Below are 60,948 nucleotides of genomic sequence, written 5' to 3'. Positions count from 1 at the left end.
GAGACGACAAGAAGAGACGCAACTAACTTCTTATAACGACGACAAAAAACAAAATTACGTTTTAATTCTCCACTGCGAGACGACAAGAAGAGACGCAACTAACTTCTTATAACGACGACAAAAAAACAAAATTACGTTTTAATTCTCCACTGCGAGACGGCAAGAAGAGACGCAACTAACATCTTATAACGACGACAAAAAACAAAACTGAACCTCCTGCTGCCTTTTAAATTCGTTGGTGCGTAAGTAAAATGATTTCTTTTCTTCTGAAAAATAAAAGCAATATGTTACTAAACTATTATGTTTCAACCCATAGACACCCTACGTCGGTGAAAATATACGTCTATTGGTACCAAACATATATCAGCGGAGAGAGGGAGCAGGTGGTTCACGTCACTCATTTGAATAACTGCAGCCACCACGTCAACACCACACCTCATTAGAATAAAAAGCACAGAACTTGTGAGCTCATAAAGCGGGTACAGCCTTTTACTTCTCCACTGCGAGACCATAAGACAAGAAGAGACGCAACTAACTTCTTATAACGACGACAAAAAAACAAAATTACGTTTTAATTCTCCACTGCGAGACGGCAAGAAGAGACGCAACTAACATCTTATAACGACGACAAAAAACAAAACTGAACCTCCTGCTGCCTTTTAAATTCGTTGGTGCGTAAGTAAAATGATTTCTTTTCTTCTGAAAAATAAAAGCAATATGTTACTAAACTATTATGTTTCAACCCATAGACACCCTACGTCGGTGAAAATATACGTCTATTGGTCCCAAACATATATCAGCGGAGAGAGGGAGCAGGTGGTTCACGTCACTCATTTGAATAACTGCAGCCACCACGTCAACACCACACCTCATTAGAATAAAAAGCACAGAACTTGTGAGCTCATAAAGCGGGTACAGCCTTTTACTTCTCCACTGCGAGACCATAAGACAAGAAGAGACGCAACTAACATCTTATAACGACGACAAAAAACAAAATTACGTTTTAATTCTCCACTGCGAGACGGCAAGAAGAGACGCAACTAACTTCTTATAACGACGACAAAAAAACAAAATTACGTTTTAATTCTCCACTGCGAGACGGCAAGAAGAGACGCAACTAACATCTTATAACGACGACAAAAAACAAAACTGAACCTCCTGCTGCCTTTTAAATTAGTTGGTGCGTAAGTAAAATGATTTCTTTTCTTCTGAAAAATAAAAGCAATATGTTACTAAACTATTATGTTTCAACCCATAGACACCCTACGTCGATAAAAATATACGTCTATTGGTACCAAACATATATCAGCGAACGCGAGCTTTATTATGGAATCACTGAGGACGATTGTTTCTCACACACTGCTGTCTGTCAGTGCTGTACGATCTCGCTTCAACCTACAACTGGACGTCGATGAGCTTACGGCTACCGTTTCCTATAACAGAGAGAGAATCGTTGTGATATCCTTGACTGGACTGCTGAGGATGATAGTGACGATACTGAGGATGATAGTGAACGGCAACGCAGCAGAGTGAAACGCACTTAAAGCACCGCAACCACCTCAACAGGGCGCACGGAGAGGGCTGTGGTGGCGCACTCACGCGGAAGCTCCAGCTGGACACAGTGACGTGTTGTCCAGCTGGAGCCTTTTCCTTCAGAAAATTCTATTACAACGGCATTACCAACCAGTTTACATTAACATCGTGACGCTTTGTGGCTGGTACAGACAACGCCGTCGAAACTTCCGCATCATTAGAAGGACATTATACCTATTAGAAAGCCCATTTGTATACAGTTGTTGTATTTGTACTTGTAAGCTCGCTTGCCTTTCCCATTTAATTGAATGTACCAGAAATTGTAATTTCCGAACTGACCCTGAACGCACCTCGACTGCCGATGCACGGCGATATTACGGAAACTTGTTTTTTTCCTTTGCTTGAGCGGCTATTATAGTTAGCGGTGTCGCTTGTTAGCTTCAAGCTGCTGCGTCCATGCCCGCTCCTAGGCAAAAGTCAATTCACGTTTGTCTTTAGTGCTCGCGGTTGTCGTTTACTATAACAGAGAGAGAATCGCTGTAATATCCTTGACTGGACTGTTGAGGATTTTACTTAAGAGCAACGCAGCCGAGCGAGACACGTAAATGCCCGAGGATAACAAAACATACATACAGACGTATATCAAAGAGTTCTGTAAAGCATGTTGAGCTACAACGTATCTGTATGAAAACTGCTATACAAATAAAGTCTGAATTGATGAATTGAATAACGTTCTCACTAAGTGCCAAAGATGGCTGAACTGCAGATCAGGTCAAAGCTCAAACTCGCATATAAGGGACCGATTAGGAACATTCTGTCTCAGAGTGATGCTGGAAAAACTAGTCCATACATTTATTACTTCTAGGCTTCCAGACTAAACCTATAGTTCTATAATTCTCACTAATGGTGCAGTTACAAAAACTTATCTGGTTAGTCACTATTATTTCTATGGTCACAGTTATGGATAAAGCCCATAGCTGGGCCGTAGTCTTGTGCTTGTCTCTCTTTCTCAGTATATTTCTGCAGGTATCTGGCTCCGGAGCTGCATGTTCGCTATCTGTGGTCCTGGTTCCACCGACCTGTCGCTGTTGTCTACAATTATCCATTTCTAAGACATTACTACGCTTAACGTTCCACTCTGTTCAAGATACATTTTGGATTAATATTCTATGCCGGCCCTGCGATTGACTGGCGACCAGTCCAGACAGGCTCCAGTACCCCCACGACCCTGACGGATCGAGCGGTATAGCTTCTGTGCTCTGTTTACTATCATATCTCTGTAATCTGAATGCTGGCCCTCTAACATTTTCCATTGCCAGCCCTGTTTGTATCATGTTTTATATGCTGCATGTCCTTCTCCTCCTCTCCTCCATTCCCAGCTGTCCTATCTTCCTCCTTTTCCTCCTTTCACCCAGCCCGGCCTTCGGCAGGAGGCTCCCCCATCTGAGCCAGGTTCTGCTCAAGGTTTCTTCCTGTTAAAAGGGAGTTTTTCCTTGCCACTGTCGCCTTAAGTGCTTGCTCTGGGGTCAGGCTCTGGGTCTCTTTGAGAATTTTGATTGTGTAAGGCGCTATATGAATAAAACTGAATTGAATTGAATTGAATTGAATTATAGTAGGTTCACCTTCCTTCCTAAGAAAAAAGCAAAGAACACTGGCATCTTCTGGATAAAGACTGTAATTACAATCTGAACACTGAACATCACAGCTCACCCTGTTAAAACTGGTAGCCATATTCATTCATTCATTCATGCATACAGTGTAGTGTAACCCTACTTGTGAACTTACAGGTACATTGTTGATCCAATTTGCATTAATAAAGTCAGAAAGTGTGTAAGAAAAGAACATTTGAATAAAAAATGTACAGAGCAGTGTACAGTGCAGTCACATAGGGGGCTATTTCAGTGGTTAAACAATCGCTTTACTTGAGTAAAAGTACCAAGGCAACAATAAAGAAATACTCAAAAACAAGTAAACGTCCTGCAATCATAAGTTCACTCAAGCAAAAACATATTATTATTATGGGCAAAATATAGAATATAGAATAGAACAGAATCTGTTTATTGTCATTGCACAAAGAAAGTACAACGAAATTAAAAGTGCTATTTGTTTAAGTGCTTAATTCTGGTATATCATTCCAGTCAAACCCTTCAAGACATAAATAATTTAAGAAATAAAAAATATAAATAAGTTAAGACTATAAAATTATAACCTAAAACACATAATTGTATAAGCTAAAAAAAATAATACAGCTAAAAAAACCTGTTTGCTCTGTATGCAAACTGATGGTGGTCAAAGGAGAGTGGGAGGAGGCTTTTAATGTGCTGGTGGGCCACAAGTCTTTCAAAGCATTTCATGACAACAGAAGTTGATGCAACTGGTCTGCAGTCATTCAGGCTGTATATTGCAGATTTTTTGCTAACTGGAGCTATGTTAGCTGATTTGAGGCAGGGAGGGATGGTTGCCTGTGTCAGAGAGAGGTTGAAAATCTGGGTAAGGACCCTCCCCCGTCAGCTGGTGGGCACAGGTTTTTAGTACCTTCCCGAGTACTCCATCCGGGCCGGCTGTTTTCCTCAGGATGATCTTCTCTAGAGTGAGGCGAACTTGATGTTCCTGGAGAGTGAGGGTTGGGGGGTTGTGTCATCCATGGTTTTTGATTTAGATAAACCTTGATGTTCTTGTTTACTGTCACATTATCTGTGTAGCTTTTTAAAAAGTACACTCTCTGTATAGTCCTCCAGGGGTTGATGTTCAAAAATGTTCCAGATGGTGCGTGCCAAACAGTCTTGTAGCTCAGCAAGAGCTCCCTGTGGTTTTAATGGACTTGGTGGTGGGCCTGGTCTTCCTCCAAACAGGGGTGTATGCAGAGAAGAGCAGCAGTGATGTGTGATCTGCTAGTCCCAGATGTGGAAAGGCTACTGCTCTGTATGCTTGCTTTATGTTGGAATAAACATGGTCTAGTGTATTGTTCCCTCTGGTGGCACATTGCACATACTGTACAAATTTGGGAAACAGTTTTTAAGCATGCCTGAGTGAAGTCACCCACAACAATAAACACTCCCTCGGGATGAGCTCTTTGATGTTTGTTTATAATGTCCTGGAGACGTGCGAGAGCACTGCTAACATTAGCATTAGGTGGAATATAAACAGCAACAATGATAGCAACTGATAGCTCTCTGGGCAGGTAGCATGGCCTGCACATCACAGACATATATTCCAAGTCCGGGGAGCAATAAGAGTTCAGGATCTTACTGTTTGTGCACCAGTTGTAAATGTAGCCACACAGACCTCCTCCTCTGCTCTTGCCGGACTTTGCATCATTAAATTGTTCATACTAATTCATCAGTGTGTAAGCAGTATTTCGTTGTTGTAGCCGACTGAGGGGGAACTAATTTTAACTGCTTTATATGTAGTTAGGTAGTTTAGTGGTTCCCAACCTTGGGGTTGGCCCCGGGGACCAAGAGCCAGTAATGTTGGAAACCACTGGTTTTATCCTTAACAGTTCCTTGTTTAATGAGCTGATCACAAAGTAAAGTAAGTCAAATGCAACTACCTCATAGTTGTTCTTAAGTACAGCACTAAAGTGGATGTTTGTCGTTACCAACAACCACTGGACCGTTTTCATCTTTCTAAAAGTCCTGTACAGTACAGCAGGAGGCGTTTGTGTTTATCAGAAAGCCTGTAGCCCCTCCATGTGGTTGGACGGTGATATTACACTGAATTATAAAGTGTCTTGTACACCTGGAGAAGTCAGCCCTGTCACCTGGTCTTAGCCATATTCTGTTACTTAGACTTGCTTACAACCGCAACCTGCTAGACGCCACCACTCACCTCTCCATCCGGGCGCGACAGGTGTCTCTGCTTAACCCAAACCATCTCCGAGCTGAAAGGATGGATCTCCGCTCTCTTCCAGATCAAGGAGGATGAACAGTTCATCGACTGGTCACAGGAACGGAGCCGTTCTGCCTTCACTTAAACAAATCTGGCAACATATCACATGGGATACAGCGTGCTCTCACAGCCCCATCTACCACTGACTGCCATTGTCCAAACTGCCCACCTGCGCCAGGTGATCAGTCCGCCAGAGAATGATGTCCCCCACGCCTTAGTCACTATTGTTTTAGTTCCACCTCCACCCCTCACTGAATTTTAATAATCTTATTTCTATATACGCACAGAAATCACCAACTACTAAACCACAACTCAAGAAAACTCTGCCAGGGACCCTGAACATGACACTTCTGAATATAAGATAAGACATTTCATATTAACGGCCTGATTTTAAATAGCATGTTTTTAAATGAGACATGGCTCAACAGGGCTGGAGCAGCCACTCTTACTGAGGCCTCGCCACCAAACTACAAGTGAAAATAAAAAGGTGGGGTCACAGCAACCATCCTCTCTGTCTCTCTTGGTTTTAAGGACATTACTTTTTGATAAATACACATCCTCCAATACAAATAAAGTGACAGTTAACCACCCAAACTATGCGCTTCTTTCATTGTCCACACCAACTTCAACAGAATCATTACTTTAGGTCAGTTTAACTTGCATGTGGCCTACATTTTAGATTGTGCCTTAACCCACAGCCTGTCTGCTAATATCTCTTCAGTCATGGATGAAGGATTATCTGATCACCTCAGTGTCGTTTTTACTGTTAATGGTTTGGTTTGGCAGCAGATTTGATAGTTGTGTAAAGCCCTTTGAGCTACAACGTATTTGTATGAAAACTACTATACAATTAAAACCTGATTGATTGACATTCTCAATAGGTGCCAAAGATGGCTGAATAGCAGAACAGGTCAAAGCTCAACAAGTGGTAACAGCATTTGATATTCCCTTGTATGTTATGTTTGCCCTTTTAGCTGTGTGGTCTGCTCACTGTTGGAGTCTTTCAGCCAAGTGAAACTACTTTGCCTGTGTTTTGTTTCAGCCAATTCTATGGCCAGGTTAGGTTTAGGTTTGCATGTCCTGACCCAACCAGAAAAAGCAAACAAACAAACAAAAAACGAAATCAAAGGGCGAAGCAGAGGCCCAGCTAAACAGCACTTTGCACTACTGGGCACAAAAACTGTGTCTCAGCTCTCACCTGGAGCCTGGGATGTCCAATAACCCCTGAAATTAGCAGTGTTAGTTACAGGTGATAGACACATGATAGAGTTAACAGGAAGCACGAGCTGTGCACTGACACAAAAAAATGAATTTGCATTTTTGGGAGCAAATGCAAATTTGTGTTTGTATGTTTAATCTGGAGAGCAGGATGCATTTTCTTACACTGCATCATCTATGTGCAGAAATTTACATTCAGCAGATACTGGTTTGTCCCAAACAGAGGAGAACAACGTGATTACGAACAAAAACCAATGCTTTATAATGAATGTAGCATCTTATTTTTTATAATGCAATTTTTGGACTTTACATCAGTTCACTTTATTAATTTATTCAATAATGTTTATGTCAGTTTTCCCTATCTGAATCTTCCAATCACTGTGCAGGAAGTTGGTGCATTTTTTTATCCCTTTTTATTGGTTGGTATATTCATCAGTAAGGACTGATGGGAATCATTTGGTTAAAAGATCTCAAGTTTCATCCCAATATGAGGAAAATTCATGCAAGAACATACACAGCAAATGAAGCCAGAGCCCAAAGTGGTGCACTGACTCGTGTTGATAAACTCCAGGTTCTGGACTTTTTGTTTTTTAATTACAGCTGCCACTTTTTTAAAGCTGCCTGAAAGCAAAAGCCCACTTCTCTAAAAGTCAGGATAAATAGTATTTGTTCCAAGTTACACTTTAACACCTACAATTTCATTTTTATCAAATTAAATAAACCAATACAATTAGCTTGATCCCAGTTCAGACACACAGTACATGTTTTCTTGTCTACACAAAATCCCATGTTTTTAATAGTTTCAGGCAAACAGCACCTTGTGGCACTGATATCCATAACCAGCCCACTTATAATTTCAACTCTGTAGCTGAACATCCACTGTTAACCTCCATGTGCTTGAAGACAACATGATAAAAGAGAAATGACTTTTAGCCCCCTTTTTTTTTTACCTGCTGTTTGTTGTGGCCCTTACTTCCCACTCTTCACTTCAGCAATGTCACACATTCACGCTACAAGCACAAAAACATACCAGCATCTAGAAATACTTTGCACTTTATTTCAAAATTGATCACCACGCAACATACATACAAATAATGTATCACTGCTAATTTACAAGCTGCACTGTGGCAACGACACTCACAGTAGTGGTTCCCTGTGTCCCACACACCAGCCTCTGTTTCATTATCACAGTGAACGTAGTTTTCCTGTAATTCCTCGTTAACTGGCCATGAGTTACAGGCAGTGGCATTTAAATAATAATCTCTGTTGAAGTAGAAAGTGTGTGTAGCCTGTTCTATAAAGTGTAGTATTTTTAAGAAATTGCTAAAATATGTTCATCCACAGCTTCTATTAGACACATTTAAATGTAGTAAAAAATAGATGTTATATTCTTCAGTAATTCTGATTGCACAAGACCTGACATTAACTGTCTTCAATGATGAGGCATTTTTGCGAGATAAAGGCAAAGCCCTTCACTCCTCTACAGGCCATATAAGGAGTGGAAAGGCTCCAGTGATTAAAATGATCCTTCTAAGGTCTTTGCCTCAGTTAGGCACTCATGGATTTGATTCTGCAGAAAAGGATCATGGAGACGGCCATGGCACATATCTGAGGAGAATGTACACATTGGGTGGAGAAAAAAAAAACAGTACAGTAAGTAAATAAGGCTTCGCTGAGCCTGATCGAATGTGGGTTCTACAAATGAAGAGGATGTGAGATAAGGTCTTACCTCCAGAACTGCAATGCCCAGCGCCACTCCCACAATAACCACCGTGTTTTCATCAATCAGCTGCATGATCTTTGGGAAGCAACCAGTGATTGTCTGAAGAAAATAAAGAATGCATTTTGGTTCAAAATGGTTTTGGATCGTGCATGTGGATGATTTTGTTGTTTCTACCACTTTTAAAATTCATACCGTGACACTGTCAGCCACCGTCTGATTACATGAGTAACTCATGCCTGGGCAGCACTGTGGAGGGTATTGCTTGTCGTGGCTCACGTAATACGGTGAGCCCACGAAGTCTGAGGAGTTGTAGAATCCACAGCATTTTAACTGATGTGGACGCAAAGAGAGCAAGAGTCACACAAAGCACTGGAGAAAACCAGTGAAAAATATCATGTTTTTTTAAAAAAAAAATTTGTTCAGTAGAATCACAAACCGTGCTCATTGTGGTATTCCACAGTCCTGTGACGTCTGGATTTTTCCCATAGTCTACTTTGATGTTCTGAACAGCCGCCGTTCCAAGCTTTTGAATCAGCTCGTCTGCCTTAAATGCAAGAGTAACGTATACATGTTAGCTATACAGTAGCCTTTGCATCCATGTACCAAAGCTCAACAACTATCATGATAATCCGGTGATAACACATCTTTAATCACTTACCAAGGGTCTGAATACCAAGATCACCACTGCTCCTGCAACCTCTGCTATGAAGACCAGCAAGACTATGATAAAAAACTGTGGGAAATATCAGAACGTCAGACATTTGGTTAAAACCAACATTTCCAGTAGTTAAAACTATTTCAAATGAATTTTACTGAATGAATTCTTCACCAGTCTGTAGAATATTCAAACTGTGCTTATGAGAACAAGTTTTCATGCACCAACAGCTGGTGCTTCAGGAATAGTTTGGCCTTTTGAAAAGTGCTCTTATTCTCTTTCTTGCTGAGAATGTCTCATTTGTTTAATATGAACAAAGGCTCCGTCTTAGACTCTAGTTTATGCTCCAGTTTACTTTTCTTTAAACCATTTCTTTCACCCCCAGTAAAGTAGCAGACGGCAGCCTACCAGCAGCAGCATGCACTTGCTCTCTTTGACAGCTCCGCAGCAGCCCAGAAAACCGATGATGACCAGCAGTGCTCCTATTGCAATCAGCAGGTAGCCCACGTTGAGCACCTGACTGAGCTCTGCTGGTGCGTTTTCAATTTTCCCAAGGAAGCTGAGGACTGAGCCGCTGTCCACCTTCACCCAGATCCCAACTCCCAGGATGGCAGCACCCGCTAACTGATGGAGAGAGACGACAGGGAGAAGAAGACAGGGAAAAATTGGAGAAATGGAAGAAAAAAATCTTCAAGATTTAAGGGGCAGTCCACCGATTTTACATGTGACGTTCCATTTATCCTTACTCAGCCCGTAAAAATTAATGTGGACAAGCAGGTAAATGCCAAAAACACTTTTTTGGACAGCTGCATAAACAGAAAGAATGTTTTATGTTTTGATACTTAAATACTTAATTTTGCTCTTGCGAAAGCCATAAAATGCTCCACTGGTTCATTTCTGTGTTAGCATTTTACAGCATATTTTTCCACTCTGTGACTTCACTGTAAAATGAAGGAAAATGAAAACTTATGTGAACTATTTCAAATGAAATATGAAAACTTACAAATATAATGCCATTGAAAACAAACATCATGAGTTTGAGGAATCCAAAGCATCCCATTTTTGCTTCTGGTCGTTGAACCTGGAGGGGGCAGAAAAAAAAACAAACATCTCAGTCAACCAATACATTTCAACATTTTGTTGTCAGATGTGTTGCCGCCCTTTAGTAGGTTTTTGTACCAGTTCAACAACACTTCGTACACATGTAACAGTCATTCATGTGTACAACATTAATCATCTTGCTGATGTGTTGTCCTGCTCTTCACTAAGTCATCATGCACTGCCAATTAGGTGACAAATTAACAGTGGGACTGTGCTGTTTCCTCTGTGAGGTGGGAGGCAGAGGAGGGGAAAACACCTGCCACTTTCCCAGCTCTTCACCTTTTACCCTTTGAAAGCTTAATAACTTATCTCCCTCAAACACTCAGAGCGCTCAGCACCTTTCATTTCCACTCTGAGGACATTTACTGTACACATATCACATTACCATGCACCTGAGCGAGGGCTTTGTTCAGTTTATCATTAACGGGCAGTCGAAAGCAGACGATTGAGGAAGTATCCTGCACTTTATTTTCTGGAAAGTGATTCAGAACATAAATGAAATGATGAACTAGTGGCATACTAGCAAACAGATCAACTCTACTGAGGAAGAAATGATTCCTCTCTATGCAACTTTTCACTTTTTGCATACAATGTCACATCATGCTATAATATAGGGCTTGAAAATGATGAAGTTAGAGATGATATGATTGAAGTGATATGGACCTGAAATGCAGTGTATAAAGGAAACAAAGACTCCTGTGTGTGTATTTGCATAGAAAACTACATTGCGCTGGGATAAGAGTCGGGGAAGAGGTTAGTTACACTTTCAGGGCCAACACATTACAACACCTCTGAATCTGCAGACACTTGCTACGAAAACAGTTTTTTTTTTTTATTTGTGTTACAAGTGTGCTCACACAAACACATAACATTTATCAGTCTTAATCGTCTTGATTCATCAAACCCAGGCACACAAAAATAGATATTTTATCTCTTAATCTTCTCCTCCCACCTTCTCCCTTTACAACCTCTCCTGTTCTACTGAGTCTCATCAAGATCGTCACTTTCAAATGTGTGTGTGTGTGTGTGTGTGTGAGAGAGAGAGAGAGACCTCCCAGAAGAGGAACAGTGCCCTTTGTGTAGCGTGACAAAACAGACAAATTGTTATCCCCAATAACAATGACAGAGCAGAACCCTATTGTGTAAAGCAACGGGCTGGTTTCTGAGAACTGGGATATCCCTCGTGGTCTCTTCTTTCTACCATTGGTGACTTGGTTAAATTATTTTCACTAACACCTTCCTCAAATGTCTGCTCAGACAAACAAATCTCACTGACAAAGAGAGGAAGTAGCTTGTCAGTTCATTTAGCCTCCTTATGCTGACACAGTAAAGCTGGTTGTCATGAAGTTAATCATACATGTGGGGGCCGGGAAGTCCTCAGAAATATAACGAGTGGTTGCCTTGACTCCTTCAAGCTCCCTCTATTATTTCACTCCTCTGAGCTGTTCCCGCTTCCTCGTGGTCAATGATTGCACCCTGACACTGAGTAGTCAGCCTGGTGATGCATTAACAAGCAAATCTAAAAAAAAAGAAAAAAGGCAATGACTGAAAAAGGAGCCAGTGTGCACTTAAAAACGCCTCCTTTTCATTTTGTCTTTCAACACATATTAACAAAAAGGAAGAGTTCTTGCTTGCAGGCGACACACTTGACACCATGTGTGTGAAATACGTCAGCACAGGCATGATGTATATTTGCTGGTCTTAGATAAACGAAACCTCTAAACTGCCTCTGACCGTCCCACTTCCATCAAAAACAGAAACAAGACAAATCTCAAAGGATGCCATTGAGAGGAATAATTGCAGGCAGGTCTCAGGAGACAAAGGATCATTGTCGGATGGATCCCTCCCTACATTGGTACGGCTCTTGGAAAAAATAACCAAAAGACCCAAAACTCCTAAGAAGAAGCTTCAAATCACAGTCAGTTAAGTCATTCTTCTGCTTACCTTTCACAGGAGAAAATCCAGGATGTGCTCTGAGCCTGGGCCACCTCGAAGAGTCTTTGCCTCGATGGAAGCTGTTGCTGTGGGAGCAGACTGACCGTGAGATAACACGAACACAGGAGTGTATTATTCCTCTGTCCTCTGAAAATGACCCACAAAATTCTCTCCGTCTGCCGGTTCCTGAGGCTTTGTCGCTCTGTTAGATAGGTAAAAGCTCCCCGGTGACTTTTTCAGCTTTGTGCTCTTATTTTAAGAGTCCCGGCTGGTTATAAGCACGAGAGAAGGGAGGGACGGGGGGGGGGGGGAAGCAGGTGGGTGTGTCCAAAGCAGCTGAGTAATAACACATCACCATGGAGTTAGGCTGGCAGCTCCTGAGGGAGGGAGGAAGGGAGAGAGACAGAGAGCTCACCTGTGTGTAACTACACCAACACACATTTGTGCCTCTGCTTTGAGGTGTTGAAGACAGCCTGTAAAGAAAAGTGTGACCACTTCCAATCAGGATTAACAGACCGATCTCACTCCTACAGAGCACTTCCAAACTTTTGCTTTCTCAGAAAATACTGAAAGAAAAGTTTAGTGTATAAATAATCATTTAATTATCCTTCCATCCACAGAGGTCTGACTTCAGATCAGATCTCACCACAGTACAGAAACAGGTCATGTCAGAGCAGTCCCTGACCTCAAGATCATTTGTGATTCAGAAAGAACCTCCATGGTGGCTTTGCATGTTCTCAGTGCTGCCTTTGACATGGTTGACTGTGATATTCTAATTTCTGGCAAATCAGTCGGTTGGTGGGGCCCTGCTCTTTACTGCTTCTCTATATTTCCATTGGTAGTTTGGTGTGTTTTCACATTTTCTCCGAGGTTCCACGCGGGTCAACCTCAGGACCACTGCTTCTCACGTATAAATGCTCCCAACTGGTAACATTTAAGTTACAATAATCTAAATTTTGGATCAAATGACTATGTTTGATAAATTTAAATTTAAACATGCAATTCATGGTCCAAATTCGCTTGCTGAGGAAGATCATAAGAAAAAAATATATGATAAAAAGCTTCAGATTAGCTGCTGAATGAGACTCTGTGAGATTGTTTTCTTAGCTACAGTTTCCAAGGTCAAGCTTGAACTTTCGGTCTCAATTGGACAAATATCTTTTCCTCCTGAGTGTTTACAGTGTGTTCCAGTCTAGTTTCAGATCTAGCACTAAAATCTTACTTTAGCCCTTATCAGAGTAAACTATTACAGTGATAAACAGTATTAACAGTATCAGTGATTCAACAGCAACTTGTATTTGAGTTTTTCTTGACCTCACCGTTTCTTTGAATATGGTTCCTATTCTAATTAAATACGTCAGGGGTCAGGGGTTCCACCATGCTCAGACTGATTTTGAATCTCCACATCCTCATGCTTGGCAATATGTAAAAGGAAACACAAAAACTCAGGCTGCTAAGGACACACTACTTTTCTCTGGTCATCTCAATCCTGTATCTACATGTGACATCAATGATTCAGAATTAAACTGATTTCATTTGAAACTGGTCCAGTCATTCAGTCACGTCAAACCGCTCAGGTCATAATTACTGTAGTTCGACTCACCAAGCTGAACTGAGGGCAACAATGACCACTCAAGCTGTGCTGGTACAGTGTGAGTGTTTGTCCACAGCCCAGCATTGGCAAGTTGGAAGAAGCTGTTTGTCTTGATGACGTGTTGGAGGTGTGCTGGTTTGCTCAAGCTACAGCAGAGTAGAATACGAGCTGTGATCATTACCCTAACAAATAGAAGAAAGGCTCCAGCTCGTTCAAAGTGAGGCAGAGTCCTATTTGGCTGCCCATTATATTCCTGACCTGTTCACTGACTATGAACCAGTCAGACTTTGAAAGTAATCGGTTGGTGGTTTTCTAAACTCTGTCTCTTACAATGGACTACAAATTCATTTTATAACAAAGTGTCACTACACATTTTGTGTCTTTTCTTCCTTTACATGTGCGCACACACACACACACACACACACACACACCCTATAGAGTGCATTATGCAAGAGGCAAGAACACACTGCATCTTATAAACCATTTGCGTCACACAAATGTATTTCAGAAACAGGAGGGTAAAATACAAATATGAGTCCGATCCATATATTTTAGTGATTCATCAGTTAACAAAACTGACAGAAGAGAGAAAAAGTGCATTTACTTCAAGACGAAAATACAGACAGAAGACAAGAAAAGGACGCAAAAAGGACTGAGGTGAACCTTCCTGAGAAACTGTCGCAGTAAACTCGCAGGATTTCTCATTGGCGCCTGTGAGTCAGGACAGTGGGATGGTGAAAACAGATAATAGGAAAACGTAAGATCAGGCCCACACAACAGATGCTCACACTCTAACACCTGAAATGAAAGAATCTACATTTGTGTCACTACAAAGCAGTGTAGTGCAGCACACAACAGTCGATTTCACAGCCTTCATTTCAAATATATTTAACACACATTCTGTAGGTAGGTTTTATCTTCACCCACCACACTGGTTGTCATCAGTAATCTTTCTTGGTGGTGTATTAATGGACTGAGCAATCATATTCAAATCTAATTTCATCTTTTAACGGGCCATGCCAGTGTTTCAAAGGCCTACAAATATTTTCATCATTCAAGTCTTTGACTAACGACAAAGTCACACCCACCCCCTGCATTGCTTGTGTTCATACGCACTTTACCGTGGCAGTGGTGACCGATTTACTGCTCGAAATTTTGTAATTTTTTGAAACTGATTGTTGATTTCAGACAGAGGTAGAAAGAAGCAGGCTTCTCGTTCGAGCCCGGTGACCGTTGACTTTGCTGGCTGACATGAAAACAGTCTCTGGAAGATATTATCAGCTCTATCTAGCTAATCCAGCTTGCCAGCGTAAGCTCTGCAAGCTGCTGAAAACACTGTCCCCCGTCGACTTCTTAATGCTTCAAACTGACTTGTTTCAACACAGCAATACTGTGAAAGGGTCGTATGAACTGGATGGTTACATACATGAAAAAACTGAGGCTAAAACTGCTAAAGTCCCAGGCAAAAAGTCAGCAGCCTCATCAGCTGATGATCCATGTGGAAGACATATTAATAATAAGGAAACAGCATTGTTCTTGTATTGCAGCTAGGAGCCCCCAGTTAAGCATGATGAGGAAAATCAGGCCTCATTTAAAAATCAGTAAGTAGGATCAATACTAGCGTACGTGTGCACAGAAGCTGAAAACGTCATCAGATTTATCAAACTGTACCCATGCACACCTCCATGCAATTTCACAATCACCTTTACAATGTGTGGACTTTGGGAGCCCTCATGCTCCACCCACAGCACTCCCACAATTCACCGTAAATGCTCAATGCAAATCCCTCATGAGTACTGATGTGTATATATTTTGAGGGCTGCAGCAGTTGTTAACACAACAAACAGGACAATTTCCAGGGTGACACAGAGTGAAGAGGCATGAAGGTGGGCGCCTGTGGCTGTGGGACCACAGAGACACCCAAGTTCACCTCTTGGTATTTGTAAAGCATTGACTATTGGGGAAAAGCAAACCAGATTTTCCCGAATCCTGCCACATCCTGGCATCATCCTAACATTTTGACGGCTGCTGTGCTGTGGTGTGCTCCACAACTGCTCACAGGTGTCAGAGGCTCGCAGTGCAGTGCTCCTCCGTGTTTCAGGGGGAATGTGACGTGAGACAGCACCGAGTGGAATTTGTTCTGAGATCTGAGTCGGCTTATATCTTATATAAAACTGACAGGCGCTTTCAGAACAGTTAAAGCTGGGAAGCGCATATAACACTGCCCCCGCTCTCAAACAGTGGGGACATTTCACCACACAGTGGATGTGCTGGTTGCGAATGAAAGCTGTAAACCCACAGTAATGTAGTATGAAATACTGCTGTCCTTCCAAATAACAACAGGTCACTATTGTAGTTGTAGTATTGTAGTGGTAAGCTATGTAGCTGGTCATGCTAACTTTCATAGCTGTTTAATTAACTTCCTTAAACTTTTGATCGTGATTTTGGTTTTCAAAAAGCAGAAAAAAAACAAAAAACCTCCAGTCAAAATCTTTTTATATACGGAGCATCACTCTTTCTACAGTCATTCACAACACTTGGACATGTAGAGAAATCCAAAGCTTGACAGAGCTGCCGAGCCTAGTTATGTTTGTTTAACTAGGACTGCACGATCACTGTTCAGGAAAGGAGTTTAGCAAACTTCAGTTGGACATCATTAATCAGCATTTTCCTTCCTGCTGTGTCCTGCACAGCTGTTAGAGTGGCTCACGTTTGCCTTTATCACACTGCTCGTGTGTTCAAACGCCATGTTCATGTCATCAGAGACACGAGAAGCAAGACAGCCACAGCGAAGGAAAGTCTTTCTCTTCACTGGACGTCTTCCTTTGGTTTCCGAGGGCCAGCCTGTATACTTGTTTAGCTCCTATGAGCCGCGCTTGAGCGCCTCAGGTTGCCTGCTTGTCTGGGTGGCTCTTTAGCTTGTGGAATTTTACACTGTCCAGCTTCTCGAACCTCTTGTCACAGAACTCACAGGTGAAGTTGTAGTGGGCCTCTGGAGTGTGCTTCTTCATGTGCCAGTTCAGGGATGCACGCTGGCGACACTGGTAGCCACAGATTTCACATCTGACGGAGGAAACGGGGAGGAAATCAGAGGAGTGACTTTCATGCAGATGATTTTGGGTCGTGCTGTATTCAGTGAAAACCTGTACGTCAGTAAGAAAAGTTTTCAGCATTAGTAACTTACTGAAGTGGTGTTTCTCCTGTGTGGGTCCGCCTATGAACCTCCAGGTGATTCTTGCGCTTGAACGATTTCCCACACGTCTCACAGATGAAATCTCTAACCCCTGCAGAAAGATCCAGTTACATTTGGAGGTTTGTGAAGATGAGATCCTGACGTAACAAGTGTGTCTCTGTGAGCCCACCTGAATGGATGATCATATGACGATGCAGATGGTTTGACAGGTAGAACTTCTTTCCACAGCCTGGATGGGGACAAACCTTGGTCCTCCCTTTCCTGTGAACTAGGTTCACATGATTCTACAGAAATCGAAAGAAAGCGGTGACTTCAATCTAAAGCTGAACTCATTGAGTAATGAAGTATGTATGAAAGCTGTTGTTTTACCTGAAAGCTGCTAATAGCTACATAGACTTGACTGCAGCCCTCGTATGGACAGTGGAACATCTTGAGCATCCCGTCAGCCTCAATGACTGGGCCTCGCCTGTTTCTCTTTGACCTGACGCTGCAAAAAAAACAAGGACACTGTGAAGTTCACTACAACAAGAGGACAATAACTGGCAGGGAGAGGAATTCATATCTGCAGAGCTCCGAGCCTTCAAATCCTTCTCAATCTGTTTCTTGCACTGGGATTCGCCTTGTAGAGTACGTGTGCCACAAACCTGCTCAGACTCCTCTGCAGTTCTCTGTCACCACTCAGCTCCAGAGCGTCAACAGTGGGCTGCAGCAGCTGTTTGTCACTCAAACCTGCAGAGGACCAGTGCGAAAAGCGATTACAAAATGTCACATGCAGATATCAGCTGAATCTAAATGTCTCCAGACCAGTGGACTGGGAGCTTGTGGACGTTCAGTAAAGACCTGGCCAGCAGCTCAGCCTGCTGAAAATTATTTATGCTGTTTAGATATATTTGACTGCTGAACAGCTCTGCGTTAGGGAAATATAACCTGACTCACAACTTTCCTTTGGTATAGTATTTTTACAGTGTCATATACTATTTGCATATTATCTACAGAGGATGCAAGTATAAAAATCTGCTGTTGCGGGGTGTGAGCAGTTCATTTACAACAATTCAAACACAGTGGTGTAGGCAAATGAACCCAGTGGATCACAAAATAAGCAGCAGCTCGTAGCTTCAGTTGATGATATAACATTCAGAGGGAGAGCTGATGTCTGGAATAGATTACAAAATTTCAGACACTGCATCCACATTCACAGTCCAGCATCCTGCACCCAGACCCATTAAAAATGCAGTGCCAATGTAGCGCACCTGTCATGGAGTCTTCGTCCTCTTCTGTTCTGATCTTCGAGTCACACGCGCACACCTGGTTGTAGGTGACACCCCCGATGACAGTGCACGTGACTTCCTCCACGTTTCCGCCGCCCATGTTGAGCTGGATGCTGTCTGACGACAGGGCGTCGTAGCTGGGGCCGGTGATGATAATCAACTGAAGAAAATGGAAAAACAACTGTAACTTTTGAGGGAAGCTACTGCACATTCCTTAGCATGTAGCAGAGGTGTACTTCTACCTCTGCAAGATACTCATTCACTGACCTGTGAGCCTTCCAAAGCCGTCCTCTGGTCAGGAATCTCACAGCTTGTCACCACTGTCTGCAGAGTCTGAGGGTCAAACAGCTCACTCTGCTCTTGTACCTGCATGGGTGGTGGGACTGACAGCTGCGGCTGAGTGGCCAGTTGGACAGAGCCACTCAAGCTCTGTGACAGCACTGAGTCCTCAACCGTCTTCTCCAGTTTATCAGCTAAAGATGCTGTCACGGTAACACAGTCGTAACTCGGTGGTATAGTCCTGATTTCGTCTTCTTCTCTGAGTCTCTCTCCACCTCCTTCCTCTCCGTCTCCGCCTCGCCTCAGATCCTCAGCTTCCTCTTCTGAGGGGATGGAGTGAAATGCTGCAGCGGGGGAGCTTTGCTGTCGCTCCATGACCATCTCCACCTCCCAAACAGGCTGCACCGTCAGTGAAACATCCCTGGAAGAAGCCTCTGTGCCAGGCTGGTGGTTTAGAGTGGCAGCCTCTGTAATCGGGCTCGTGGTGGTATGTTCTACCTCAGAAACATCCACATTTTCTCCCACATCTACAGAAAAGCAGATGAAGAAAAATGATGTGTTGATCATTAAGGAGGAAATATTAAACTACACATGACATGAACAACAAAACTAAAAACCCCAAATGAGTCAAACCTCTGAATTGTTTGTGAACCTCCTTTTTTTTCCTCCTGCTCAGTGCACCTTTAGCCGCCAGCAGCTCTGTTTTTCCCGCATTCTCCTCTCCGTTCGCTCCCTCCTCAGGTTCAGAGTCACTTGCCTCCCTCGGTGGTGAGAAAAGGTATTGCACAAATGAGTGGTTAGAGTCACATTGCCAGATAGCAGCAGTGGAGAAGTTGGGCTGGGGCTCCAGGGCCTTGAGCTGGGGCTCGTGAGGGCAGGAGTGGGAGTGCTCCTGGTACCAACAAACCAGGCTCTGGAGGCTGGACACGTGGTCCTTCCTGCCTGGGAAACAAGAGAAGTTTATAAGTCATAAGTCATAATTTTGACTTTCTGAGTCAAAAAGAGTTATTTTCATTATCAATTACTTTGTTGATTCTTCCAAGACAATAAATGTTCTTAAACCTCACATTTTAAGTTGGAACTTGAATAGCCACAGCACGAATACCTATGACTTAGTATCTCATCCTTTTGATTTTAATAGAGCCAGTTATCTCACACCACCCAAACCTATGACACTGATCTGGGAAACATCCCCATCTATTAAAGGTACAACTTACCTTTTTTCTGCTTAGCTGTGACTTCGGGGGCAATCTTCTTCCTGTAACGCAACATCACGTTGAGATTAGGCATAAAGTTAAGTAGAATAAAACAACGAAGCTGCTCACTGACATAAAAAAGATCAATCTGCTACCAGCAATGGTTGATGGGAAGAATAGCTAATAATCTGACAGCACACCGTCCTGATAAACACGAAGACGTGCGCCGTCAGGGTGCAGGAATAAAGAGGCCATGCCTACCCGCAGTATTTCTGCTGGTATTTTTCTCCATATGTGGAGTTGAGCAGGATCAGATACTCTGCCAGTCCAGCATCACTCAGACTGGTCCGTCTGCGGAGCTCACTCCACAGCTTGTGAGACTCTCCCAGGTACACCCTCCTCACATCGTACTTCTTTCGGGATTCGAGACGCCTCTGGGCTCGGTCGGAGTCTGTGAGCCTGGGTCGTCCTCTGCAACGCCTCAAAACACTTTTCCCTTGGTCCCCAGCTTGGTCGGCGTCCATGGGAACCTCCAACTCTGCCAGACTATTCGCCATCTTGGCCACAACAGCTGATGTTGTGATTGCCTGACGTTCCGGAAGTTGTATTAGACCTTACAGGAAGCACCGGTAGAGGCGCTGTTTTTATCGCTCGTCCCCACATCACGGGCTTGTGAACTTGTCTGAAAGATGCACACAGTCGTACCCATATAACATATGTACATAGCTGTCAGAAAATACTGGGAGAACTGTGCTCTCTGTTCGCAGAGAGCCGTGGCGGAACGGAACAGTACAGAGCATCTTTTTCACACGGACCGCAGCAGCACGAACACCAATGCGTAACATGTAAACAGACGCGGGAAACAGCGTGACTATCGGTCTCAGTGATATAACTAAATAAAAAAAAGTGTATCGTGTCTAAGTATTAGCTATGGCAGACATTCTAACACGCGTGTTTAGGACTTTTACGTCCCCGGCTGATCTAAAGACGGACCTCACAGTCAGCCCTCCACCGACAACCTGCAGCTCCCTGCTGGTCGGAGACCACAGCGTCAGCCGCTCCGTGCTGCTGCTGACGGCCGTGACAGCGGCCTCACAGATGGGGATGAAAGTGATGTTCTTCACCCAAACACAGATTCAAAGCCTTCCACTGTCTCTGCAGAACTGTGTCCCGAGCCTGAGCCCAGAGACTCTGAAGGTAGAAGTCACTTTGCTCTCAGACTATTTGATATATTTTCGCACCTCCTTCTAATAAGTTGTCCACCAAGGACTTATAAGTTGTAACTAATGGATTTCTGAAGTTAGTAAGTCATTTACTAAACCAATAAACCATCTGGAAAGTGGACCTGTGTTACCCGTTCTGTGTCTTATATGATAGTAAACTGAATATCTTTGGGTTTTGGACTGTTAGTCTGACAAAACATTCATGTTAGGCTCAAAAATCATTAGCTGCAGCCCTAGTGGACAACCAGTGTTGCCAGAATTGTTCCTTTGCTGTAGTTCAAGAGGATTACAGATGAGCTACCTTTTTTTTTTTCTTTTTTCTAATAACAGAAAATCAAGTTTTCCTATCCCAGGACACTGGAGGATCTCCTCCAGCAGATGGCGAGCCTTCACGAGCCCACCAACACATCTCCCACACCTCCCTCGCTGATCATAGTTGACAGGCTGGATAGCTTCCTGTGTGGTGTTAGAGGTGGTAGCCACAGTGGATTTCATCCAGGAGAGCAGTCCTCCGCTGCCCACCTGTCTGCGTTGCTGTGTGACACTGCTGCCTTTCTCACTCAAGTCCTGGAGCAACGGTCCTCGACCTCTGGGCCCTGCCGAGTCATCGCCTCTTTCCAGTCAGAAGCAGACACTGGACAAGCTGGCGGGGAGCCTCCTGCCTCTGATCCCATCCTTGATGTCCTTGATCGCTATTTCCAAGTACGCTGCACTCTGGACCAAGACACAGGACATGAACCAGCATCAGCTGGACTACAGCAAGTGTGGCACATTTACCTTTCTGGGAGAGGCATCACAGAGGCCGCTCGTACCAAAGACTGTGAGGACAGGCCAGGTGAAGCCCACGAGTGGCAGCTGTTGATTTTTCCTAATGGGTTAATGGAGTTTAAGCTGGTTTGAAAATCAAAGACTTAAGCTTTGGGGACTTAACAGAAAACCAACTTCTGGACTCAGACAGTCAGTGTTTTTCAATTTTCAGCTCTACTTGGCTTGAAATGTAAGCAGCTGGGTGTTTCCAGTGATGATGAGATGTATTACAGTCTAACAGGCCTCGGCACTATTACACTTCATCTTCTAAGTAGATAATATTCTTCTTTTGTGTATTTCCATTCATTTAATAGATCAGTTCTTGCATTTTCTTTGACTGTCATGGCTCCTTGGGTACAATGTAACTTTAATGTCATGCATTGTAATGTAATCTGCTGTTCTGCTGCTGTAGATGTAAAACATTTAATGAGTTGAAAATTTAAATGACATAAAGGTTTGTCAAATGTGTGAATCAAATCATACACAATGAAAAAATGTACGTAGACATATCAGTTTTAAAGTGGTGGAACAGTGGTTACCAACAAGCATCAGGACCCCTTGAAAACAAGTCTACCCCAATTACATGACAATTAACATGTGGGAGACACTAAACTTCAGTGGCTGATATCACAAAGTATTTTTACACATCAGATAAATATAGAAAATACCTCTTCTGAAAAATAAACAATGTCATTGTCAAGTGAGAAAATTATTTCAAATGTTTGAGAATGAAAAACGTGGAAAGAAATATTCTTACTTCTTCTAAGTAAAATACTAATTAGGAAATATACATTGAAATATTAATCCTGAAAAAGAAGATGTTCTCCTTTGGAGTGCCTCAAAGATAACACTCTCTTAAAATATATGTTGCATAATAGTAAAATGTTAAATATTAAACTACTGTTGTGAAAAACGTAACAATTTCTAAGAAGGTGGGTTTCTAGCTTTAAACCTTTGTATCCCTTAAGCGACACACTATGTTCTAACTCTCTAAGTCAGCAATGTACAGAAATGTATGTGTGAAATTATATACATATTTTTCCTAACCAACAAAAGCAAACAAGCATAAAAACATGGAAATGATTCAGTAAAAATTTAAAGCTGCCAAGAATTTAAATTTTTTGAACAGAAATGTCATGTACTCTACTCTTTCGAGGGCATTAGTGACTTAACTTCATACATGACAAGAAAGAGACTTAACTAACAACTACAGTTACCCGAGAATGAATACTGCCCTAAAACTTTCCTGCACAGCCTACAGTACTAGTATTTTTATTTCATTTGTTCCAGGTTTTGAGGATTATCCAGAATTTTTGTTTGGGAAATTGCTTACTAATTTGGTCATTCTCAGAAACAGCTATATTCTCTTAAAATACAAAAATCACAAAGTTATATACAAATACAGTTAGTTTTGTCAGGTCTGGAAATGACACTGGCTTAATGGCTGCCTGGTTCAAGTGAAAGATATGGCAATATTCTTTAGTTTTTGTTATTTACAAAAAATCCCATGAAGAGAGCAAAACTTACAATGTCTTAATCGGCCTTTCAATATTTTCCAATTTCCCTAACCTACATTCCTACTAAAGACATTAATCCTAAAAATTAGGCAGAATATATACTTTCATTTTTAAGAAAGGCTCAGTAATTTGCTAAAAGAACTGGGCACCATAGTTTTTAGCAAATGCTAGTCAAAGAGGAGTAGACGGTACCTTTGTTAGGGACTATTTTTCACAGTGGATTAATACATATTTGGAGCTCTGCTGAGTATTCAAGGCACTACGAAATATACCATTAAATAAACCACTGAGCCTGTCATAGTGAAGGAACACGTCACACAGTGCAATGGTTGACTCACACTGCTGGTTGTGGTTTTAAGTGAAATGTCTTGAGACGTACTGGACTGTTAATAAAATCTACAAAGACGCTGAGGTTCCCCTCAGGGTAACATGTAATAACGTTGTTGATCCCTTAACTTTTCATGTAGCACCACCATCAAGTCCAGTTTGTCCAGTGCTTTGGTTTACGCCATGCAGAAGGGTCAGTTCATTGTTCATCAAGTCTTTTTATGGGATTTGTTGACAACAAGAAAATACAGAATATTCCCAGTCTTATCCTTTAAGACATATCAGAGGGAGATGGAAAGCGCGTCAGCCCGTATTGTTCATCGTTCTCCATTTCTGTCTGTCTTCTCTGTATTTTAACCTAATAGCTGTTCTGTTATTTAAGCTTAAAAACAAGAGTACACTAAGCTCAAACATGAATAAATCACTATGGAAACGATCGGGGAGTTAAGTCAATCAGCTTGAATTTTGGTGGAGTAATAGAAAGATCTGATCTGCAGGATAGGATACTACGAGACCAGCATACAGACCTTTACACTGAATATCAGTATTTGGCATAAACCACAGCTGCCATTTCCATGTAATGGTGTTGTCCTGTACAGATCAGGGATGATTTAGCTAAAGTAGAAATGAAGTATTTACATCCAGTGGACTCTGAGTCCTTTAGCTTACAATTTAGAATGACTCAGCTCTTTGCTCCAGTCAGAGTCCTTGATATGCTTTTCTTAACAGTTGATGTGAGGCTACGTAGCTTTCGGCGAATATCCGGATACCCCTCGCCTAGCTTGCCTCAAGTTTCAGTCCATCTGCAGCCTGTCCAGCTGAGGTCCCTCTCAGTCAGCATTGTGGACAGGGTCCTGCCTCGGCAGAAATGGTCTTCTGGGAGCAGGGATCTCATTCTCGTACTCATTGGCGTAGATTGCCACTTTCCCAATATCATCTACTCTGTTCATGGGGCTGTAATCCATAGAGACTCCAGAATCTGCCACTGCCATGTAGGTGTACACTGGGCCTTTGGGAACCCAGCCATGGTTTGGGTACTCAAAGCTGGACTGGGATGAAAGACGACCTGAACCAGAGCTCTGTTGCACAGATCCCAGGTCAGAGTGAGATTCACACAGCGCTGTCTTTCTGGAGGCAAAAAGTACCTCAAGTGGTAAGGCCTCTTCAAAATTATCATCCAGGTGCTCATCTTCACTGTGGTTGTTGGCATTGAGAGTGACATAGGTGTCTTGAGACTCCAGCAGAGAGGACTGGGAGCAGGGCACAGGGTGCTGGTGGAGTGCCCGTAAGCGATCCATCAGCCAGTGGTCGTGAGGTGTGGATCTCCATCCATCTGTCAGAGCTGAATTGCCCCTTTCCGACTGCTCTCTCTCAGCCAGCCCTTTCTTCACATCCTTGTCCTCTTTCCTGTCTGCAGTTAAAGATCTGGAGGCCTTGGGTGGCAGAGGCGGGGAAGGCGGTGAGGGGCAAAGACTGAGCTCTGAGAGTACTTCCAGAGGAGAAGGACATTCCTCTGAGTAGAAGAAAGCTGGAGTAAACCACAAGCTTCCGTTGGTCTGCCCTAACCACTCCTGCACAGAAACACAAGGACAGTTAATGAAAACTACAGGAGAAACCACCAACAGCGATTGGATCTTCTAGCGTTAGCATCAAAGCACTGCTGTGCTTAAATACAGCCTCAAAGAGCCACTAGCGTGGCTGTATACTCTTTGTCTTGTTCTTACCTGAAAGTCCCCACCATGAACAGTAAAAAGACTTTGGAACTTGCTGTCAGGAGTTGGAATAGTTGGCCAAATCTTCTTTGTAAGAAACCTAAAAAAAAAAGCACAGGTGCTGAATATATTATGCTTGTTGTGAAATGTTCTTACAGTAGTAACCATAAATGATTACGCAGTTGGAAAATTTGCACTGTGCTTGTGTCCCTGTGTGACCAACCTGCGATGGGACAGGAGCAGAGTGAGAGACAGCACAATGAGGATGAAAGAGATGATGAGAGTCAGGGACATGATGAGTGGGTCAAATTCTGGAGGAGGCACAGAGTGATCAAAAAACAGTTATTGCAAAACACTGGGAACAAACTAAGCAAAAGAAATGAAACCAATCACTTGTGACCTTTGCATGCACAGTGAAAATGTGGGACTACAGTTTACAAATGAATACTCACCTGCAGGCAGTGTTTCTATGAGCACCGGGTCACTCCATGCACTCCAGTAGCCATTGTAGCTAATCCCATCCAGCTTTACACGGACTCGCACCTTGTACTTTGTGCCTGGCTGTAGGCCTCTCAGAATCAACTCTGAACTAGCTCGTGCCACCTCGACCTGTAAAACAGTCCTCAACTCATGAATAAAGTCAGCGTGTCCTCCTACCATCTAAACTGAGAGACAAAGACGCTGCTCAAAGCTTTATTAACACATGACTGAGGTCATTAAAATAACCACCATACCTGGCCCACGTGGTTGCCCGCCATACCATAGCTGACCTCGTACATCATGCTGTCATCCATGTATTTGACAGGAGGCGGCACCCAGCTGACATTCAGCTGGCCTTGCTTCCCCGTTCTGCTCACTGTCACGTTAGCAGGAGGGTCCAGAAGAACTGCCACACAGGTAGACAAGAGGGATCTTATTAGGGATGATTTCAAGATTATTTCCTATCAAAAGTTTGTCACAACCTAAAATACGGCACTGGTACTTTTATGTACCCTATAAATGTAGTGATTACAGCATAGTTTAAACCTACAGTGATGGAATTTTTGCTGTTAGAATTTGCGGTTTCAGGTGTAAAGGTCATAATTCTCTATGTGAGTAATTGTTGATATAAAAATATTGATTATAGTATCTTTAAAAAATGTTTTTGGGAAACTTAGAGGCAATGAATCCACCAGTCTCACACAAACCTTTCAAATACCTTCCTCTAATGAACTATTTCATGGAATCTGGAGGCAGCGGCTCCAGTAAAAGAACTTACAGACAAGCTCGATGAGGAGACTGCGATTGTGGATCACTGTTCCCTCCCGCTGAACTCGAATGTCCATTTGGACAAACATCTGGGTTCGGTTCAGATGGCAGATGAATATCCTCTTCCCACCTGCTGCAGGGAGGGCTCTCAGTGGGCACCTGCTGCTGTTTTCATTTCTGCTCAGGACAGGGGGAGACAGAGGCACTATGGGTTCAAAAGAGGTACGTTCTCCTAACCCAAAAAATATTTCTATTTGTAGCCTGTTGGTTGCAACAAACAAAAAGAAAAACTGACAGTATGAAGTACAGTAAATTGGCCATATTGGACACCACGTGGCTTCTTGTTATACTTACTTATCTATACTGAATGTGACTTACTGGTAGGTGTATGTGAAGGAGTACTGATCCACAGAGCCAGCTCTTTCCTCATCTTCCTCCCAGAAGCACGTGAAGTCCTTCTTGCCTTCAGCAAAGCACTTCGGGTTTTCTGGTTCTTCTTTCAGCAGCATAGACACTAAAGGGGGTACAGTTGGACAGAACGACAGACGTTTGAGAGCACCGTGTGGACTGGCAGATCATCATGATCAGCCAAAAGCTTTTCTCGTGTCACGAAATACAAACACCAATATGACTGGATCAATATAAGCTACACCCAACATACTAGTTCTGATTTGTTTTATTTTATTTTATTTTAACCATTAATGTTAATCACTTGTTTTACCTAGAAAAAGGTGTTATCCTACCTTTCTTTTCGAAATCTCGTGCGCCCTGGACGATGGAAGTTGCTGGCATGGCGCAGAATACCATGTAAAGAGTCAACACTCGGCTCAGGTGATCACATGTCATCCTTTTGTCCTCTCTGTGAACAGAACGACTTTGGCCTTCTGTTGTCCACCTGCATCACTGGAGAATAACCTTCCACAAACGCGTCTGCCGCAGCTCTCGCCCGGGGGAGGCTTGTTTTTGGTTTAGATACCATGGATAGCGCAACGCGGTTACGCGCCTGCTTGTGAGCGATAAGGTACGCAGAGCTGAGCTGTTTACGTTCTCCTACAGTCAGTGAAGAAGAGGTGGGGCAAGAGCAGTCTTACAAAACTTTTTTTACTTTCCCGATCATGGGCGGGAATCACGCGCTCATTGATGTTTACAACTTGTTTGTGCAGGCTGTGGTGAGAGACGAAGTGAGCCAATTTCACGTGTTCCGTGCGTAAAAGTACACAGAGGTTTAGATAGATAGATCGATCGATAGATAGATAGATCTTGGCCTGGGGGGAATAATAAAGGAATAATTAAAATTTAAAAAGAACATCTCCTGAGCACCTGTCTCATGGGTGAACTGTGACCCCACCCCCCAAGCTCCTGGCTGGCCCCGGGCCAAGTTAGTCCAATGCATGTGTCCAAGTAACGGAAGTCGCAGAGTACTCACACACCTAAAGCAGACCTAAACGGTTTCTTATCTACTTACTGCACCCACATGTTTTCTTGGTTTGACCAGCATTATCTGAGCTGCAGACAACCCTGTTTCTTCACCCATGATAAGTATCCTAAGGGGGCGTAGCGGCCCATCCCCGTCAGTTTAAATGCAATTCAGCGCTTCTTTACATCACCTGACAGGCAGAGAGGACAGTCTGATCCGAGTGAAATGGGCGCTGATGTAAAAACAGGCGGCATTTCATTCACATGACAATGACAACATTCAGCTACAGCCGATGACATAGTGGAACCAGCTTAGTTAAATTCAGCTGCGCATACCTTTGAGCCAGTGTAGTGAAAAATGTAACTTCTGTATATGAAAGTTAAGTTCAGAGGCCCAGAACAAGGAAGGCAGCGGTCTGTCACTGTGGTAACAGGAAGAGGAGGATGAGGAAATCTGTATTGTTGTGGAAGACAATGGCAGAGTGTGGTTTCTCTGTTTCTTCAGATAAAACATGAAAAAAGCCCTGGCCTAATGTTTGGGGGTTAGGAGGTAGGATGCATAGTCATAAATTACACTTCAGATGCTGCTGAGGCCACAAAGACTAACCAGCCATGTTATACCATAGGTCTCTGTGTAACTGATTTGTAAAAGGAACTGAAAACAATGATTGGGAATTTCCTTCTACCATTTGTAATGAATATATTCTTTATTTTCATATACACATTTCAACATGTTCAATTTATTCTTGTTTATAAGATGCACTTTATCACAACCATCCAACACACTCAGAACTTAAAATAAAGGGATCAAAGGAGCTGATATCCCTTCTTTTAGAAAGCTATCAGGAATGCAACACATGAAAACAAAGAGACCATAAACCTAAGAGAGAAAGAGGACACAACAGACGTACAGCTCTGGATGCTACAAACCTATTTGTACAACAGCGTCAGAGTCAGTAGTTCATCGATATGGCAGATACTAGACAAGTGGACAGTTTAGCACAGCAGTGCCCAGGTACAACTTTAGCACATTCAATATGTATTCAAGCAGCAGCCGCCACTGTGACACTGTCACAGACAATGTACCCTCTCTGATGCCTCAGCTTTCCATTTAAATATATAGCAAAACCACCCAGTGCTTTTACACAAATGTAGTGTTATGAGCCAGTGACTGTGTACACAACTTCCTAGTATCAAACCCCTGCATCACAGCTCACAGAGGTACAGATGAGATGATAATACCAGCTACCTGAAACTATCCCCTCTTCAGCAGCACGCACACTGACAGGAGAGATAACTGACCACAGGCCTGTACAACAGGAGGGAGTGAGCAGACCCCCCCCCCATCCCAGCTGTGCAGAGCGAGGACAGGCTTTGGCATGACAACGTGAGGCTTCTATCGTGGTGTAGAGGTTGTGGTTGATGCTAACTGACAGTCAGTGTTCAACACGTGCACCGTGACAGTGTAAATGACAATTAATGGACAAAAACTGCAAAACAAAAAGCCTTTTTTAAAGTTCTTTCCATTCCTGATTTGTACTCCAATCCAACGACACTGCAAATTTTAAAATCTCGATTTCAGGACACAGCTTTCAGCAGGAGGAGGTTGACCACTCAATACTGAAATGTCAAAAATATCATAAAGGAACAACAGAAGCTATTAAACCTATAGTTTAACAGGTGGCAAACATACTGTGGAATGTAGATAAAACATCATTTTATTAAACTTGAATGAAAAGATGGCAGATTTTACAGTAACGGGATATAAAGTGACACAGGATCGTCTAACTAACATTACGCACCAGCACATTACTTTTCCTGATAGCGGCAATAGCACAGCTGAGACATAAACATATGCTTCTCAGAGATCAGTGTTCTTCCCTTTCTCAGTATACACACTCACACACACTGTGCTGCGTTTGCACAATCAAACAAACATAAAGTTTAATTCACTGCTTAGTAAATACTCAAGTTATTAAGCATAGTATGTTTGCCATGCCAACTGTTTTGCCATGCTGCAGTTAGGAGAACTGTGTGTGTGTGTGTGTGTGTGTGTGTGTGGTCTTGAAAGCATGTCTGTGTGTATGTGTGTGAGAGAACACGTTCAAGAAAGAGTGGCACAAAGGGGTGAGCGAGGACATGCCATCAGCTAGGTCACGTGACAAATACAAGTGTCACCAGTGTTAAACGACTTCCTCACAGCGCCTCGGTGTTAGTGTGAGAGAAAAGGAGGCAAAGAGCAGCACAAGACTGGCAGCAAGATTCAGAACATAAGATAAGGTTCATGACGGGATCCTGTTGGCTTTCTGTACCATCTTGATCTCAGTCTATCTTCTTTAACTTCATAATAGGAGAAAAGACAACATGAAGGCATACGTGTATTCACACACCTGAATTTCATTTGGATGAGCTGTACTGATACATCCATATTTAAGGAATGTTAGAGACTGTGAATTCTGACTGTATATGTTAACGGAATTAGATTTCTTTCAACATTTAGTAGGTTCAATGGGGTTATTCGCTTTTCTTAGAGAGAAAGAGGAATACCGCTCTCATGTCAGAAAAAGAATTAATCCCAAACACACAGGTGCCCTCACACATTATTAGTGACTCCATCCCATTTGGCACCACGAGCTTCTGGGTATCTGCACAAATATATGAAAGAAAAACTAAAGGTACTGAACAAATGTTTTAAATGTAGTAAATTTATGATGCTAATTGGTCAAGGCCGTTGATGTGGGGAGTGGACAGAGCATGGGGCAGGTTTTGTTAGACTATCAGCTCGCCACAGACCTGATGGATTGAGACCACAGACACAGACAGGGGCAGATTGGGCCCCTTTAAGGGAAAACACAGAAAGGCAGGCCTGGGGAGCAGAGGGGGGTCTGACAGAACTGATGAGGATTATCTCATCTAGCTGTCCTTTGGTTTGTGATGCAAAGTGTGGACAAAGCAGAGCTAGGCGTGGCTGGAGTGAAGAGAGAGGAAGAGATGCGGCACTTTCCATGGTTGAGGCACAGAGAAGGAGTTGATCTTCGTGTAGAAGTATCAGTGCATGTCTGCGTGTGTGTGTGCGTGCGTGTGTGTGTGTTTGTGTGTGTGTGTGTGTGTGTGTGTGTGTGTGTTTGTTGGGAGACTTGGTAAGAAAGCAGACGGTTTAGCAAGAACAGCCCCCGTGGCTCTCTGAAGGCGAGTCTTTAAGGCCCTGGTTCCTGTGGTTGGATACGAGGTTGACGTCTCCCTCCATGCTCTCATTCATCTTCTCACAGATGACGTCCACTAGACGCTCAAACACCTGCTTCACGTTGATGTTGTCCTTAGCGCTGGCCTCAAAGAACTGGAAACCTGAGGGCAAAACAAGGGCACCGGAGTGGTTTAATGGGATTTGCTTTCAGTTATTATGAACACACAAAAGTATTTACCTAGCTCCTCTGCCAGTCGCTGGCCGTCCTCTGTGGGTATGAGCCTGTCGTCCTCCAGGTCACACTTGTTACCAACAAGGATCACCTGAGCATTGTCCCATGAGTATGTCTTGATCTGCGTTGCCCTGGAGGACAGACACAGAGTTGGCAATACAGAACCCAAAAAAATCAGATACTCACCTGTATAATTCAAACATTATAAAACATTTGTGTAGAAACACAAACACATTGTGGATAGTTAAGTGAAAGACCAAGGAATCAACTTACAAGCACATGGTGGAGCTATCTATACTAAAAGGTAATTACTTCTTCCTTGGTCCATGTTTGAATTTCACACCAAATCTCATTCAACTCTTTTTTGAAATAATCTAACTAAACCAATTAGAATAAAAAATAAAACCCATAACCTCCTGGTGTTGACATGAACAGACCAAACTGTTTAAACATGCCCAACTCACCAGTCCTGCACTGCGTTGAAGGAGTCCTGGTTAGTGATGTCATACATGAGCAAGAAGCCCATGGCTCCTCTGTAGTAGGCTGTGGTGATGGTGCGGTAGCGCTCTTGACCTGCTGTGTCCTGCATTTACACACACAAAATATACTTCTATATTATATTTCATTTACTTTACATTTGTCAAGGTCTATAAAACAAACATTCTTCCTTCCCATGTCATCCGGTACATGATTTAAAGCCACAAGGGGGCAATATTGTTCAAACTATGGCCTTCTGCTACAATGCTCTGGCTCTGGGTTGCCACAGACACTGTATATGTGGAGTAAATCCATCACTTAGCTATTAGAGTGACTGGGCAACTCCAATATCAATGTCTAATTCAGAGACATATTGCAGAGTGCATATGGACATTTCAGACTGAAGGAGAGTGTATAAAGTGATCTAAAACCCTCCCTCCCTCCCTCCCTGCAGGTGGGAGGGAGGGTTTTATGTCTGGTTTCATTTCTAGTAGGCAAAAAAGTAACAAAACAAGACAGTTGTGGATTGTGTGTGCTGGTTGCTGTGTGCTGCATACAGATAGGCCGAGATATTATTGTACTCTGTGACACCTTGGTGCATTTCTCTCCCTCCAAAGCACTTGGCTTCATTACCGCATCAAAATACCACTTGCTCCAACTCTACACAATCCACCAGAAGATGGCCTTTGGATATGAGCATCAATCAGGACTTCTGGCCTGAATCAGGAACCAGCCAGCCAGCAGAAACACGCAGATAACAGAAATGCAAGCATCACAGACTCAAAGAAGGTGTGGCTGCTGTGTGTTGTTGATACCCCCCCCCCCCACCCCCCCCAAACCACAGTGCGTGACCTGTTTATCAGAAGCATCTTGTAATTAAATGGAGGCTGTACATGATGTCACAGTCAGCAGCTCAAAATAGTTCAGGGGATGCTGAAAGCAAAAAGATCAAACAGGTAGTCTGAGTCCTTCATTTGCATTGCATGTCTGTGTGTGTGTGTGTGTTTCTGTGTTTGTCTGATGTTTTCCTCACAGTGAAGAGGAGGAGGAGGAGGAGGAGGAGTGGGTTGTCCAGGTAACCAGAGGCCATTGAAGGTTATGAATGTTCCATTACAGCCTAGACTGCTCTGGGTGGTCAGCCTAAATGATCCGTCTCACTTTACAAAATGGACAAGACAGAGGCCAGAGCGCTGCAGAAATCCTTCTATCAGAGACAGCAGAGAAAGAAACTGCTTCCCCCCTGTATATTCTCATATTCTTCCACAGTCAGAATCGGCTTTCTGTCAGGGTTGTTTTTGTTTAAGTAAAGTGTGAAATATTCCAGGTCCATCTTATCTCATCCATGCAGAGATGATCAAATATTTGGCAGCGTAATGGGACATCTAACCAAATAGACAGTCTCCAGGGCTGCTATAATCAACCACCGGCAGTAAACAAAAGCTTCTCCCTCATGTGTATATGTATGATGACAGATAGGGAGGGGTTTAAATCAAGCTTCTGCAGGGTCACAGACTCTGACGACACTCAGATCTTTAAACATGCGTTACTTGCGTTTATGCTAACTGCCCACACAAAGCAGTGGCACACACAGGATGTCATCCCCTGGGCTACCACACACAACACATGTGTGGATGTGTTCATGCTAAGTGTGCGAAAGGTGTGTGTGTGTGTGTTTGCTCAAAGATCAAAAACATATTTCCATGACACAAAAAGGAGGGATGTAAAGAAAAGGTGTACGTAGTGGGAACACACTGTACATATGCTTTGCCTCTATGTTTTCACTGTCAAAGGGCCATGTGGTGTGTTATCAGGCTAGCCTGTTTCCATGACACACAAAGGGAGGCTAGCAGCTGGCATGGGATCATCAACAATGGCTCTTTGTCTAAGGACCTGGTGAAATCTCATGCAGATGGTGTTCAGTGGGAGCTGACATGAATTTAACAGCCAGGAAATTTCACAGAGTTGATTATTAACATCACATAAGGGAGGACTGGTACGAAGACATGCTCGCTGCTCCCACACCCTTTAAATACACCGCTACACCAGCGCCGCAGTATATCTTCATTATGTCTCTGTGAGAAGCTGATAGGAAACTTCCTCTGCTTCCTGACCTTAGGAAATACCAGGCCTCATGGTCATTCAACAGCAGTATCAGTAGTAGAGTCCAGAGCAGGGACACACTACATGCCCACCTTCTCAAAACCCTACTGTATCACTTAAGTACCTAACACATATTATATTTAATGATACTTAATTCTTTCACCCTCCTCCTCAGCTGTTAGAGAATCACACACCACTAACACTGCATGTCATTTACCGGAGACACATGTTTGGTCAGGCAGGTGAGTGTGTGTTTTGGTGTGGGCTCCTCTGCAGCTGATTCATCTCGGTCACTATTTGTGTATCATTCAGTGGCTCACACATTGTTGGTTCAAATGAATCATCTGTTTGAACAGCCTTAACAATATATATCAGCAGGATTTATAGTGCACTGTGAGGAATGTGCTGGTGGTGGAGAATAATTAGGGATACACCTTTTAGTACAATGTAAAAGTCCTACAGTGAATACCAGGGTTCAGTGTTTATTGAAGCAGTCAGAGGTGTGTGGATCCGGCTCCATGTAGTTGTTTCAAAGAAGCTGTTAGAGGCTACACACTAAGCTAAACAGCTGCTGGATGTAACCTAATATGCACCCTATAGACACGAGTGGTACCCATGTTCTCATCAAATGCTCTGCAATAAATGTAATTCCTCAAAAGTCGAACCATTTCTTTAGGGGGTACTCCAGCAATTTAGTGCGGCACATCTGTAAAGCTGGAGTGTTAAAATCAGACAAAATCAAAGCAACACAGGCTGAGATATCCTGACTTTTCGACTCTAGTTTGGGTCAAACTCCAAAAATACTAAATCCCACATTTCCCATAATTCATCTCAATGAACAATAAAGAAACAGTATGAGCTACACTAACAGCAAGCTACTGTACTGTTTCAGAATGTGGCTGACTCGCCTGCTATAATTACAGTGCGGACTCACAATTTATCAAAGCTGATGAAAGTTTCTTCTTGACCTTTGAAATAAAAGTTTGGAAAAATAAAAAAAAACTTTTCTAAGCAAGGTGGCTGTTTTAAAATGGCTCATAGCAGCTCACATCTTCATATTATGTGGAAATTAGTTTGACCTAAAAACTGTAACTCACACGCAACAGCAAATTATTATGTAAATTCCCAAACAATATATTTAAAGCAGACCTAAATCAGTATTTTTAAATGGATTATATGACTATGTATGTGAAAGGGGTCACCCACAGAGAATTATCACTTCACAGTCCAACAGCTGTTACCGTTCTGGTTCACACTCTTTGCTCTCATCTGTGTCATTTTTCTTTTTTGGCTGCAGCTGGCAGTTGCTTAAAATTTTTTTTTTTTAAAAAGTCCTAAAAACCCAATGTGCACCACCTGCTGGAAACTCTTTTACACAGGCAAGTCTCCTTTATACATTTATGTATAACACTTTGTAAGGCCAAAGAGTATGAATTTGTACGAAACTACAAGGAAGTGGTGTTTTACACTTACACAATTCACAGGCCAAACCCACACACCCAGACAAACTTAGTTCTTCTGTTAAGCCTTTTATCTTTAAGTGCAGACGTAACGTTGACTGAAAGGGATGTCCTGGTGCCAGCAAGCATTCCACATGGGTTTACTTTCCTTTTCTCTATCTCCCTGTTTTTCTTTTATAGCTAAAGCAATCTTGAAGAGTTTGTAGCACCCACTTTCCTCAACAACAACAACAACAACACATTAGAATGCACATGAGCTCAGGTGTAGAGTAAACTTCAACAGACTTAGAGGCAGCAAATAAGCATTAGCCGCTGTGGCTGTAGTTTGGCAATCAAAAGCTTGCGTGTGCTTTACGTTTCCTCTTTTAGAAAAGGCGGTCTTCTGATGCGGTGTGATACCACAAATCAAAACCACAACGTATCATATCTTTAAACCACTCACCCAGATCTGCAACTTAATCCTCTTGTCATTGCGGAAGACAGTCTTGACCTTGAAGTCGATGCCCACGGTGCTAACAAAGGCGGAGGTGAAGGAGTCGTCTGCGTAGCGGAACAAGAAGGAGGTTTTTCCCACGCTGCTGTTGCCGATGATCAGCAGTTTGAACATGTAGTCAAAGTTCTGGTCAGCCGCATCCTTCTGAGAGGGCTGCTGCTGGAGCCGCGAGTCATTTGATGCCATCTGGAGAGGGAGAAAATTAACATGGTGAAGTGTTTGGTGGAAATGTTTTACCAAAGCATCTTACAGCAGCGTGACTGCAACCAGTGTCTGAACATGACTGACACTGGTTGGAATCTACTCGGGCTGCAACTAATAATTATTTTTATTTTCAACTTTGTAGAAACTTTAAACTGCATTTCACAGTCTTCATCAATATCAGCGTCATCACATGACCTCAATGTAGAGCCTCACTGAGGTGATATCAGGTTGTACATGGTGTATGATGGCCAAAGAAAGAAAATAGTCAGCACCCTAACCCCACCAGGCTGCCTCCTTGAATAACAATGTTGTGTTCATCAATGAATCGATCATTGTCATTTCAGCACTATAATCAACCAAGCTCAGCAAATCAGAGCATTACATAAGCTACAAAGCGTGGAACTTATTTATCTACTATTGAATCAAAGTTTGAACCGATGTTAGTGAAATCCATCTGTGGTCAGTGGAATCCAGTTACAACCGAATTAAAAGGTTTTTAATAGAAATGAGAAAGATAACTGTGAGATAAAGTTAAATTAGCCAACATTTGTGCTTTTAAATTATGGGAAGCTATGCCACCTGCTTCATTATAACCATTCATGTCAGTGTAATCTCTCCTGAGGGCAGGTATGAGATTACCTGCCATTAAGCCTTTTAGTGTCAGTCACCCAAACAGGGGGGGGTGGGGTGGGGGGAGCAGCCACACAGCTCTGGGTGTGAAAAGGAAGACAGAGAGATAGGCATGTCTATCCCTCTGAACACACACACACACACACATATACACAGCTGATCAATCAGTGCAGTTCAGCTCAGTCCTGCCTCTTTCTGGTGAGACTCGTCTCCGTGGAGACTAGGACCCAGCTGCCAGCAAGACCCATTAGTGGTCAAAGCAGTCAGTTCACTCAGCTTTTAACTGGCCAGATGGAGGTCTCCAGAGCAGGATAGAGATATCTATCACACTACTACCAAGGGCTATGAAAAAAAAAAAGAGGAGGAGAGGAGGAGAGTTGGATCATGACTGAGATATTGGAGAAAGCCTGGCTCAATCCTTTACTGTGTATACATGTTTTCTCTCACAATAATTAAGGTGCCAGTGTGAGACTATACAACTATACAACTATGTGTCTACTTAAATTTTTTTTCAAAACAATAATGTAACAAGTCACTTTTTCTATGTGCAGAAAACATATTGCCGCTGTCTGATGAAAACATTCTAACTCTTAGACTTATTTAAAACCATGCAAAGCTGAAAACCTTTGAAACGGTATCAGAGGTGCTCAGGCTTGTGTGTTGGATGATGTCTTAATGTTCTCTGACAGTGGGAAAACAGCACTCTTTCACAACTTTCCTCACTACTGAATCTGAAACGTAGGCACATTCCCTGTAAACACAATCCCTTTCCCCTGAAAACCGTTCTCTGGGTGTTACATAAAGACTGCTGTTCAAGCCAGAACTCCCTTTTCAAGTCTTTCTAATCTCTAAAGACATTGGCCGAGAAATCCAAAATCACATGATGCTCATGCTGTGTAGGGGTCTCCAAGGTACATTTCTGTGCACTTACAGATCCAATAGCATGGACACACCCACAGTAAAATTATATTTTTCTTACTCCAACTTTCTCATCAGCTCAGCCTTAAGCCTGAGGTAAACCCAGTCACATGTCCTTCATGTTTACTGTGCAGCTCAGGAAGTCTGCAGGCAAAGAAGCAGTCAGTTTCTCTCGTGGTATCATCTCTTCATAAGCATGACACATAAATTCCATTTACATAGTGCTTTCTTGTTACTGTGCTGTGTTGCTTAATTCTGTGGTGTCAAGTTCCTTCTGAGTATGTAAATTACAGAAAAGAGACACGATATAGTCAAAGCAATACAACTGACCACGCTTCTAAAGCCTTCTTCCATGACATGTTGAAAAAAAAAAAAAAACGATGTCTGGTAACACTATACAGCAACATGGAGCAACAACAGCACCCCACTGAAACAATCTAATCTTAATCTTCCAAACAAAACAGCCTGACCAGATCCCACTGAGCAGCTGTGGTGAGTCCCCACATCAGCACCTGCCAACAGTGTCTGGGCGGTCCTGAGAGGACAGGTGTCCTCCACTGCATGGAGGATAGCCACTCACTGGATGACAATGGGAGCTCCTTTATGGCATACTGGAGTAACATTAACTCCAGTAAAACAAATACAGGCCCGTTGTGGTGAACAGACCCTGATGATGGTGCAACCACCCCCCCACCCACCTCAGCTGGCACTGTTTGCTGAGCCAGGAGCCAGCAGGGCTGCCTGACCCACAGGAAATGACCACTATTGATTAGCTGGCAGCTGTCACATCTGTTCTCTCATTAGGGAGAGGACTGAGAAGCAAACACCGGTGACCGATAGTTGCCTGGACATTCATTTTATTTCGATATGTGAAAATAACTAATATTCTACACAAAATAGCACTTGTATTAATAGTCTAACGAACAAGAGCAAAACTGTGGTGAAAGCCTAACACTGGCTTGCTCACACTCCGAGGAGGTAAACCTGTTCAATGCAAAGACAACATGCAAACTCAGCTCGGACTGAAAGGTGAACCCATTAGCACGCGGGCACGAAGGAAGTGTGAGGCAGGAAAAGCCGCTGGACTGAAACTTGGACCAACTTACCCTCTTGCGGGAGAAAGCACACGTCCACCTCGGTTCCCTTTCGACTCTGATATGTTCCGTCCGACAGCAAGATGCCTCTAAAACTATGCTAACAAAGTGCACCTGAAATATCCTTTCCTGCCCCCAGCGACAGCACCAACAGCAGCCGACGTGCTCTTCTTCCTCAACAGGCTACTTTTTTTTTTTTTTTTTTCGTCTCAGCGGTCGCGCACTGGAGCAGCACCCGGATCTCGGTTGTGTGTGTTACAGAGCTGACAGTGTGGCTGGAGCTCCCTCTGTGACTGAGTTAATGCGAGCACTGACTCAGCCGCTCCTCAGACCTCAGAAGCTGTGTCAGTCCACACGGCTCGAGGAGGAGGAGGAGAGGCCCGACAGCGGTGCGTGCGTGCGTCCGTGCGTGAGCGCGCGGGCACCACACCAGCTCACACACCCTAAATAAACAATACCATTTTTTTTATTTTTTAAACATAAATTTGACTTTAAGCGCTTCCAGGCTATTACATAGTTTATAATGGTCATATTTATTTCTCATATAATATCTCAACAGGGTTTTGTGAGGAAGTCATAGTCATAATATCTTATGATATTTTTATCTCCTTAAGTATGGTGTTATTCTTCAAATATCTCTATCAGCAGGGTAGGATTAACCTGCTAGGGGGCTCAGGGGCAGAAAAGCTGTGGGGCCCATCTGACTCCTGATGCCTCCCTCACTGTGTATGCACCCTGTAATGCTCAGGTTTCATGTTAAGGTTTATTGTCATTTCCACACTGGCAGAATGCTACAATAACAAGAATGGTGAACTCCCTCAGCAGATAGCATGGCTGGCGTTTCATCACCGTAAACTCTACCAGGCTTTGAACACAACCACAGGATTCGTGCACCAGCACCTAGAGTCCCACCAGGCAGCAGTGATTCCCTGTTGTTTCAGTAGGGAGTTAACCTGTTCACCTCGATGGCCATATCAAGAATATTGCTGTGTAGCCGTGTTTCAGTGAAAACAAAACATGCAGCAGGTTTCTATTCTAATTAAGTAATCCATTGTACTTTCTCTCCCAGCCTCCAGAAGATCCTGGAGCCACACCTCCTTTTCTATTAGAAGGGCCAAATCATTCACAAGAAGCACATTGGGATAGCTGGTAGTGAGAGACAGTTAGGGTAAGTGCAAATAAATGAACTGTGAATTGGAAGGGGTGCAAATGCAGCTCTTGCACTGATTTGTATCGCCAAAATGAATCAAAATAACAACAACAGTGGACTCAGGGAAGAACATTGACAGCTCAGTGGGTCTGCTGGCTGTCGGTTATGCACAGGAAATGCCAGCAGTTCCCGGTGGCCTTGATATTTTCTGTGTGTTTCTACCCTCACAGTGACGACAAGACTGCACAAGACTGCAGGAAGTGACTGCACCCTGCACACCTGACACACTGCACAAGGTGCTGTTTAAACACTTCAGTAACTGCATACGTTAAACGAGAGAGATATAACATGCTAGTGAATTTTAAAGTGCTGGTAGGCAGAGTTTATTACATTCGGACAGAGCCAGGCTAACTGTCACCTCCTGTTTCCAGTCAGTGCTAACATAGCTAACATCTTCTGGCAGAAGCTTTATATTTACTGTCCAGGCATGAGGGTATCAGTCTTGTCATAGCAAATAAGACTATTTCCTTCAATCACTACAATGAAATATTCCTTTAAGTACCTATCAAGTCAACTGGAACACACACACATACACACACAAAAACACAATCAGTTAAACCACAAACTAATTTCCACACAGCGAACTTGGGTAACCAAGGCCGTCGGTACCCTTGAGCCTCAGGGGGTTTTGCTATCAGTTACATTTATTTAGTCAAATTAAGCCGCTGAGTCAGTTTTTTAGCACCACAAAAATCCCTGCTCTCATGACACCTTACATAAAAATGATCTAAAGGAGTTACACACAAAGACATTTTAGAAGAAAGAAATTTTGTGAAAAAGAGAGCATTGGTATATGTTAAGTACTGAATATTAGAAGATAACTGGAGTTTAGGTATCAGGAGAAAAACTGTTCTGCTGGTAAACCTCACTGCTCCCTTTTGGTGTCATTATGAGCTTTGATCGTTCTGTTTTTCTGGTACACATAACAAAAGGATCGATAATCACTAACTAAAGCAGAGACGTGTGTGTGTGTGCTTCATGTTGGTTTCAAACTGAGCATCCCTGTCCTTTGATAAATTGTGCATTCTACTAAGATCTCAGTGTTTTTATGCTGCATAGGTGCATATCCATCACAGAGATCAGACAATTGCAAATTAGGTCCACATCTCCACATTAGAGATGACTGAATGAAGCTGCTTGAGACTCTCAGACTCATAAATAATTTAACACACCATATTACTGCCGGCCTGTTCTGCAGTATCACAACAGGTCCAAATAATGGGCCCTGAACTAGCAGCAGTCGATGTTCAGAGTGTGATTGCTGCAGTGACTTTCTTTCTTACACACAAACACACACACACACACACACACATTCATTTCATTTCCTTGTAGGTCAGGAATGAGGGAAAACGGTGGAACTTGTCTGATGAAAGTCCCCAGCACTTCCTTTTGTTTCCCTACTTCCTCATGTTTTAGTTTGAACAGCCAGAGTTGAGGAATTTTTAAACAGTACAGATTTTCTCCACAGTCTTCAGGTCTTTACTTAGCTGATCTGAATAATCTATTCATTGCTACATGCAGATGTTTATACTGTGTTAGTCTTAACATCTGTCCTCTCACTGATCAAGCTGCATCAAGGACGTGAACATTTCACTCAGAATCTCTCTTCCATGCCATGAAGAGATGAGCAGATAAAGCTGTTCTCTGGTTAAACAAGGTTCATTTCCTGATTCCACTGTAACAAGCGACCTGACAGGACAGCAAAACATGTAACATTCCCCAAGACATTCACAATGTGTAGACGGCCTCTGTCCTCAAGTCAGTTAGTCTCTCACTTCCTTGTACATCCTGCAAACTAACAACAAGGTATGTTAACACAATGTCAGCAAGCTAAAACAGGGTGTGTTTAGAGGTAGATATGTACATAGCATACTGTGTTTTTATTAGGTGGAAAGTAAGAAAATTATAAACCTGATCATAGCTGAGGAGGCAACATCTCAAAAAAGGGGCAGCACGAATTGCATTGGGAAAAGCCTCATCTCTTTACTTTCAGTCCCTGCATTTTATATTAAAATGACTCCATTATAATCCATTAGTGCTGACACAGGGACAGTGCCCCTCTCATCCTGTAGCTGGCCAGAAAAGCACTGTTCTCTGCATCCAAGGCCACTCCTCGCTCAAAATCTGATGTGCGTCACCGATAATTAAATTAAAAACCTGCCTATTCCAAATCCAGGCGCTGTCTCTTGGGTCTGGGTTCACTCATGAGTGTGTTTTTATTCCAATCCAATCCAATCAAACAAGTGTTTGGTTTCAGGACATAAAGATCGTGAGATGACAAAAAAGAAAGACCTGTGGTACCAGATTTAAAGAGAAATCAAAAAAAATATCACACGCTTTAGTCTCAGTCACAGTGTTAATTCAACATTGTTGACAAATTTAAAACACATTTCCATTACAATATGTGGAAACACAACATTTAACACATGAAATGCAGTATGTTATACTGTCCTAAGCACTGGATCTACAAAGTTTCCTCAAAAACACACCTGTGTCCAAACATCGCCCCCTGCTGGGGATGCAAGAAAATTGCCCACACAGAACTTAAAGTTTGCTCATTTAATTTTCCTGTTTAAAAAATAAACAGGGAGTAATAATGTCACATATTAAAAGCAGATATAAAAAAACAAAAATACATCCTATTCTGTGAAACAGCATTAATTAGATACTGATTGACAGGAGGAAAAGTGCTTAACTGACAGATAAAAGTGAACTGCAGTGGTGAGCTGTTCAGACGCTCAATGGCAACAAAGGCCTCCTCACTCATAAGGGCACTTGGGACAACTGCAGCTCTCCCAGAGGCTCCGACAGTGATGTCGGAACCAAGTTTATTTGAGGGCATATTTAACTCGTGTCCATACTGTCCATCCTGACTCCTCAAACATCATTTTTGCCATTTCATATGAAATACTGTGATGACCAAAGAAAAACAATGAGAGATATTTTTCATAATCTGAAGCCTGACACTTTCTCTTCTCTAAATGGTGGATAAATTCAGAGCTGTGTAGATCAAATTAACTGTGGTACAGATGAACCCTATCAAGTTGCAGAGGTTGGACAACCCGTGATAGCGGCCGAACGTGCTCTTGTAGGCTCTGTACTTAGGGTCCTGCTCTTTGAGCTTGGCATACGCCTCTTTCTGGCTGCCCAGGCCTATCTGGTTCCCAAGGCCGTGCTCCGTCTCCACCGCCCTCATCTGGAACATGACCTCTGTGGCTGCAGGACCAAACCATTGTGCGTTTAGACCTGCCATGATCAGTGCCACGAAGTACAGAATCATCTGCAAGACATAAAATGAAATAAAATAAAATACTTTATTGGAAGGTAACATGATGAGGATTTACTGAGGATTTATTTATACAAAATATTGTGATTAAAATACAAACTGGTCTGTCTTTCGAAGACATATATGTGTATAGTTTTGTTATTGTGTGCGTATTTGCAGGTGTGATGTTTGACCTGCACACTTTCATGCCCGTCCAGCAGCTCTCTGGGGTGGTACACAGCATACACAGCCAGGCTGATGAAGTTACTACCCAGCAGACAGTAGAAGTACACAGGGAAGAGTTTACTCTGCACCAGGCCAAAGGTGTGCAGCGTCACCTGCCACACCAACGCAAATCCTGCAGGAACAAACATCATGATCAAGGAAAATGGGTCAGAAATAAAATTTAGTGTTGAAGCAGGAATGCATTTGGTATGTTGTGCCCATTGTACCTGCAATAAAGGAGACCCAGACCTGCATGCCCCAGGAGAAAGAGAGCACCAGGAGGTGTAACACTTTGATCACTTCTGTCGGCTCCCCCTCTGTTGCCATGGTGTCACTCTGCAAACCATAAACAGACATACAGCGTATACAGATGGCCTACCTTAACCCTTGTGTTCACTCACGTTGGCTTTACTTCCGTATTGCTTGGTGTTCAACAGACCGCACTGCTGTATATGTCAAAATAACAGTTGCAAAATCAACAGTCTTTTTTTTCTGATTGTATTAAAACCCAGTAGGTCAATTTTTGCCTTTTCCAGAAACTGAAGTTCACAAAATATAGAAAGAAATATTTTGTGTTTTATCAGTTAATATGGTTCACTGTGAACAAATATATATACACACATACACATACTATGTATGTATGTATGTGCCAGCAGTTCCCAGTATATATAACACTTTTATTTGCAAAAAAAAGTCATTCACAGATAAAGAAATTCACAGCATGTCATGCTCCATAGAGACTTTACTTAATTTGGGGGTTAATTTGACCCCAGAGAGGTTAATCCTCTCACAGGCAAACTCTTACAAAACTCCAATCACTGATATACAAATAGCCTTATTTGGAATTTGGGAGGGGTGGAACTGTGTAAACAATACTGTCAACTGTAAACAGTAGAGCATATTAAAATCTGTTGTATTTAACCATGTTTACCATCTGAGTTGTCTGACATCCAAAACAACAATAACAACATCATTTTCTGTAGCAGACCTCTGAAGGACACTGGTCAGTAAATCACGTTTGAAAGTCATTTGTTAGTTTGTTTTTGGAGCTGTGCTGTCCAGAACCCAAAAAGGACATTAGGGTTGAAACCAGGGCCTCAGAGATAAAGGTCCTGTGTATCATTTCAGCCTGGTGCTCCACATGTGCAGCAGACCCGATAAAGTCCTCAGGATGAGATAAGGGTGCAGAGGCAGAGCAAAGAAAATACATTACACACACACTTCATTATGTGAAATTATAAACTATATGAGCATCCTGAAGGCAACAGCTTATCAAAATGGCGTGATAAAGGTAAATAGGTGACAGAGGGACGGTGGTGACAGTGTCTGGCTTGGACTTGACGAGCTAACCAGCTTTAGCCTCTGAGCTAAATTAGAGTTACACAACTCTCTTCCTCGGCAGCGTTGCTGACTTCATCTTACATTTCAAGTACAATTAGTCACTTGAGGAAAACAAAAGCCTGCTCTTACCTTGGTTTCTTCTTCCTGTGAGTTATTACCAAAGTCAAATCCAAATGAATAACGTCAGTATGATCCAAGGTTCAGCAGAACAACTTCCTCAGTCATGTTATCATGTCCACAGGCCCCGCCCCCCGCGGCAGAGGCGGACCAATGATTTTCTTTGAAAATGAATATTTTTATAATATTTCATCTTTCACCCCATTCATCGGTTTCTTATCGATATTTTCTTTAACAGTTCCTAACTGTGGTTCTTGTGTGGATCTTAATGTTTTTAGTTTTGATCTGCTGAAGCAGAGGAGGGTCAGTCCACGGTGAAAACACGCTTACGTCTTCTTATATTTTTAATATAAATGCAGCGTTGATGGTGGCATAAGTCTCTCTGCAGAGCTGGTTATGTGAAAGTTTATCATTACATCATATCTTATGAGTTGAAGTGTTTTGCATGTGTCTTACTCTGCAGTGTAGCAAGTGACCACACCCATCAGATAAACGTAGTAGTAAAATTCTCTTTGAGGATTTACTGTGAGAATACTACACTGTATGTTATTAATATATCAGAGTGTACGAGAATACACAGAAATACTCAAGTATGATGCCCTCAAATCTGCATTTACCACTCAGTGCTTGAGTTTCATGTTAAAGTTTTAAAAAAAAAAGCTTTAATATATGATTATATATGGTAATATATTTTGTCATCTGTATCTGCATAATTCAGCCATTCATAAAATTATATAATGCTTACACTGTGTGAAATTTATACCACACAGGACATGCTAATTATGGTTGCACCAATAAATCAAGTGAAAATATCTTAGAGTTCGAAGGCTCTAAATTAATTAACAAATTTCCCCCACAGTTTCATTCCAATGGATATTCAATTTTGTGTGAACCTTCATCATTATCTTTTTACCTGATTACTTTCTTAAGCTAATTGTCCTTCAGCTTATTTTTTAATTATTGATTGATTGAAATGTGTGCCCTCTAAAAGTCAATAAATCTGTCCATCAGTGTTATTATACATCAAAATATATAAAACATATTATATTTTAACATAATATTTTAAGGCTTCTAATTTGTCATGTATTATTATTATTGTCTTCACTGGATACTAGACACAGTGACAAAAACCCTTCTCTGCATCTAAATTGAGATGCTGCAGTTTTGGCTGTGACAGGAAACCTCAGTTTACAAGCTCTTTACCTCAGATCCCACAAAAAGCCTTTGATAGAACCACCTTGTGAAACACTGACTCTCGGCTTGCACCTCATCAGATCTCAGCAGCAGTTTCTTTGACTGCCGCAGCGAGACTATTTCTACTTGAGGTGGTTTCATCTATTTCTGTGGCTCTGTGGCACAGCAGGACCTGCACACACACCACACACACACACACACGCACACACACACACACACACACACACACACACACACACACACACACACACACACACACACACACACACACGCACACACACACACACACACACACAGACTTATTATTTTCTTCACTTCACTTTAACCTTGAGCTGGTATGGCTCAGCCCTTTCATCATTTTTTGGGAGAGACCTTTTATCAGTGGGCTAACCAGTCTAAGCTGCCTAACTTTATCATTTTATCTCAGTTAATTACAGCTGCCAGTTTAGCCATATGAGACTGATTTTCATCTATTTAGTACTACCTTCAAAGCAAAGTGCTGTTTGGAAACTTGCTTGCCAATACACGGTATTACATAAGAGAAGTGGTAAACTCATTACCTGCAGCTGAAGAGGATGGCGTCTGATGGCACATTTCTGAATCCCTTTAAAATGAATGATGTTGTCCATTAACTAGTATGTCGGTCCCTTCTTCATCTGATGATCTGAGTCTTAATGACTCAGAAAAAATTTTGGCCGTTAATTAATCAAAACAGAGATTTGGTCATTGGGGAAGAGGCCAAGAAGAGGCCAGAAGAGAACCTAATTTCACAACTTAGTGCACATTCTCTCAAAAGTACATTTGCATTTCAGAAACTGGCAGTAATCTGCTGACTTGCCCTTTCTTTCTGAAGTTATTTTTTTAAAGGAAATGTACAGCATCTTTTCAAACTTGCTTTTGCGAAGATAGATCTATCTATCTATCTATCTATCTGTCTATCTGTCTGTCTGTCTGTCTGTCTGTCTGTCTGTCTGTCTGTCTATCTATCTATCTATCTATCTATCATGATTTGAAGGTTATCATATTTGTACTACCAATAGAGGAGGGACTTAAGTTAGAAGACGCGATCCGCTACTGGATACAAAAGGTTGTCAGTCTCCGCTTTTGAGCCAATCATAACCCAGACAAATTTTCAACCAACCAATCAGAGGCGGCTCCAGAGAGAGAGACGCTGCATCCGGAGCTTGTCGAATATACAAAGCATCCTCCTCCGCTTCAAGGTATCCCTTTGGTAAGACAACAGACGCATCATTAAGCAAATGAGAGACACTGCAACTCAGGACAGATGAAGCACACACTTCAGCTTCGCCTTTTACCTTGAAAATCGTCTTTGAAAGCGGTTTTCATGTCAGGCTGTTTTTATCAACATGCTAGCAGCTGTTAGCGTGTTAGCTCGCCAACGGTATCTTTTTGGCGCTTTACTGCAAGTGTTTTTCTGGTCCTGTCCGCCGTTATTTGAGCTGTTCGCAAGAAATTTCAGCTGCAGGAAGGAAGTATGGCTGTAATAAAACATAGTTCAGATTTTGTTATAGGCTATACAAAGTGGTAACGTATGTAAAGTATAAGGATGCAAGCCCATTACAAGTGAAATACTTGACAGAATAAGCCTGAATAAGCCTTCATTCACCAGAACCTCTGGCATCTCTATGGGAAAGAGTTCAAAGGGCAGTGCAGAGATAATTATGTCTCTCAAGAGGAAAGAAACTTAATTAGTAATTTTTTTTTGTTTTGGTCTGCAGAGATACAAGATTACAGATGGGGCGCAGAAAGTCAAAGAGAAAGCCACCTCCCAAGAAAAAAATGACAGGGAACCTGGACACCCAGTTCACTTGCCCGTTCTGTAACCATGAGAAATCCTGCGATGTCAAAATGTAAGTTCAGCTCAATGTAACATTACAATGCTTAAAAAAAAAAAAAAAAAAGAAAGGAGAGAAATGTGTCATGAACAACAAAACTCTTTTCCAGGGAACGAACCCGCAACACAGGAATTATATCATGCAGCGTTTGCTTGGAGGAGTTCCAGACTCCAATAACCTGTATCCTTTTAATCATGTTTGCCCGATTGGAAGTATTTTTACCTGCCAAGGAGATTTATTTTTTGCTAGTATTTTAGATTGAGGGATATTATAATGTCTTGTAAAATTAAATAATTTCGAACATTAGGTCAGGAACCAAGGAAGAAGTGATTTTGATGCTGATTGTCTGTCACTAGGTGTACTTCAATGAGGTTCTGGTTCTGCATATTCAGATGAAACGTGTGTGTGTGTCTATGTGTATATTTGGAATATCCCTTAACTGTTCCTCAACAGATCTGTCCGAGCCAGTGGATGTTTACAGTGACTGGATCGATGCCTGTGAAGCAGCCAATCAGTAGTCCTGCTTTGCTGTGACTCAACTTCTCTCTAACCTCACTCACTCACATTTCACCCCTTTGAAGTGGTGAATCAGTTCCTGTTTATTTAGCACCATGTAGCAAAACATCATGTTTTTCAAGTGTTTGAGACGCTTAGGTCCATTTTCACTACAACGTGGCCTGCTGAGCATGACGCGTTCCTCTGGCTGGGCCAGGGTGTTGCCAAGTTGTTTTGACAGTAACATGTCTACATAATAGTTCTCAGTATAAATATTTCCATATCTCATTACAGGGATTTGTTTATGAAAAGTGTTGCTGTTTTTTATTTCTTTTACATTAGATCATGATGTTTTCTCTTTATGGACCAAACTGTCATACAATTAAGTTTAAATTGTAATCGTCTGATATATCTACTAGTGTAAAACATTCCATGTTTTTTATTGGTATTTGTGATTTATAGATGAAAAAATACTCTGTTTTCTTTAGGTTATTTCAGGGTTGTATGCAGATTATTATGACACATACAAATGTTACTTTTGTAGACGTAGTGTTTTTAGTTTTCAAACCTGTGCACTGTGTACTAATGCACTGAAACATTTTGTCAGTTGACTGTGTTTTCTTTTAACTGCCAAATCATCATCATTTTTGGACCAGTATATATATTTGTACTGCTAAATTTTATTTTCCTTTTTAAAATCACAATCATGTAATTTCTAGTACACTACTTTTGTGTATTGTATGTACTGTGTAATTAGATGTAATGTCAATAATGAGAAAGTTAAACCAGAACCATATTTTTGAAGTGTTTTTTATTGCACAAATGTCATGTTTAGTGAAAGGCGTATAGGAAAAAAAAAAAAAAAAAAAAAAATCAAAAGGTTAGCGAAGATGTATAGTTCGAGCAATGTTGAAACAAAGCCAACACATTAGGGTGAAATGTTACTATACATTTACATTATTGCCATTCTGGATACCACAGGGTTATAATGCTCATAAATCAATGAACTGTTAAAAAAAAAATCTACATTCCTACATTTGATTGAATAAAAGGAATGTTTGGTCGTTTGGCGGATTGAAAATACAGTAAATGTACATGTGATTTTTCTCCACTAGATGGCACCCTGCTACATGTCTAAAATCACGGCTGTAGCGCCTTTTGTTGATGAAAGACAATGAACACATCAGGAGCTTAGATGTTGGTCCGTTTAGCACAGGAGCACAAACATGACTCTTGTTTAAAGCTTACTTCTGACACTAAATCAAAGCCAATAAATCGGCATGTCTTACAAAGAAACACAGAGGTTTTGATGTGTAACACCACACCACAAGCATCTGAGCCTCTTCTGTTTCTAACTTGGTGAAATGTACATTTCTGCACTCTAATGTGTTGAAAATGAATCCCGTGACAGCTAGCGGCACTTCTAACCTTACAACAACATTACATTCAAGACATTCGGTGGGTTAACAGTATGATGCAGAAATTTCAAAAGTAGAATCTCATCTGTGTATTTGGCAAGATTCACATTAGCAATTATCAGCAAGCACCTGGGTCTGCTTTGATATTGCAAGTTATTGCCAGTGGTGGACAAAGTACTCAGAGACTTTGCGCAAGTAAAAGTAGTAATACCACAATGTAAAAATACTCCTTTTGCATTATCAGCTAAATGTACTTTTAAGTATTAAAAGTAAAAGTACTCAATGCAGGAAAATGACTGTGATTATTATACTATTATATTATTACCTGTTCTTAAAATGTATTTTATAAACTAATTGGTATGTAAAATCTTATTTTGTAAAGCAACTGTAACTGACAACTTTAGTGGAGTATAAGTATCAAGTGGCATCAAATGGGAAACAAGTTCAAGTACCTTAAATGTGTACCTAAGCACAGTATGTGAGTAACTGTGCCTAGTTACATCCCTCCACTGTTCACTGCACACACAAGGTGAGGCCAGGTAAAGTGCAAATGGAGCAACAGCACTAAAGCCAAAGTTCACTGAGGCAAAAGGCAAGTAGAAAAAGGGTTTCCAAACGGATGGAAGAAAAGACAACAGGTTCACCTGCAGTACAAAAACTACTGGTGACTAAGTTTACCCTAATATCAAACCGGACATCACAACACCTACATTTACTCCTCTGTTTTATAAATGCATCGTCTGACAGACCCCGCTACTTTGTCTAAATACTTCCTCAAAAAACACAAAGACTCATGCTGCACACAAGCCATAGAAATTAGCCCCGTAAATTGGCAAAATGGGTAATCTGGCAGGCTTGTGAACACGACTATTTGTCAGCGCAGGTGCTCACAAAACAAAGCAATGTCCGCACAAAGCTACAAGTCTTCCTGCGTCGCCCGGTCAGCCTGTGGACCCGGAGCTTCTGTGTCATCCCGAGCAGTGGAATCCTGGAGCCTGTGGAGCTCCAACGTGGACTCTGTTCCAACTGGGTCAAAGTTCAATAGCACCAACACGGTCACTTGTTTCCTTTTAAGGAACTTTCAAATTCTGCTTCGTCAGTGTTCAAACTGGACTGGAAGGGCAGGGAGGTGAGGCGAGGGGTAGAAACAGTTAAAAAAAAATCTCTAATTACAATGCAAGTATAAAAAGCAGTAGAAAAAAAAAACAATCTATAAATAGCGAAGGTCATTAAATCTCAACTTCTGAGAGTTGTTAGGGTTTTTGTAGCAGTAATAAAATTTATCAGCGCAATGAGATACAGAAGTTGGCCACCGCATGAAATTTTTTGAAAGGGCAGTAAAGAAGACAATGATGTCAAACAGTGTTAAATAACAGTCTGGGATGTAAAGTTAGAGCAAAAGGGGTGGGGTGGGGGGGGCGGGGTGAGGCTGTCCGTATTTAAAATTTTTTTTTTTTAATCTGAGTACTGGTTGTAGCCGTCAAACTCCATCTCACTGCCGTTGTTATAGTAGGTCTCGGTGGGGTTGGTGCAGTACTTGTTGTCGTAGACCTGGCGGGGCAGGCCGTAGGTGGTCATGCCCTGCTGGGAGGCCACTTTGTTGGTGCCCATCTGCAGAGAGATGGTGGTGGTGTCACAGTTCTCCAGCTCCAGCTTCTTGTCAAAGATGTGCCTCCTGGTTCCAGGAGCTGTCATGCCAGACTGTGGGGGTGGGGGCGGGTGGGAGGTGGGGGACAGCAAGATGAAGGGTTTTTGAAAGAAAAAAAAAAACCCTTCTGCAGGTATTGGAAATGTATTCTTTCAAAGCCTCCTGAACAGGCAGGGAATACTGACATAAATATATATACTGGGCTGGTGATGTTGTGCATTTTTCTTATCGTCAATCTCTGTGCTGATCACATTTAGCTAATGATTTTATCCATATGACGGTATAATAATCTATCAGTTACTGCTGACTGTTAATAGTTTAGCAAAATTTTAATACTGACCTTAAAGTAATGGATAAATAATTTCTGAATTTCATTTCCATGTGGTTATTTCAACTATTTATAAACTCCTGTTAGCTTTTCCACCATATAGCCTACCCAATATTTGTTTTGACATTTAATATCTGTTTTAACCATTTATCCGTTACATTTCACTAGCTCCTTCAACTGTTTATCCAATGCTTTACCTATTTCTATTAGAAATTTCTATTATTTCTATTAGAAATGTTTATTCTTTACTTTAAGCTGTTTTAACTGTATCCATTAAGTCTGGCTAACTGTTTAGACTCCGCCTGTTTTTATATAGTTTGCACACATTCTTTGATTTTTGCGACTTGAAGTTTTTTTTTTTTTTTTAATTTGTTGAGCCACAGTTATTTCCACATACCCTTGACAGCTGTAGAATTGCTTGATGGTATCCCTGGTTAGGAAACACTGTGCTACAGCATCAAATGTGTACTAATCTGCAGCTGAAAACAGTTCCCAGCAACTTCACGTCACTACTTACTCCTATTTAAGTAACCTACTAAAAATTACAGGGCCCAGAAGTTTGTCCTCACCTGACTGGCTCCCTTGTTGGTACCCATCTGTAGGCTGATAGTAGACTGGTCCATTGGGTTTTCCATGCCTATCTTGGAATCATACAGATGGCGTCGTGTGCCATATGAAGTCATGCCCTTTTGGCTGGCAAGCTTGTTGGTGCCCATCTAGAGATACAGCAAAGCAGAGTGAGCAAAATAACTGAAAACACTCTTAGTTTGGGGACATAGTTGTCACTTTGGGCAGTAACTGTATGAATAAAACAAATTTAAGATGATGCCTATGAAGGTCAAATTAATCTGTTATGCTATTCTACATCAATAATGCAGGTGAGAGAAGAGTCCAGAAAGATGTTTCTGTGAAGATTCGTTCAGCAATGAGTCCAGCAGGGGGCACAATTACAACCTCCTGGGAAGCATCTTAGCCTGCAGAACATCTCTAGACCCATGGATCTATAATTCAAAACATGACCGTGGGTATTAAAGTAGTTGATGAGTGTAGTGTAGCATGCATGCTGCTCTGACCTGCAGACCTATGATGTTGCGTCCCTCCCTGAGCTTCTCTGGAGCGAAGCGGCGCTGCTGCTTCTCAGCGTACTTCACTCCTAAGTCATACTTGGAGCGGAAACCTTTGGACTTGGCCTGTGTGGTGGCGGAGACAGAAAGGAAAATGGTGGTAATAGAGTGTATGTTTCATACCCATATTGTTTGTATTATGCTAGTGCTGTTGCAATATTGTTGTAGTACATGAAACACAAAGCACTCACATAGGTAAACAAATGGCTGCAACATAAACAGTATAAAACTATTACAGTATACTCATGTGTCATTGCTTATTGTGTCTGCAGGCTAAAAGTTAGAGCTATTCCAGTTTTTTGTTGGTTGCACCTGATTCTGCATCATAACACTTTCCTAAAACAGATGTCACTGGAGTAACTGTGTTTGTGTATTTGTGTATGTGCATGCGTGTGTGTGTGTGTGTGTGCGTGTGTGTGTGTCTGCCCTCACCATTCCAGCCAGAGCGATGAGTGTGCACTGGACCTGAGTGTGGTTGACATTTTCAAACAGATCGTTGGCCTCAAAGATGTCATGTGGCTTCAGGCCATAGTCTGTGATCGCACGGACAAAATTCCCTATGTTTTCCAGCTGAGGAAGCAGACAGAAGGAAAAACGGAAATATTGGAGAAGAGCATTGATTTGGCGTCTTACATACAGCCGTGAGAGGTCTTTGTTTGATCTTGAAAACACACAGCTTTACACAGCCAAACAACAGAGGGGAGACAGATAACCGGAGATATAGTGTATTAATTCCTAACATTTTATTCTTTGTGCTAAGCTAAGCTAAGCTAACTAGCTGCAGGCAAGACAGTGAATGAGCGGTTTTCCCAATATTTAGAACTAATGCTTTAACATTGTGATAACAGTTTGGTGTGGATTCTACAAAGAATTAATAATAGTAAAATGCAAAGAAAGTAAAGTAAATAACTGCTAAATACTGGAGGTCTCTCATGGCCTCTTCTTCATCTGTGCATCGCCCTTGTCATGTCTGACTGCATCTGAAAGCCTGGCTGTGTGTGCGTTCATTTGCAGCACTGCTGATATCACAGTGAGAATTTCTGAAAAGAGCAACCTTTAGGAACAATGTCGACTTTTTCAATCCTATAAAAGGCTCATAAATGCCACGCTGAGATGGGCTTCATTTGATATGGCAGCTTCTTTATGGAATGTAAATACGCTCTGTGTTGTCAGTGCCAACATGGCAGACTGACCAAGTTCCACAGCCTCTGGAAAACGTCCCTGACTTTGCGACTAGCAGGACAAATAAGGTTTGTTTTTTTTTCCCCCATGGAGCTGGTTCATTACCTGGTGCCAGTTCTGACTGGAGTGGTTGATCTTTCTCACAGAACCTGGCTGGAGAACATTAATGAGTCTACAAAGAAAGAGACACAGAATTCAAGAAGCCTTTCTTTAAGGACATAATGGTGGGGACAATCACCAACAATATCACTGAAATGAGCATAAGGTTCTCAAGTTTGTGTGCAACAAGCATCCTCCCAGCGTCTGCACACTCACTCGCACAACAGGACTCCATCTTTCAGAGTCTCCATGAAGTTGTCCCCCATCCTCTTGCCAGTCACATCCTGAATCCACAGCCTCAGCTCCTCCTCTTTCTGGGGGTCATACTTCCCTGCCAGCTAAAGAGGGGGATGGAACAGAGGTCAGAGGTCAAACACTTAGATTTGACTTTTGCTTTATTTCAGTTTTAATATAAAACAACAGCTGGTTTCAAGTTCTGAAGAAATGGAAAAGAAAAAAAAAACAGATGAATAAAAAATTATGCATAAATTGACATTCAGTTTCATGCATAATTTCAGGTTTTTAGTTCCTAAAATAACTCTGATTTCACCCTTTCTTTTCTCATAAAGGATGGCACACCATGACTGTACCCGTCACTGAAAGTCTTACTGTGTAATAATGACCACTTTGAGATGAGGGGTATAAAAAGAACAGGAATAAAAATGAAAATGAAAAAGGCCTGTGGACATTCCTACAGAGGAGAAACACACTGGCCTCTCTCCCTTCTCTCCATGTATTTCCTTATTGGCACAAACACGTTGCCCTAATACTTTGAATTCTGGCGTGGGGTTTAAGGCTGCTCCCCCCTTGTGCACACACACACACACACACACACACACACACCCTCGTCCCCTTTTCCTGAATGTTCTGCAGATAAGTCTTCACAGTCTGGGATCAGCAGCCAACACAAACAAGTATTTCAAAGCAGCAGGGATAGCGTAGCTCCCAGTCCATCACACCAAACTTGGGAGAAACAGCTTTCCCAAACACTCCTCCCTCTCCCTCTGACTGTCTGGCTCTCCGTCTCTCCCATTGGCCCAGCTCATATTTCTCTCTCTCCCTCTTTCTCTCTCTCTCCCTCTCTCCCTCTGGGTTTTCCAGAATCTGCCCTTTTACAGTGAGTTGACTATTCAGGCAAACCACGTCTGATAAAGACAGGCCAAGATCGACAGGTCCTGCTTCCAGTCGAGGTACTTGAGCTCAGAGTCTGATTTAGCTGTGTTGTTCTTTTCAGAGCAGAGCTTAGGAATGCAGTCATAACGGGTTGTTTTCTGAACTTTGAAAGACAGTTTTTATTCACAAACATGAATCACAAAAAGGCCGAATAGGACGGACACATAAGAATTTATGTATTCGATTTATAAAACATCAGACAGTTGCTGTAAATTTTCTTTCGTGGCCATTGATGGACCTGAGGTCACTGTGGACAGTTATGACAGTTATGGAAAAATGGCGAATGCTAAAACATACATGGCATGAGAAGAGAAGAGACAGTAGTGTCAGGTATACAACAATATCCATCTAAAATTAGATGACATAAGCCTATGCTAGTCACCATAAGCTACTGGTGATACCAGACCAAGTAAGGCTACAGTGACAAACCTCCTGATGTACTGAAATGAACTACGGTGCATTTTGCAGTTTGTATTTGTTTAAGGAAGATTCTATTCCTTCTTCTTTTGTAAGGTCAAGCAAACATCCTCCATTTAAAATCCCACTTAATTAAAAGTACAGAAGAATTATCAGCAAAATGTACTTAGAGCATCAAAAGTATATCATATTAGTGATGCATCTGTGCATATGAAGCATTAAGCTGTTGGTGACACTAGTTTAGGTGTTTAGGTTAGTCTAGGGAACCTCCAATGGGTCACAAGATAAATCTGAAGGGTTGTGAGATGATTAATGGGGTCGGAAAGAAGAAGGGAAAAAAAAGTTTTTTTTTTCTTTTTGCATGTTTCCTTAACCTGGGTCTTTTTTGGTTTAATTGTGGATCATCTGACCTTGTTGGGCTGCTAACGATCATTTAAATGAAACCATCTGGGAAATGGCTCTTTGGTGGAACTGCTAACAAGTGACCCCAGCTAATCACTGCTAAGGGGTCACAATCCAAAAAGACTGGGAAACACTGCTTTAATCTTTATTAATGTACTGTATTTTATAAGCTTTTCATATGTTTTATATGTAAATATAATATCTATCAAATAGGCTAAATGTTGAAAGTATTGTGTAAAGTACAATATCTCCCTCTGTAATTTTGTGTAGAAGTATAAAGTAGAATCAAATGGAAAAACAAGTAAAGCACAAGCGCCTCAAAATCTTCATTCATTCTTTGAATCAGACTGGTCCTCACTCAAATCAAACGTTTGCCAGTTGTGTATTTTATTCAGACAGTCTTTGTAGAGCTTCTTATTTTCAGACATTTTACATGTTAGGTGCTGGACTTCTTTTGTTAAATTAAAAAAAAAGGGTTTCATTAAAAAACCCTCTATATATCTTGAAGTGAGTGCGTTGAAAAGAGGTTTGGTCGCGAGACTCAACAGAAGAATCCAAACGTTTCAATCGATGCTGTGCCTTAAAGCAAGGCTGAGTAACTTCTGCTGAAATGTAGGCGCAGGTGGCCGTTACAGGGTAATGGTAAACGCTCAAACAGAATGTAACAAAGTACAGAAAAGTCAATAAGTCAGTGAACTGACACCATAATGTCGTGTGATGTCATTTTCAGATTGATCTAAACAATGCAGATGTTAGCTAATATCAGCTGCTATAAGCAACTCGTCATACCAGACCAAGTAAGGCTACAGCAGCAAAACCCTGGTGTGTGCTGAACTTAGCGATGCTATGTTTGTGTAACGTGAATACAACTTAAAATCTGTAAGAGTTATAAGCTATTTCTTCTTTTTAACTTTTAGCACTGGTCAGCAACCTGTGTAGAATCTCTCAGACTATTTACAATATTACATATCACCATGTGGAGTCCAAACACAGAGAGCACATCATCAGTGTAAATGCAGTGCATCTCACGGCCGAGCTGTTTGTAACTGTTAAGTAGAGATCTCTACATAAGCAAACAAAGAAACTCTTCTATTGACAGTATTTCTTTGCAAGTGTGAAATGGATCTGCTGTGTGAGCTGCTGCTGTGGTTTTGTCTCCATCGCCATCTATCTCCTGTCCACCTGTGTTCTGTCAGGACAGTCAGTGTAAACTGTTTAGACTAAAGGACACTTTCTCAAGTTCCAAGTCAGAGCCTGGTCACTCCTTAAAAGGCCATTAGATCATGCTAATGTATCTGTCAGTCTTCCTGCTGCATCTCCGCTCCTCCCTGATGTCATGCTGCTGGAACTAACCATCCCTGGACGACCCACGGAGCCCTACCGCTCAAATAAAAAATCTGATTACCCCAGCTTACATTGTTTCTACAGAAAACAGAGCGTTTTTCTCTAACCTGCCCCTTTTGCACAAAAATCGACTTGGATCAACGGTTCAGAGATGGCAGCAAAATAACAGCCAGGCTACAGCCAAAATCCCAAACCTTCATTCCTGACTAAGAGCCTGCTGACTGCTGAACAGCAGTAATGAAAGGAATGTGGGTTTCACAGAGTGCAGAGCACCTCTGTGTGAGATGAAAGTACTGATGAGAGATGGTGCTATTCAGGGAAGAGGCCACATCCCTGCAGGACAATAATGACGATGGTGATCTGTGTGTTGGAACAGTCACAGGCTGACCTTTCTCATCCTGAACACAAACTGTCAGCAGCTCTGACTCATCCCATCGTACAGAGTCACTACTGTAATGACACCACCGGCAGAGAGGCAGCAAACACATGAAAAAGAAAAAAGAAATCCCCAAAACTCTACTGACTGTCAGTTTATCAGCACGTCTTGACTTTGTCAGGATGCTGTCAGCTTAATTCAGAGACCAATGTTCATGCTTTCCTTGGTACAACCCCATTCAGTGGTTGGATGGAACTAAGTACCTTTACTCTTGTGATGTAGTTTGAGGTACTTGTACTTTATTGGACTCTTTCTACCTATGCTAATTGCTACCTCTGCTTCACAACACTTCATTGCTTCACTCCACTACATAACTTAACCAATTGACAGTTTACATACAAATGCATAATCATCTTATGAAATCTGATACATTTATACAGCTTCAGCATCATACATATGTAAAGTGGTTGAAATTATTATGGCTCTGTACTTCTACTCATCATGCCAGTAGAATTCTTTAAATACTTTAAGATACTTTAAGTATATTTAACTAAGAATACTTCTTTATTTTTATATAAGTGACATCGTAACTCCAGGACTTACTGTATTTTTACATTGTGGTATTAGTACTTTTAAAGGACCTGACCAGCTCAGTAACTCCAAGTCAAAGTAAATCCAATCATAACAGTTACAAAATGTGCCTTTAATTTTGTAAATCAAGCTTATCATTACTTAAAATCAGCCACACCTTTACACACACCTTGACTCTCAATACCTGCAAGCTCATGTTCACAATCTTACAAAAATGCCAGTTTTTTTCCCCACGTCTGTCAGTTTGGTTTTGTAGCCACAGAGATAAATGAACCACTAACAGAACAATAATACAACAAATTCAATACACGTCAAATTTCCTCTCTCTTGTGCTGCGCTCTCACAGACTAAAAGCCCTGACCCTTGATAATCACACAAATAATTTGGCCACTAAGACCTACTTTCAGCTCCAAAATAATCACCTCCCTCACTGTGTGATCTGTTATCTAAAGGCAGGAGTGTGTCACCAGAGCTGTTTCCCATGCACGCAAATGGGAACCACACTGGAGTGAGCTCACATCATAATGCCTCATTTTTATTATTTAAACTTAACACACATTCAAAAATACCAGCTCTGAGATGAGAGTTACAGCCACTCTTTACATTTTAGCCAGTTTTTGGGGTTTATTTCTTTTCTGTTTGAGGATGAAACACATGCTAACAGGTTGCTCAGGTAGCTGTAGCTACTATAACCTGTTTATACTAAATTTTTATCCAGCATTGTCCAATTATTGCTCCATATAAGGACTCAATATGTCATGTAAACAACCATTTGACGACAAATACCTGCTGTATAAGATTCTGTTTGATGGAGCCCCATCATAGAGTTAGTTATCATGAAGCGAAAAAAATTCACATAGGGCCACAGAGGGAGTGTTTACAATATTCACCTTCATGCTAGGTAGCCTTCACTGACCCTTGGGAGACCCCTGACCCCACTGGAGGAGCTAATGCTCCAGCTACAATGTGTCTGATATGGCATATCAATGTAAAAAATGCTTACCTTACTCTTGACCTCGGCTGAAAGTCCGAAGGCAGGGCCGCTCCTGAAATGTGTTGTCATTCTGTTGTTTTGTCTATTTACAGTGGAGCTGAGGAGGGCTTTAAAAATGGAGAAGCAGGTTACAGCTCTGTGTCCGAGGCAGGGGAGACACACAGAAAAAGTCCCGAACAAATCCGTGAGAATCTTTTTTTCTTTCTTTTTTCTTTTCTTTTCTTTTTTTTTCTCTTTGTTGTTGTTGTTGATGTCGTTTTTCGTCGCAGTCGTGCTCGGACCTGCTTGTGAGGCTCTTGGACAACTTTCCGACACTTTTCTGAATCTTTTTTAAACTCTTCCCATGTGTGTGCTCTCTGATTGGCCGGGGCCGCCGTCCAATCCGGACGCAGCCTCCTTCCTCATCGGTGGGAGTGATGTCACCGCTCGGGTATTAGATTTAATCAGTGTCACTTTTTCCAGCTTCGGGTCGGACAGCGATTATTTGCACTGGTACTGAGATGCACTTTGCTGAAGTTATGTCACCGCCGTGTTCAGCTGAACCCCGGCTGTCAGTCACAGCCTTGAAATGCATCACAGGGTCAATGCCAAACACGTTCCCCTTTTAATTTCACCACATTATACCCTGTGGTGACGAGTCAAGTTTTACAGTAAGCACATGAGAAAAAATGTACATAAACATTTAGAATAGGACGGAATATTGCTAGTGCTTAGGTAATAATAATAATAACAACAATAATAATAACAATAATAATAGAAATTTTGACCTGATGATGCCACTGTGAAAAGTCCAGAGATCACCAAAGTTATTATTTATCACTGAATTGATTGGAAATGTGTATGTGTGTGTTTATCCATCTATCCATCTATTTATCTATTATCTCTCTCTCTCTCTTTAAATTTGACTCTTGTCTACCTCTCCCCATGTCAGCTTCAGATAACCTTTGAAATGTACTGCACTGACAAAACGTATTTTGACCTCCATCACTGAACTGCTGATCTTTTAATGGCCGTGTTGAAGTAGAGAAAATGATTTCACCAAGCAAAACCTGTTTTAATGTAGGACGCCCAACATGAAATATACTGGGAACCTGTTGAGGAGCTTTCATTCGTAACCCACAATCTTCCTCAGCAGATGTAGTTTTTCCTGGTGGTCGTGGGTCACTCTGGACCTGAAGATTTTGAAAATTCCCTGTCCTCTGAGCAAGGACTTCCTGTCCATGTTGACTTAAAAGCCGAGATTAAAAGTTCATTCTTTACCTTGGACACAGCAGCTGACAAAACAACCTCATCACAAGGTTCATTTAGTAGCTGTTCTGGATCTGGATAATATCAAATGATTGGTTCAGTTTTAGTTCTTTCGTTGGCTGTTGTATCAAAAAATATAGACAGTGTACATTCACCCATACACTGCTGTGGAGCTCATAGCATCATATGTGACATTCGTCTGACAGTGCGTGGAAGCTTCTGTAGAGCGCCTGACGTCACTCTGGTAGCAATGAGGTGATTTTCCTGTTTTACTAC

General features: G+C 42.0%; 8 protein-coding genes across 14 annotated transcripts; 2 read left to right on the top strand and 6 right to left on the bottom strand.

Annotated features, from left to right (window-relative positions):
* Window positions 1-7,679: 7,679 nt before the first annotated feature.
* tspan35 (tetraspanin 35) lies at window positions 7,680-12,199 on the bottom strand. The gene is made up of 8 exons (XM_041062900.1): window positions 12,063-12,199; window positions 10,021-10,098; window positions 9,426-9,641; window positions 9,021-9,095; window positions 8,799-8,906; window positions 8,555-8,692; window positions 8,369-8,461; window positions 7,680-8,247 (listed from the first exon to the last, which is right to left on the bottom strand). The coding sequence occupies exons 2-8, from the start codon at window positions 10,075-10,077 to the stop codon at window positions 8,188-8,190; spliced, it is 747 nt and encodes a 248-aa protein (XP_040918834.1). The 5' UTR covers window positions 10,078-10,098; window positions 12,063-12,199; the 3' UTR covers window positions 7,680-8,187.
* A 1,560-nt stretch (window positions 12,200-13,759) lies between these two features.
* On the bottom strand, window positions 13,760-20,227 carry znf653 (zinc finger protein 653). Its single transcript, XM_041063318.1, has 10 exons — window positions 19,845-20,227; window positions 19,605-19,645; window positions 19,021-19,329; window positions 18,376-18,914; window positions 18,091-18,268; window positions 17,485-17,569; window positions 17,210-17,327; window positions 17,010-17,124; window positions 16,832-16,931; window positions 13,760-16,710 (listed from the first exon to the last, which is right to left on the bottom strand). The coding sequence occupies exons 1-10, from the start codon at window positions 20,138-20,140 to the stop codon at window positions 16,533-16,535; spliced, it is 1,959 nt and encodes a 652-aa protein (XP_040919252.1). The 5' UTR covers window positions 20,141-20,227; the 3' UTR covers window positions 13,760-16,532.
* swsap1 (SWIM-type zinc finger 7 associated protein 1) lies at window positions 20,214-22,050 on the top strand. Of its 3 annotated transcripts, none has more exons than XM_041063323.1 (3): window positions 20,214-20,456; window positions 20,488-20,780; window positions 21,137-21,951. In XM_041063323.1, exons 2-3 carry the CDS (start codon window positions 20,514-20,516, stop codon window positions 21,704-21,706), a joined length of 837 nt encoding a protein of 278 aa, XP_040919257.1. In that variant the 5' UTR covers window positions 20,214-20,456; window positions 20,488-20,513; the 3' UTR covers window positions 21,707-21,951. The 3 variants fall into 3 exon arrangements, with proteins under 3 accessions (XP_040919257.1, XP_040919256.1, XP_040919254.1); XM_041063322.1 differs by having other exon boundaries at window positions 20,216-20,780; window positions 21,137-21,750; window positions 21,939-22,050; XM_041063320.1 differs by having other exon boundaries at window positions 20,216-20,780.
* epor (erythropoietin receptor) lies at window positions 22,023-27,455 on the bottom strand. Its single transcript, XM_041063319.1, has 8 exons — window positions 27,161-27,455; window positions 26,796-26,931; window positions 26,428-26,594; window positions 25,904-26,055; window positions 25,622-25,778; window positions 25,393-25,480; window positions 25,182-25,269; window positions 22,023-25,028 (listed from the first exon to the last, which is right to left on the bottom strand). The coding sequence occupies exons 1-8, from the start codon at window positions 27,261-27,263 to the stop codon at window positions 24,288-24,290; spliced, it is 1,632 nt and encodes a 543-aa protein (XP_040919253.1). The 5' UTR covers window positions 27,264-27,455; the 3' UTR covers window positions 22,023-24,287.
* A 1,066-nt stretch (window positions 27,456-28,521) lies between these two features.
* rab3db (RAB3D, member RAS oncogene family, b) lies at window positions 28,522-38,951 on the bottom strand. The gene is made up of 5 exons (XM_041063324.1): window positions 38,638-38,951; window positions 35,729-35,965; window positions 31,714-31,832; window positions 31,256-31,380; window positions 28,522-31,178 (listed from the first exon to the last, which is right to left on the bottom strand). Exons 2-5 carry the CDS (start codon window positions 35,963-35,965, stop codon window positions 30,991-30,993), a joined length of 669 nt encoding a protein of 222 aa, XP_040919258.1. The 5' UTR covers window positions 38,638-38,951; the 3' UTR covers window positions 28,522-30,990.
* A 1,710-nt stretch (window positions 38,952-40,661) lies between these two features.
* On the top strand, window positions 40,662-49,142 carry elof1 (ELF1 homolog, elongation factor 1). Of its 4 annotated transcripts, XM_041062384.1 has the most exons (6): window positions 40,662-40,667; window positions 40,795-40,802; window positions 41,304-41,310; window positions 47,717-47,848; window positions 47,943-48,013; window positions 48,287-49,142. In XM_041062384.1, exons 4-6 carry the CDS (start codon window positions 47,733-47,735, stop codon window positions 48,349-48,351), a joined length of 252 nt encoding a protein of 83 aa, XP_040918318.1. In that variant the 5' UTR covers window positions 40,662-40,667; window positions 40,795-40,802; window positions 41,304-41,310; window positions 47,717-47,732; the 3' UTR covers window positions 48,352-49,142. The 4 variants fall into 4 exon arrangements, with proteins under 4 accessions (XP_040918318.1, XP_040918315.1, XP_040918314.1 ...); XM_041062381.1 differs by lacking the exons at window positions 40,662-40,667; window positions 40,795-40,802; window positions 41,304-41,310 and adding an exon at window positions 47,154-47,208; XM_041062380.1 differs by lacking the exons at window positions 40,662-40,667; window positions 40,795-40,802; window positions 41,304-41,310 and adding an exon at window positions 47,237-47,379.
* Window positions 42,027-44,924, bottom strand: tmem205 (transmembrane protein 205). Of its 2 annotated transcripts, XM_041062379.1 has the most exons (4): window positions 44,796-44,924; window positions 43,553-43,661; window positions 43,295-43,458; window positions 42,027-43,115 (listed from the first exon to the last, which is right to left on the bottom strand). In XM_041062379.1, exons 2-4 carry the CDS (start codon window positions 43,650-43,652, stop codon window positions 42,813-42,815), a joined length of 567 nt encoding a protein of 188 aa, XP_040918313.1. In that variant the 5' UTR covers window positions 43,653-43,661; window positions 44,796-44,924; the 3' UTR covers window positions 42,027-42,812. The 2 variants fall into 2 exon arrangements, with proteins under 2 accessions (XP_040918313.1, XP_040918312.1); XM_041062378.1 differs by lacking the exon at window positions 44,796-44,924 and having other exon boundaries at window positions 43,553-44,789.
* Window positions 49,143-49,178: 36 nt separating the features above from the next.
* Window positions 49,179-59,738, bottom strand: cnn1b (calponin 1, basic, smooth muscle, b). Its single transcript, XM_041062377.1, has 7 exons — window positions 59,434-59,738; window positions 54,344-54,465; window positions 54,134-54,200; window positions 53,279-53,416; window positions 52,796-52,912; window positions 52,292-52,438; window positions 49,179-51,447 (listed from the first exon to the last, which is right to left on the bottom strand). Exons 1-7 carry the CDS (start codon window positions 59,491-59,493, stop codon window positions 51,202-51,204), a joined length of 897 nt encoding a protein of 298 aa, XP_040918311.1. The 5' UTR covers window positions 59,494-59,738; the 3' UTR covers window positions 49,179-51,201.
* Between the last annotated feature and the right edge of the window lie 1,210 nt (window positions 59,739-60,948).

Source organism: Toxotes jaculatrix, chromosome 18 (assembly GCF_017976425.1).
Source record: "Toxotes jaculatrix isolate fToxJac2 chromosome 18, fToxJac2.pri, whole genome shotgun sequence".
NCBI lineage: Eukaryota > Metazoa > Chordata > Actinopteri > Toxotidae > Toxotes > Toxotes jaculatrix.
This window is presented reverse-complemented; position numbering and strand designations above follow the sequence as displayed.

Bases quoted from the DNA above. Each gene is read 5' to 3' on its own strand.
- tspan35 (XM_041062900.1), bottom strand. From the start codon at position 10,077: ATGGGATGCTTTGGATTCCTCAAACTCATGATGTTTGTTTTCAATGGC. The intron at 9,096-9,425 runs GTAGGCTGCCGT...TATTTCCCACAG, and splicing joins GCAAGTGCATGCTGCTGCTG to TTTTTTATCATAGTCTTGCT. The intron at 8,693-8,798 runs GTTTGTGATTCT...CGTCCACATCAG, and splicing joins GGAATACCACAATGAGCACG to TTAAAATGCTGTGGATTCTA.
- znf653 (XM_041063318.1), bottom strand. From the start codon at position 20,140: ATGGCGAATAGTCTGGCAGAGTTGGAGGTTCCCATGGACGCCGACCAA. The intron at 18,915-19,020 runs GTTTGACTCATT...GCTTTTCTGTAG, and splicing joins GGTTCACAAACAATTCAGAG to ATGTGGGAGAAAATGTGGAT. The intron at 17,570-18,090 runs GTGCGCTACATT...GGTCCTCTGCAG, and splicing joins GGACGAAGACTCCATGACAG to GTTTGAGTGACAAACAGCTG.
- swsap1 (XM_041063322.1), top strand. From the start codon at position 20,514: ATGGCAGACATTCTAACACGCGTGTTTAGGACTTTTACGTCCCCGGCT. The intron at 20,781-21,136 runs GTAGAAGTCACT...TTCTAATAACAG, and splicing joins TGAGCCCAGAGACTCTGAAG to AAAATCAAGTTTTCCTATCC.
- epor (XM_041063319.1), bottom strand. From the start codon at position 27,263: ATGACATGTGATCACCTGAGCCGAGTGTTGACTCTTTACATGGTATTC. The intron at 26,932-27,160 runs GTAGGATAACAC...TACCCCCTTTAG, and splicing joins ACGAGATTTCGAAAAGAAAG to TGTCTATGCTGCTGAAAGAA. The intron at 25,270-25,392 runs GTTGGTCACACA...TTTTTTTTTTAG, and splicing joins CTGCTCCTGTCCCATCGCAG to GTTTCTTACAAAGAAGATTT.
- rab3db (XM_041063324.1), bottom strand. From the start codon at position 35,965: ATGGCATCAAATGACTCGCGGCTCCAGCAGCAGCCCTCTCAGAAGGAT. The intron at 31,833-35,728 runs GTGAGTGGTTTA...GTGTAAATGCAG, and splicing joins GGATTAAGTTGCAGATCTGG to GACACAGCAGGTCAAGAGCG. The intron at 31,179-31,255 runs GTAAATACTTTT...TTTTGCCCTCAG, and splicing joins GCGACTGGCAGAGGAGCTAG to GTTTCCAGTTCTTTGAGGCC.
- tmem205 (XM_041062378.1), bottom strand. From the start codon at position 43,682: ATGTCTGTTTATGGTTTGCAGAGTGACACCATGGCAACAGAGGGGGAG. The intron at 43,459-43,552 runs GTACAATGGGCA...TTGTTCCTGCAG, and splicing joins CTGGGTCTCCTTTATTGCAG to GATTTGCGTTGGTGTGGCAG. The intron at 43,116-43,294 runs GTCAAACATCAC...TATGTCTTGCAG, and splicing joins ACGGGCATGAAAGTGTGCAG to ATGATTCTGTACTTCGTGGC.
- elof1 (XM_041062380.1), top strand. From the start codon at position 47,345: ATGCTAGCAGCTGTTAGCGTGTTAGCTCGCCAACG. The intron at 47,380-47,716 runs GTATCTTTTTGG...TTTGGTCTGCAG, and splicing joins AGCGTGTTAGCTCGCCAACG to AGATACAAGATTACAGATGG. The intron at 48,014-48,286 runs GTATCCTTTTAA...GTTCCTCAACAG, and splicing joins GTTCCAGACTCCAATAACCT to ATCTGTCCGAGCCAGTGGAT.
- cnn1b (XM_041062377.1), bottom strand. From the start codon at position 59,493: ATGACAACACATTTCAGGAGCGGCCCTGCCTTCGGACTTTCAGCCGAG. The intron at 53,417-54,133 runs GTAATGAACCAG...CTGCTTCCTCAG, and splicing joins CCAGTCAGAACTGGCACCAG to CTGGAAAACATAGGGAATTT. The intron at 52,439-52,795 runs GTCAGAGCAGCA...CTGTATCTCTAG, and splicing joins GCAACATCATAGGTCTGCAG to ATGGGCACCAACAAGCTTGC.